Below are 72089 nucleotides of genomic sequence, written 5' to 3'. Positions count from 1 at the left end.
TAAAAGAAGATTGAAGTATTTTTGTGGTTTTTGATTTTAAGAGAAAACAAATTAACTATTGCAAAAGAGTGATTTAAGTGATATTAAAAGTGACAAGAGATTATGATTCACTAGTATCGATTTCCCCCCCAATGTTAGTTCTCATGAAATTCCTCTGGCAATTAATTACCGATTCCCAAGGTTAACCAAAGCTTATGATCAAGGTCTAAGGATAGTCTTTGCCTTAAATCGACACTCCAATTATCATATTAATTTAAGTCAAAAGTTAAAAGTCCCCTGGTTACAGAAACCAACACGTTATTTATAGCTTCCTCGGGATAATTACTCAAATTAGGCACACTACAGTTATGCTGAAATCCACCATGACTGTGGTCAGAAACTGTGACGTTGAAGCTTTATGATGTTGTGGAATGACTACGACCATCATGGTGTGGAATACGACTATAGTGAATTCACAACGACCATCGTCGAAAGACTAACACTATTAAGGAGGGGAGCCATCATATTACCATGACCATGTTGAATGTACCATGATTGTGGCCAAGTGACAAAGTCTTCAAATCTTTAGATAAAAATGCAAGATTCAACTCTTTTCACTCAATTGAGCGGCTATGCTTCTACAAGACAAAACTAACATCCAAACATGAATTTTGCCAAGAAAATGCATGAATATGACACATAAACTCACACAAAATATCATTGCAAAAGAGATTTATCATGGTGTGTGACTATCGTTGGCCCAAGAGAATTTTCCACACGATGGGAATCAAACACTAGCTCTCTCGCTATATAAATCATTTCCACAGATGAAACAATAAGACTTTACACCACTGTGTCAACCCTTTGGATTTCTCACATTTAATTTAAATAATTAGACCAATGTCTCTTTGTCGTAACGTGGGCCATGATAGGACCACGAAATAAAATTATCAGCTAAATAAATAAATTTTCTAAAAAGAGGAAACTTGAGGAATGGTCTACGGTTTGAGAAAATATCGGAAAAATGATTCGAAAGTCGTTTACGCATGGGAGAGGATTTAACACCTCACGCGTTCATCATGAAGACAACAACCTTTAATCGAGTGTGCTAAAAATAAAGTGACTTTTAATTATTTATCTTCCTTGAAAACATGAATTATATTTTGTTATATTACTATTTTTTTATTTATAAAAGGAAATCAAATTTTTATTTTATTTTCTTAAAAAAGGATTTTTTTTTGGGTCGACAAGGGATTTGCCTTCGCTCTTATGTATCCCCGGGTGCAATGAGGAAATTAGACTTACGTAGTTTTGTGTAGAAAAAGAGTTTGTGTATTGGATTGATTTTATCTTATCACTATTACTTTTATTTTTCTTTTTGAAAGATTTTTTTTTTGTGTTAAACTTTGTGAAGTCAAGCAAGTCGGAGACCCAATATGACATTCACAAAATTTACTCATACTCTATTGAAACACTACCAAGCAAGTCAGAGACCCAACATGGAATGCATGTAACATTGGAGGATTATTTATTTGAAAATATTACCATTTTAGAAAAAAACTTTAGTTTTGTGGTAAACTTTGTGAACTCAAGCAAGTCAGAGATCCAACATGGCGTTCACAAAATTTACTCACACGTTATTGAAACACCACCAAGCAAGTCGGAGACCAGCATGGAGTGTACATAGCGTAAGTGTATATGAAAGTATGATAATATGGATTTGCAAAAATAAATAAATAAATAAATAATTGACATAGTGCTAGGAAATAAAATAGATAGAATGAAAATAGAAAGGGATAGGGGGGAGTACACTTAGTAATTAAGGATGCAGGATTACAACATGGGAGAAATAAAATGAATAGCGAGATATTTACGATACATTATTAATTAAACTAACTAGCTAGACAATGATAAAATAAAACCACATTGAAGAATAAAATAAATGATAGAAATAATAATAATAATAATAATAATAATAATAATAATAATAATAATAATAATAATAATAATAATAATAAAGTAAAATTAAAAACAAAGAGTCATCCATTAATATCTATATTTTATTTAATTTTATCTTTTATCTTTTTTTTCTTCTTATTTTTAATATAACAAAAACATAACAATTTAACCAATTTCTTAAAAAATTCAAACTACGAATCCATGAAAAATATAAAAGCAAAAAAATACACACAACTTTGATGTGTCAAGAAATGGCATACCTACCTCTGCAGTTTCTGGAAAAAGGATCAAGCTGCTTGTGAGCAGTAATAAAAGGTATTGTGACTTCACTAAATGTGGCACAAGATTTGACAAAACTAAAATGCAATAATAGAAAGTAATGCAACATCAATTGAAGATTAGGCAAAAGAACTCTAAAGTGTTGATCAAAGAAGCAAAAGTAAGGGGTGCTTAGAACATCAAAGTAGTGGCAAATCAGAGTAAGTGAAAGAGGGTTTAAGGAACGCACATAGAAGTAAGAAAGACGCAGAGGCAGTGAGAGATTTTTTCTTGCTTCAAAAGGGGTACGACAATGAGGTGCAGAAGCAAGAGAACCAAAAAGGAGTAAGTGCCCACCAGATCCTCCTTTTTAGTTTTGGCAGTGGTCCCTTCTTATACACCTCTCGCGACCTTTAAATCTAATTCTTTTTGTGCTTTTCTCTTTTTTTTTATTCATTTTTTCTTTCTTTTTATTATATATTTTTTTACTGTTATGTTTTCTTTCCTCTTTCTTTTTCTTTCCCTTTCTTTCTTTATTTCTATTTATTTCTTTCTTTTAACGTTTTCTTTCTTTCTTTTATTTTTTTTACTGTTGTTTTTTCTTCTTTCTTTTTCCTTTTTTTTTCTTTTTCACATTTTATTATTTTTCCTTTTTTATTATTCCTTTTTTCATGTTCCTTTTTCTTCATTTTTTCTTTTTCATTTTTATACGTTTTTTTTCTTTTCTTCTATTTTTTTATTATTGTTTTTTCCTTTTTTTACATTTCCTTTTTCTTTTGCTTTTTGGTTCTTTTTTTGTTTTGTTTTTTCTTTCTTTCTTTTTTGTTTTTTTTATTTTTGAGGGGATCAAACATAATTAGGGTATGATAATTGTCCTTTTTTACTTATCTTTTAATGAAAGTAAAAGATAAATAAAGACAAAGACACTAATTCTGTTCGGATGATTCTTTGAAAGATGACAACATGAGAATTAAGAAATTTGGAAAAAAAAAAAGAATTTGGTGTGCCAAAAAAAAAAGAACTTGAGTTCATTGACAAAGCATGGAAACAAGTCTCATGAAACAAGAAGTGTAGGACTTTGAGTTCTATGAAGCATAAAGCAAAGGATGTTGAATCCTATGAAACATAAAGACAGAGGATGTTGAGTCCTATGAAAACATAAAGACAAAGGATGTTGAGTCCTATGAAACATAGAGACAGAGGACATTGAGTCCTATGAAACATAGAGACAGAGGACGTTGAGTCCTATGAAACACAAAGACGGAGGATGTTGAGTCTTATGAAACATAAAGCAAAGGACGTTGAGTCCCGTGAAACTTAAAGGTAAGGACATTGAGTCCTATGAAAACAAAAAAGCAAAGGACGTTGAGTCTTATGAAACATAAAGGTAGAGGATGTTGAGTCCTATGAGAATATAAAGACAAAGGACGTTGAGTCCTATGAAAACATAAGACAAAGGACGCTGAGTCCTATGAAACATAAAGACAGACGACATTGAGTCCTATGAAAACATAAAGACAGAGGATGTTGAGTCCCAATAAAACATAAAGACAGAGGATGTTGAGTCTTATGAAACTTAAAGGCGAGGACTTTGAGTCCTATGAAACAAAAAGCAAAGGACGTTGAGTCCTGTGAAACTTAAAGGCGAGGATAATTCATGCAAATTGACTGTCTCTTTCTAAAAGATGTGATAATTCATGCAACCTCATCCTATCTTTTGCAAATCTCTTCGGGGACTCCCTTAGAGTGTATATTTTATTTGATTTAATCACCTGAAAATTTTGGATGACGATAGTGGACCCATTTGACATTTAATCAATCAACTAAAATGTTGGTCTTAGGGTTTGTCCTTTTCTTTTTGTTTTAAAAAACTTAGATTATTCTACACAACAAGGAAATGTAAGGTTTTGGGACCGTTCGCGTGCACATTGAAGGATAGCAATGGATTGTTACACTTTGCTATATGACCAAGTGAAACTTTCCTGATTTAAGATCATAGAATGATGCCATGGATCTATCGATCCCGCTTATGCTTGATGACATGGGCTAATCCTGAAAGAATTTATATAACAAAGACCACCCTTGGATTCGAAAGGAACCCTATAAAGTTTGCGTGAGTGACTAACATCAGATGTACCTTACTATCACAATTGTCTTTGAGCACCTTCCATGTGCTCCTGGTTAAATAAGTTTGCTTCTCAAATGTGCAAGGGAAAACCTCAAGGATTTTTTTAACAGTCACAAGCGTGTGCGGGTCCCATTCCAGAATCCAAACTCAAAAATAAAAATTAGTCAGTCCTTATTCCACATGAGTTTTATTGGGCTTGTAACATGGTCAGGGGATAAGAGGGCTATGAAATAAAGGATCAGAGAGGCTCAAAGAGTGTTTCAAGGCTATATTGAGTAAGAACCTTGAGAACCTTGCTTGTAGTTTTATTCATTTCAACTTTTTGGGCTGGGTTGTACTCTATTTGTCTTATACATTAATCCTTATTGCACTTTTGTGTCTTCCTTGAAAAATTTGGAGATCTTTTATCTCCTTTTGCTTTGCTCGCCTTTGGCAGATTTGCTTTTCTGTTGATTTTTTTTTTTTTTTGTATTTCATTCTTGCCCAACATAGAGCTTAATAAATCTCATGCATGTGTTGTTTGTATTGCTTTTCTCGCCAGTTTAGCGGTGGTTCCTACTCAGGGTTTTTGTTTTATTTTGTTGTTTTTTTTAAAAAACAATTATACTTTGGCTTGGAGGGGGTAGCAAGGGATAAATTAGTGTTTGGGATGAAAAAACATGGCTATATGTCATTTCAAATCTTGAATAGAGACTCTTATAGTTTGGATTTTGGGATAAAACCTCTGATAACCATGTTCCTGATTGTTTTTTTTTCTTTTTTTTATCATTATTACCCTAACTTTTGCTTAGGCTTCCCTTTTGGGTTTTCAACCTACCGAGTAAGAACTTCTTATTTGCCCTCTAGTTCGCTTGAAGCTCATGCATGGTGTTGTCATTGCCCTAGTGTAGGGTTCAGAGGTATTTGCTGCTGTCATTTGTCACGACCTTGTAGCAAGAAGAAATGAAAGAAAAGAAGAAGTGAAAGAAACTGTGCAGGTTCTCGAAAAAAAATTTCAAGGACAATAAATATTTAAAGGATTTTCAATTGACAGATTAAGCCAAATAACTCTTGCTCTTCACAAATATTTTTTATTTTATTTTAAGAAAGACAACTTTTAAGAATGATAAGATGAGGTTGCATGAATGTCTGTATTTATTATTTATTGATTTAAAACACAGTCAATCAAATGTTTATTCAACTTGTCACTTACGACACCTCCACCAAATGTGTAGAACACATAATTTTTGATTGGGCAGACTTGGAGATCAACTTAGGAGCGCAAGTCAGTTGAGCAAACAAACCAACAACGTACATTCATATTCCAGTGAAAGTTAAATAAATATGAAAAGATGTAATTGTGAGAGAATGAGAGACAACGACATCAAATTCATCCATATTATTAGCATTATGACTGTTGTTTACAATAATAGCATAAAACTGAAAATCCTAATGAGTCCCTGGAGACATCTAACAACAACCTTCAAATTACCCCAAGCATCATGCATAGTATTGCTTGACAACATCAAAATTATCTAATGATTCTTCTCCTCAAATCTCAGCTAGCCTGCATCAATCAGACTTTGCACCTTATGTTTCAGGGTCATACAGTGCTCAATGGAATGCCCCGGAACTCCCCCATGATAAGAACATGTCACATTCGAGTTGTATCATCGAGGAAATGGAGGTTGAGGAATCTTTGTTGGGCTTATGGCTACCATTGCAATATTGAGCAAATAAGGGAGTAAGTCAACATATGACATCGAAATTGGGTGAATTCTACAGGCTTCTTTTCTAGGAAATTCCTTCCGTGATTGGTGTTTTGGTTGGTATAAGGGGTGGTGTTTGGTCTTGGATGTGCAGTGGGTGGATTTTATGGCCAATTTAGGGGTGACCTTTGTGGCTGATTGGGTGTTCTTGGTTGGTAGGGTGGTGGGTAATGGGAAGGAATGATATTGGCTGAGTAGTGATATTGCTGGGGAGGATATTGGTACATGGGATTATAAGGGAATAATGGAAAGTTTGGCCACACATGAACTACAACCACTACATGAGGTTCTCACTCCTTCTTCCCCTCGCCACTCCTCGTGGGTCCCCTATTACTAGGATTTGCAGAAGCATCATAATTAAATTTCCTTTTTCTCAGACTTGCTTAAATTCTCTCGCCAACAAACACTAGATTTGCAAAACTTGAAGGCATGTAACCTACCATTTCTCATAGTAGAACACCGGTAGTGTATCCATTGTCATTGTTATCATCTCTCTCTCTGTCATGAAGAGCACTACTTGAGCTTCCAAATCTCTCTACCTTTGAGCGTATTCTTTGAAATATTCATTGTCTCTCTTGCACCTATTCTGTAGTTGCATTCTATCTAGAGCCATTCAGAGTTATACTGATACTGCCTAATGAAGGCATCCATTAGGTGCTTCTAGGAGCGGATCCGGGAAGGTTCCAGGTTAGTATACCAGGTAATAGCTTCCCCATCGCGACTCTCTTAGAAGAAATGCATCACCAACTTTTTATCTTTCACATACAACCCCATTTTCCTGCAATACATTTTCAGGTGATTCTTTGGGCAAATGGTTCCTTTGTACTTATCAAATTCGGGCACCTTGAACTTTGGAGGAATAACCACGCCAGGTACTAAGTATAATTCTGACAAGTCAGCAAAGCCATAATTTCCTCTTTCTTCAATGGCCCTCAACCTCTCCTCTATATGATCAAATTTTTCCTTCTCAACTATAGCAGAAGGCCCTTTTCCCATCACAAAATGCAAGGGTTGTGTTGGATCGAGTGGCCTCAGAATAATTAAGAAGGGGAGGTTGAATTAATTATTCCTAAACCTTTACCAATTAAAAAATTACTCTTTTAAGGCTTTTACTAAATTGTTAAGAGAATGAGGAGTAGAAGAGAAACTTAACAGAAAGTAAAAGCAGAAATTAAATGCACAACAGAAAGTAAAAGAGTAGGGAAGAAGGAGACAAACACAAAAGAGTTTTTATACTGGTTCGGCAACAATCCGTGCCTACATCCAGTCCCCAAGCGACCTGCGGTCCTTGAGATTTCTTTCAACCTTGTAAAAATCCTTTTACAAGCAAAGATCCACAAGGGATGTACCCTCCCTTGTTCTCTTTGAACCTAGTGGATGTACCCTCCACTATAACTGATCCACAAGAGATGTACCCTCTCTTGTTCTCAGTCAAACCCAAGTAGATGTACCCTCTACTTGTACCACAAAGGATGTACCCTCCAATGTGTTAAGACAAAGATCTCAGACGATTAAACCTTTGATACTTTGTGAATGGGGATACAAAAGAATTCTCAGGCGGTTAGTCCTTTGAACACTTTTGTATAAGGGAATGGGAAAAATCAAAAGAATTCTCAGACTGTGTCGTTTTGAATTCTTTGACAAGGGAGAAGGGAGACACAAAAGAATTCAGGCGGTTAGTCCTTTGTTCTTTTGGAAAAGGGAGAAGAGAGACACAAAAAGAATTTAGGCGGTTAGTCCTTGGCGAATTCTTTTTTGGCAAAGGGAGAAGAGAATGAAAAGATGAATAGCACAAGTTTTCAAGGTTTAGAAAACCAGAAAACTTCAGAAAGCTTTTGGTACAAAGAAGAAGAAGAAGTTCAAAGAGATTCAAGGCTTGTAAAGGATTGTATGAATATGTGTTCAAGATGATTGAAATGCAAAACAAAGCCTTGCTTTTATAGACTCTTCATGTCTGGTCTAGAAGACTATTTAGAAGAGTTATAACTTTTAGAAAAACTTAAAACCAATTTGAAAAAGTCAAAAAACCTTTTTGAAGAGTTACATCTTTTGATTTATCAGAAACAGTCACTGGTAATCGATTACCAAATTAGTGTAATCGATTACACAAGGCTTTTAAGTGAAAGGATGTGACTCTTCACTTTTGAATTTGAATTTCAACGTTCAAGGGCACTGGTAATCAATTACCAAATCATTGTAATCGATTATAGCCTTTTGAAAATAATTGGAATGTTGTAAATTCAGTTTGAAAACTTTCTCAAACTCATTTTGCTACTAGTAATCGATTACAACAATATGGTAATCGATTACCAGAGAGTAAAAACTCTGGTAAAAGGTTTTGTCAATAACTCATGTGCTATTCAAAGTTTTGAAAAACTTTTTAATACTTATCTTGATTGAGTCTTCTCTTTATTCTTGAATCTTTGAGTCTTGATTCTTGAGATCTTGAACCTTGAATCTTGATTCTTGACTCTAGACTTTCTTGTTGAGTCTTGAATTCTTCTTGATTCTTATCTTGAACTCTTGACTTGTTCTTGATTCATTTGAGATGTTCTTTGATTCACTTGAGTTGTTCTTTGATTGATCTTTGAGCTTTTTGTTCATCACCTTTGTCATCATCTTTTGTTGTCATCATTGTTATCATCAAAACACCTTTGAATCACCTTTGATTCACAATGAAGCTTTGCTTCTACAGGTTGTGGTGGTGGTCGATATTGAGGATCCTCTGGAGCGTCTGGCACGGGGACACCAGAAAATGCATGTCTTTTAGTGGTATATCCCAGATAAGCCTTGAAACCAGTTAGAGTGTGGTCTTGGGGAGCTTCATGTGTTTCCCCCATAGGTTGAGAGACATGGGCATGAGTATGATCAGGTTGGGGTTGTTGATTCTCAATGAATACAGGTGCAGAATTACCAATATTCTCACCAATAGCGTATACAATAGTAGGCGGTGTATAATTGGGAGGCAATCCGTATGGTGGAAAAAAAGACTCTGGACATAATAAGGCCTATATGCATTTGTCGCCTCCTTGACCTACTACATCTGAGACTGGACAATTCTCTTGATTGAACCTGGACGGGTGAACTGAGTCCCTCTCAGTAGCAGTACTAGTAGCAACAACTGTAGCAGCATTGACCTCCATCATTTTCCTTATGCTTATCATTGCTGCCATCATCGTTGTCATATGCTCCTTCATGTCCTCCATATCGACCTTCATTTGCACATATACTTGCTCTATGTCACTCATTATCCTTGCCTTGGCATGTGTCTGGTAAAGGTTCCGTAAAGCAAAGTCTTTCTTTCTTAGCATAATGATTACTTTTTTTTATTTCAAGGAAAGAATGAAATGAGCAATGCATACCAATGCACAAAAACAAATAAGCATGAATGCATGTGAATGATAAGTTGCTGAAGTATTGCGAATTTTACATAGAACACTCAATAGAACATAGGGTCGAATTAATTCTAATTTTCATTAAAACAACATTGTTTATTACATCTCGTCAGAGTTAAAGTGCAACTAGAAATAAAACATGAGCACATCAACGGTTCCTAATTTTGTAAGTCATTAGCTTAATCATGTGTTGGCAATAGTCAAAGAGGTTGTGTAAACTTGATCCATCTTTTTCCCCGAATTTCACAAGCTGTCTACTTCCATACTTTGACCTTGGCTTGATAAAACCCTTTCTTAAAAGACTATGCTTGGTTCGATCCCATGATCCAAGGAATAGAAATTTTGATCGTCAATACTTCAACAACCTATCATAGAGATGAATGATCAGGGCATACTTATGTTATGCATGACAAATGTATTTATGAGATTGACACAAGATGCCCGAAAGACCACCCTTTCTTATTAACAATGCATTAGGTACCATGTTCATGTGATTTCAATCATTTTCAAGAGAAAGGGTTGTATAACCCCAACATGGTTTGTTTATAGCTATCACCATGGTACCCAACACATGTAACTAAGAACGCGGTGTAAACTTTCACGCTTCATTGTGACTTGTTGGTGATGAAGAGGAAAATGCAAGGCATGAGCAACTATGTGGCAGGATTATGCATGAGTGAACATAACATGAAAATGATGACAACAAAATGTATGTAATTGTCGAAACAAAAAAAAACATGTTAAATGAATATGTATGCAATGACTTATGAAAATACGATGTATGAATATGATAAATGATCAATGCAAAAATGATATGTCCCTTATGATGCCATGAAAAGTTGCATGATGCGATCAAGGAAACAAGACGAGGTGAGTTTGCTCTGCGTCCCTAATTCAGGAACCTAACAGAAAAGGTTTAAAAGTCCACTATCTAGTGACAACTTCTAAGGGTAGTTTCATGTAACCTCACCGACCTCTAGCGATATCTTACTCTTAGGTAACAACAATGCAGCGATAGGGACTACCAGTGGCAATGCATCACCAAAAGAGGAAAACTCAAGATGAGACTTCACTGTCATCAAGCAAGTCGGAGATCCAACATGACCACAGATCGACCTCCATTCCCTATGGCTCACACAGACCCGGGTATAGGGCCCAATATCTCTAAGTTTGTGCAAAAAGTGTAGGTGTCCTGTGTGAACGGAGCAACCTAAGAATTGTCCAACCCCACCTGCAAAACACCCAAAAAATTCCCAGGCAGATACAACATGTATAACACATGTCGTCTACCCTAAGATTTAATGACACGATTTATTTCTAACCAGGAAGGTAATAAATACAAAGATACACACCAAGAAGTAACAACGTAACAAAGGCTATATACAAGCATGAGCGAAACAAAGAATAAAGGAAACGAGATCGAAGCAAAACCGCAAAAAGAATGATAGCGGAATGAAACTTTAACGACTGGGAGAAAAACGCAAGGATAAAAGAGAAAGGGAAAATAAATAAAGAAAAAGTCATGATAAAATTACACACTCGATCAAATGGCTTAACACTCTAACAAGTCCCTAGTGGAGTTGTCATCTGTCGTAACCTAGGCCACGATAGGACGGCGACATAAAATTATCAGATAAATAAATTTTCCAAAAAGGGGAAACTTGAGGAGTCGCCACCAACATTTATTTAAGGAAACTGTCAGGAAAACCAAAAAAAGGATAAGTAATGGTCTATGGTTTGAGAAAAAGGATTTGTGAGTCGTTTACGCACGATGAAAGTGTTAGTACCCCACGCGTCCGTCATGAAGACGACAACCTTTAATCGAGTGTGCTAAAAAGAAAGTGAATTTTAATTATTTATCTTCCCTTGAAAACATGAATTATATTTTGTTATATTATTATTATTTTTATTCAGAAAAGGAAATCAAATTTTTATTTTATTTTATTTTATTTTTTTAAAAAAGATTTTTTTTGGGTTGACTATGGATTTGCCTTCGCTCTTACGTATCCCCAGGTGCAATGAGGAAATTAGACTTACATAGTTCATTGTAGAAAAAGAGTTTGTGTGTTGGATTGATTTTATCTTAGTACTATTATTGTTATTATTTTTTTGAAAGATTTTTGTTCTGTAGTAAACTTTGTGAAGTCAAGCTAGTTAGAGACTCAACATGACATTCACAAAATTTTCTCACACTCTATTGAAACACTACCAAGCAAGTCGGAGACCCAGCATGAAATGCGTGTAACATTGAAAGATTATTTATTTGAGAATATTACCATTTTAAAAAAGACTTTAGTTTTGTGGTAAACTTTGTGAACTCAAGTAAGCCGGAGATCCAACATGACGTTCACAAAATTTACTCACACATTATTGAAACACCACCAAGCAAGTCGGATACCTAACATGGAGTGTAGAAAGCGTAAGCATATGCTAAATTATGATAATGTGGATTTGCAAAAATAAATAAATAAATAATTGACATAGTGCTAGCAAATCAAATAAATAAAATGGGAATAGAAAGGTGTAGAACATAAGTGGGTTGTACACTTAGTAATTAAGGATGTGAGATTAAAATATTGGAGAAATAAGATGAATAACAAGATATTTACAATGCATTATTAATTAAACTAACTAGCTAGACAATGATAAAATAAAATCACATTGAAGAATAAAATAAATGATAGAGATAATAATAATAACAAATAATAAAAAAAACAAAAAAAACAAAGAGTCATCCATTAATATTTATAATTTATTTTATTTTATTTTTAATCTTTTTTTTCATGTTTTTTTAATATAACGAAAACATAACAATCTAACCAATTTCTTGAAAAATTCAAACTACGAATCCATGAAGAATATAAATGCAGCAAAAATACACACAACTTTGATGTGTCAAGAAATGGCATACCCACCTTTGCTATTTCTGGAAAAAGATCAAGCTGCTTGTGAGTAGTAATAGAAGGTATTGTGACATCGCTATATGTGGCACAAGATTTGACAAAACTAAAATGCAATAATAGAAAGTAATGCAACATCAATTCAAGATTAGGAAGAAGAACTCTAAAGCGTTGAACAGAGAAGCAATAGTGAGGGGTTCTTAGAACACCAAAGTAATGACAAATTAGAGTAAGTGAGAGAGGGTTCAAGGGACGCACAGGGAAGTAAGAAAGACACAGAGGTAGTGAGGGATTTTCTCATGCTTCAAAAGGGGTATGACAATGAGGTGCAAAAGCAAGAAAACCAAAAAGGAGTAAGCTTCCACCATATCCTCCTTTTTAGTTTTGGCGGTGGCCACCTTCTTATACACCTCTCGTGACCTCTAAATCTAATTCTTTTTTTGTGCTTTCCCTTTTTTTATTCATCCTTTCTTTTATTATTTTATTTGTTTATTGTTATGTTTTCTTTCCTTTTTCCATTATTTTTTCTATTTTTTTCTTTTTCTTTTAACGTTTTCTTTCTTTCTTTTATTTTTGTACTGTTTTTTTCTTCTTCTTTATTTTTTTACGCTTTCTCTATCCTTTTTTTATAGTTCTTTTTTTATTTTTTATTATTCTTTTTTTTTCATGTTCCTTTTTCTTCATTCTTTCTTTTGTTACTTTTTCTTTTTCCTTTCTTCTATTCTTTTTTTTTATTGTTTTTTTCCTTTTTTTTTCCTTTCCTTTCTTTTCTTGTTCTTTTTTTTATTGTTTTTTCATTTCTTTCTTTTTAATTTTTTTTTATTTTTGAGGGGGTTGGATAGAATTAGAGTTTGACACTCTTCAAAAGTTACAAGTACTTAATTAAATTTAAATCTTAATTAAAAAATTATACATATATCTCATACATGTCTTTTACTTTATTACACTACCACAAAAAGAATTTTAACGTGGTTTTGGATGAGTTCCAATGACGGTTTTCAACCATCATTGAAATAACCGTCATTAAAAGTCAAATTACTTTATTACAATACTACAGAAAGGCTTTTAAGGATGGTTTTGGATGAGTTTTATCGAAAGTTTTCAACTATCACTGTAATGATTGTCACTAAAAGTCAAAGGTTTTTAACGACGATTTTAAACTATCATTAAATGTAGAATTTTAAGATGGTCTTAAAAATTGACTTCAAAAAGGTATAAGAAAAGTCTTTGAACAACCTTTTCAAAACCGTTTTTAAAAGTTGACTTTTCACGACGATTTCTTTCAAAACTCTTGTTATATGTGTGTTTTCAAAGATGGTTTAAAGGATAATCGTCGTGGAAAATGACTTTCAAAGAATGTTTTCTAACAATTGTCTTTGAAAACTCAAGTTCTTTTAAAAAAGGTTTTATTTTGGCAACAAATCCAACCTATAATTTCAAGCAAAACCAAACCCAAACAATTTGTAACAAACAAAGTGACAATCCATCTCAATGTGCTTTGTGCACTCATGAAAAATAGGATCAACTGCTATATAGAGTGCAACCTATTTATCACAATAGAGGTTTATAAGTTTAGGATCATCAAAACCATGACATGATAACAACTCCTTCTACCATTTTAATTCACAAACAGTAGTAACCATAGATCCATATTCTACTTCAGCGGAAGAGAAAAACACCGTGTGTTGTTTGGTTTTCCATGAGATATGAGAATTTCCAAGAAGAATGAACCAGCTGGTAAGACCCTAGTTAAAGGACAATTAGCCCAATCTGAATCACACTAGGCATAAAGTTGAAAATCACAATCAGTACACAACAAAATGCCTTGTCTACGATTACCTTTTAAGTAGCAAACAACTCGTAGGACAACTCCTAATGTTCTTATCTTGGATGCTACATAAATTGAGCAAGTGTATGCACACAATAAGAAAGTTCTGGCCTAGACAAACAAGTTAATCAACCTGCCCACCAACCTATGATAATGTTCTGGATTCAAAAGGATATTACCTTTAACTAAGAATTGGCAATGATATGAATCCATGGAAAATCCAACAGGATTGGCTTCCAATAATCCTACTTTAGATATGATGCCCATTTCATATTATTGTTGACAAGGAAAATGCTAAAAGAGTTTCGAGTCATCTCAATGCCCAAAAATTATTCAACACTTCAAGATCTTTCATATGAAAGCACACATTCAAGTATAGTTTGGAGACCTTGATAGACACATTTTCATTTCTTGAAATCACAAGATCATCAAAATAAATCAACACATGGAGTTGCACATTTTCACATTGGAGAGTAAAAAGAAAATGATTGGAAAAGGATTTTGTAAATGCACAACGTTTCAAAACATCAACCAATTTGGCAAACCAACATTGGCGAGCCTGTTTCAACCCATACAACGACTTGTGAAGTGGACAAACTTTACAAGAAGCCAGAGTTCAAAGGTGATAATTGCTATGCTTACGTAATTTGAATATTTAAATCACATAGCAATTATCTAATTTTTCTTTCTTTTATTGCTTTTTTGTGTTAAAACATTAGCAATTTAGCTTCTTCTGAGTTTTTGTCCAGTAGATGTTAAAGTTAGTTAATTTATAGTGTTTTGGGGTGTATTTTTTTTTTTTTGTAGAATTACACAATAGGAGGCTTGGAAGAGGGTTGAAGAACTGGAGCAGTGCGCTCAGCGCGTCAACATCCGCTCAACACGAGGAGCCAACTTGGAGGCCAGACTTAGCCTGCATCTGGTGGCTTAGCACACATTTGGCGGCTTGGCCTGCATTTGGCGGCTTAGCGCACAATCACTTATACCCGTTGGACTTTGCATGTGTGCTTAGAGAGCACATGCAGGCTTAGCGCACAGTCAATGTCGAAAAACATGATTGTGATGCATTTTAAAGGGAAAAAAAGGGAAAATCAAGGGAGTTCTTTTGAGGGACCAAAATAAGAGGCTAGGGCACGAGAAAAGAGGGAGAACCCATTCACTTGGGGACCTTTCCTCAATTTTCTTCCATCTTCTTCCACACCTCTTGTTTTCTTTTTGTATTAGTAAGCTTTTCATGACAATGAGAGGCTAAACCACCCATTGTTGGAAGCTTAACAACCAAACACTTTTGATGTAATGATTCTAACTATCTATTTAATGTTATTTTGATATTATTGTCTCTTTTCTGTGCTTAATATCATGTTTATGGCTTGATCACCCATGCTCATGTAGTGTTATGGTTTATGCATTGAAAAATATTTATCTCCTAAGAACTTGAAAAGAGCATCTAGGTAATCCATATCTAGGGATATAATGGTATTATTTACCCTTATTTATGCATCTTTATTTTTAAAACAAATTATTTGATATAGCTCTTAAGGGATTATGAGTGAAATTAAGTAATTTAGGCTCTTTCACATGAGGGATCATGGTTAGGGTATGTTAGTGGATGAAGGTAATAATCGAAATAACATAGTGAAAAATCCCTAATCTTGCATCAAGAGTAGTTTTGGTAGGTCGAGTTTCAACACGCTCCGTACTTTTAATTCAACTGACAACTCACCCCCTGAGTGTTTGTATTCTATCTCTTTAATGTGCTATGCTTAATTATCTTCATTTATGTCAAATTTTATATTCCATATCATTATTTGACTAATATCAAATTTAGTTCATTAATTGCTTAAAATTGGACATATACAAACTCTAAGTACAGTCAAAGTCTCTGTGGACTCGACACTCGGTCATACCATTTTAAATTACTACTTTGACGAATTGGTGCACTTGCCAATTAGTGAACAAAAATCCTAGAGGAAGTTTGATGTACACCTCTTCTTTAAAGTTCCCATGCAAGAAAGATTTATGAACATCCATTTGATGAAGCTCCTATTTTTTAGCAATTGCATAAATGAGAAAAGTATGCACGATAACCATCTTTGCTACCAGGACAAAGGTTTCATTGTAATCAAGTTCGAAACAGAGTTCTGGATCTCATGTGAACGCTTCCCATGAAGAGAGTTGTTGATTAGCATGGAGCCATTTGAACCACGCAAGAGCTTGAGCTTGCATGAAAAGGGAACCAGAGATAGATGTTGGTGGGAAGGTGTTTGGGTAAGGTTGAAATACTGCTCAGCTTGGAAAATCCAGTCTAGAGGATTGGACCCATCAAATGAAGATAAGGTAATTTTGCTGCCTGAACTGGAACAGAGTGATGGCTAGTGACGATGGAAAGATGAACTTGCTCCTTAAAACTAGCAAGATCAGTGAAAACCGTGATGTACTAATTTTCGACCTTTGCCTGGAGATCCTTCATTTGCTGTAAACACTGCAAAAGAAGATCTTCATGCGTTTTGTCAGGTTTGGGGGGAGGCATGGTGACGAGAATGAAAGCACCAAAAATGATTGGTAGGCTCTCCTTTCGAGTAGGACTGACTCTAGAGGTAAGAGAGAGTTATAGAAAGTAAGGAAAATTAACTATTTCAAGCAATATATTCCCCTCTATTTCCAAATATCTACTACTACATGTAGTGCCTTCTCTCTTCGTAACAAACTTTTGACAACAAAATTAGAGAAAAAGACAGAATAATAGAATAAAGTAATCTAGCAACCATTAAGCTAATTAGTTTTATATTTGCCTAACTAATTAAGAATCCTTCAACCACGTAGTTAGGGTCGTGTACAGACATTTTGGGGCCTAAGGCGAAAATATTAAAGAGGTTTTTTTTACAAAAATTTTAAAGAGACTTAGTATATTATATAAAATATCAATTTTTATATTAATCTTCTAGCTTTTTTAGCTGTAAGATCATTTACAAGCGTCATTTGTTAGATCCAAAAATCGAGGAGGAAAGAGGTAGGATGCAAAATAGATATAAAATAATTTGCTTAATTTTTTTAAATAAATAAGAAAAATATACTTAAATTATTTATAATAATACTTACATCTATTTGTGGTCTTATTAATAAAAATAATACCAAATAATATATCATACTATAATTTAATTTATCATTTAATAATTAAAATTGATGACAAATATTTCTTTGAAAAATACATAAAAATATTGAGGTCATAAAATATTGGAGGCGTAAGATCGTTGTCTCGGTGGCCTACTGACTTACACGGTCCTCCACGTAGTAGTGGTCTTCTTTCGGTCTGACCTGTTTGTATTGGGTCTTTCAGTATCTGCTGGCCCAATATTAGAAAGAGAAGGTTCCTCTGTAGTAGGTCCACTAAAGGGGTCCGTATCAGACTGAGTACGAAGTATCAACCATTAACCTAATAAAAATAGAAAGGAAAGGGAAGAAGAACAAGTACAAAATAGTGCAATAAAAATAAATTTTTCCACACCTCTATAATAAAGTACTCCGTATTGGACAAGGAAGAAAGTGACAATAGCATATGAAGGAACATGTTACCTTGATTAGCGGTGAAGTATGGGTTTGGTGTCTTAAGCCTGTCGTTTGCCTTTCTAACCCGAAGATGCATCACTGGCACTATCGCTGTCCATAGAAGAGTCCCAACTGGGAATAAGAAAGACAGATTCTTTCTAGGGCAAAAGCAATCTTTGACTATCTGTCCCTATTTAAGGTTATTTAATTTAGTTATTTTAATTAATTAATATTAACCAATTGCTTATTTTTTTACTTACTATTTTGACGAATCAAAATGCATACACACACGTGCTAACGAATCGGTTCAGTTGACATTTCAATTAATAAACTTATGAGGCCGAATATAAAACATTTTTTTAATGTAGCTGAGAAAATTTATAACAATAGCACATTAGCGCGGGAAACTTTAATTTGCTAGCCTCTTCTTGTGCTATTTTTTAATGGGAAAAAATATGTTCACTCTTACGCCATCTCTATCACCATCAATTAACAAAGCCAAAAAGGTTTCGATCAATCAGATAGCTTTTTCCTTCTTTTTCTTTATTTTTAATTTCTTCTCTTGTCTTTAAATAAAATTAGTTTCTTTGGTGCAGACCAGATGACAACCACACTGAATAAAATAATGAAAATTAAATTTTAAGCTAAAAGGCCGTTCTTTGTGTTTTTTCTATTTTATCTATCTATTTTTGTGAGCTGAACATGCAGTGACAGAATCCACATAATTTGCCATATTTTGTGCTTAACTAAAATGAATTATGAAGCACGTACCACTAATGGCGGGCACAAAAGTTTTTCGTGTAGGTGAGTGGTGGGGACTCGTATCTAAGTTTGTTACCAAACCTTGGTACGCTCTTTATTATGTGCATTTGAATATTCAATATTTCATACCTTATTTATGTTTCATATATACAAATGCGCGGTTCACTGTGAAGACACCTAAGTTAATGAACTAAAGACAAAGGTGCCAAACTCTTTGCTTATTACATTAAACCTAGTTTTGAGAAGGGATAAAGAATTTTGAAAGGGTAAGAAAGGAGAATACAAGAAAACAGAAAACCTACTTCTTCCGCTTTTGAGTCCCCCATAGTTAGGACACCTGTCCCCTAAACTTGAGGCAACAGGGTTTAGGACTTTAGGGTTCATCCCCTAAATATAGATTTCAATTTAATTCTAAACAACATTCGCAGTACTATAGTGTTGTGCAGTAAGGTTTTGGGCTTCAAACCCTAATTTTAAAATATTTTTCCGCAAGGATAAGAAATGATTTCCATTCACTCATTAGTTTTTGTTTTTTAATAAAAAAATATGAATAATTATTATAAGACTTGCGTTGTTTTTGGATAAGATATAATAAAACTTGCTTACGCGGGATTTATTAAGTTTATTATTGTTTTTTTGTTTTGTTATAACAATATTATGAAGAAGATTTCACACAGAAAAAATGTTTTTGAGAAGATCTACCTCTCTTGTTTTTCTAAAACTACATAACTCGAAATTAATGTACAAGAAAAACAGAGGTTAAACCAATGAGTTATTTTTTCAGAAACCGATGAGATTTTTTTTTTTATCAGTGAAAAAGATTTATATTTGAAACGGCGCAAGGGGTATAGAAACGTGCAAAAAGGAAAATATATGCTGCAGTTACACTCTTGTACTGCATATACAAAAGACCAGAGTATATTTGGTTGAATTGATTATTTCAGTTAGTTGAACAAGATAAATTTAAATTGCAGACATATTATAAAGTCCTCCCATTTCAGTAAATTAGTTGGGTTTGGTCACGACTGGTATAAATTTAGGGCAGTGGATATGCGGTAAGGAAGGTACATTGTTGATTAATTAATCAAAGAATTCCAGTAAAAAATATTAATTATATAAATTAGTATCATAAAAAAATAATATATATATATATATATATATATATTATTTTTAAAGTATAAAAAAATTAAAGACACTCAGTAATAAATAATGAGTCTTAATCGAAAGGAAATATTGGTACAAAAACTAAGAATTTAATTAAATTACACTCACACTATAAAGATTTTTTTTTTACCTAGGGTAAGTCTCTTGACATTTTACACTATTAGGACTAACATGTAAGATGATGAAAGCAAACTCACAAATTGTACAAGTAATGCCATGTATTAATAGAAACATTTTTTATTCGTGCAAATTGAATTAAGTATTCGGAGGTTAATTTAGAACAACTAACGCACATTGTTTAATAAATGAAAGATAAAATTAGCATTAATTGATGTAATTCATAGATTTATATCTTAACCAATGCAATAATCAAACAAGCTACTTACCATTGACGTCAAAGAACAGGTTGACAAGTAATATTGATTAGTGATGTCTTTGCAAATGCAAACAGGAAACACTACTAGAAAAATGTAATTTAGCAATCAAAATTAGTGACTGAAAAATTTCGGTCTCTGTTAGCGACCGAATTAGCAATCACAAAGCTAACGTTGCAACTTGCGACTGAAGTTGCGACCGAATTTGATCATTATGTTTAATTTATGTTCGCGACTGAATTAGCGACCGAAATGTAAGGTCGCTGAGAAATTTGGTGGCTATTTCGGTTGCTATTTATGTAAAAACACAAAAGTATTTTAGCCACCGAAATAGCGACCGATATGTAACTAAAGATAGCAACCGAAGAGGTTTCGGTGGTTATATCAAGATTTTAGCGACCGAAAATATTTCGGTTGCTAACCTTATTTCTACTTTGAGATTAGCAACCGAAATATCCTTTTCTATATAAGTGAAGTAACAATTTCTTTTTATAAATCGTAATAAATATATAATATAATTAAATATATTTTATACTAGAAAAATATTGAATTAGTGTATTAGTAATATTTTTCAATTAAGAAAATAATATTTACATTATTTGATTAGGATAAATAAGTCATGCTTATCATTAGTCTTTTAATTTGTGTTTTTTACAAAATAAATATTTAAAAATGATAATAAATACCATTTATATTCTGAAAATATATGATAATAAAAATTTATAAAATTAAGTAATTCAAAAAATAAGGTATAAGTGTAACACCAATGATTCATTAAGTTTTAATATAACATAAGTGAAATTTATGCATTGATGAAGATCCAATTTGACTTTAGTACAACATGTGCATTGAACAAGGCCCAATAAGATGCAATGTATAACATATGCATTCACTAAAATCCTAAATTTACTTTAGTTTAAGGCTTAATTGCAAAATCTTTCCTTCTATTTTACTTATTTCACCAAATTGATCCTCCTATTTTTTTTTAATTTACTATTTGAGTCATTGATTTTAACTACGGGTGAGTAAACAGGCTCAGGCCCATGGATCGAATAGCAGGGCCTGTGATTCACGCGGGCCACAAATCATTTACTTGTTACGCTTGGCTTCTGAGATTTTAAAATTCAGAAGTTATTTCATGAATTCAATTCTTTTTGTAGGGTGACATCTGTGTTATATGTTAATACCATGGAGTAAATAGTGTATAATTTCAAAAGGCTGATTCCATTCTTACATTTTTTATATATTTTATGAGTTGGCTTATTGATAAATGTGATAGTTGGAAACTTGTTCTGGTATATCAAGTTTTAAATGGAAACCATTTTTAACCTCTGCCAACATGAATGAGTTTCCAACAGCAGTGATGAGCCTCTAACATGTAAGAAGGAATCCCTAGTAGGATTACTTCAATGAAATTTACCTGTTACGCTTGGCTTTTGAGCTTTAATAATTTGTTAATATGATTCTGGCCTCTCTTTCCTTTGTAAATTAACTATTTTCTCTTAATGCTATCGCCTGCCCTACAAATTACATAACAATACCCTCTCAATCTTCATTTGGTGTTTAATACGAAATTAGTTGTTTGGCTGCCACAAATATTTTACTCATTCTCGTAAATTTCTTTGTTGTGAATAAACATAATTTTCTTTCTCTGCTCTTTGAATGTTTGCTGCTTAATCTTGCACTGCCTATTAATTTTTTAAATTTACGCTATTAATTTTCTTGCCTTTTCCTCCTGCCTTGTGATCTGCTTTGCAGGTAGCAAATAACTACTACAGGCCTGACCTCAAAAAGGCAGCTTTGGCAAGGTTGAGTGTTGTCAATAGGAGCCTCAGAGTTGCTAAGTCTGGTGTGAAGAAGAGGAACAGACAGGCTGTGAAGGTCCCTATTCTACATTACTACCATCCTTTTCCTCCAGAACTAAAAGTTAGATTTTCGTGTTTTGTTTGGAGAGGCAATTATTGTGTTTTCAATATACAACAACTGGAACTATGTTATAGCTTTCAACTGAGTTGGTTTTTTTTTTCAAGAGATGGTTTAAGTAAGAAAGATGAATGCTCATATTATCGTATATCATCTGAAAAGGAAGGTGGAATCGCCACAACTAGACACAAATTTTATTCCTTAAACAGAAAAGGGTCGAAAATTGTTCTAGTTTAATTATGTCATCTTAATTATGAATTTAAATTATATTAAACTTTCACATTTTGCACTTTATCAATATTTAATTAGAACTTTGTTATTAGATGTATTTATAGATTATGAATGTTCATTTTTATATATAAGTTTGATTATATAGTTTAATTAAAAATTATATTTACAGCCGGTACAGGTTAAAATCTAATAAATAAAAAAATAAAAAATAATGGCATATTTTTTTTGAACAATTGAGTTGTTTTTTTAATTTATTTTAAATTTAAAAATTAATTATTAAATTAGACCAAAAAATATATAAAATATATTTTAAAATGTAAAATTAGTGACCGAATTAGCAACCAAAATTATTATAATTTTTTAACTTAATTATTTAGTAGTAGTCACCGAATTAGCGACCAATCTTTATTTTAATTTATTTTGTAATTAAAATTTAATTTTTTATTAGCAACCGAATTAGCCACCGCGACTTATTTTAATTTATTTTATATTTAAAATGTAATTACTTGTTAGCGACCGAATTAGCTACCCCACCTTCGGTTGCTGATTTGGTCCCAAGCAAAATAGCAACCAAATATCTAGCGACCGAAATTTGTGTGCTTGTGACTCAATAGTTCGGTGGCGAAATAGCAACCGAATAAAATTCGGTCGCTGAGGGTTTAGCGACTTAGGTTTTTGCAGCATACATGATTCGGTTGCTATTTCGGTGGCTAAGAATTTTAGCGACCGAATTTAGGGATTTAGCGACCGAATATGTCGGTCGCTAAATCATGTTTTTTTTGTTGTGAAATAAGAAACACAAGTAAATTTGCAACAAATTAACTAGTATGAAAGAAAAAACCGAATTAAGAAATATTTGGAATAAAAAACGAGCTTAACATAGACTGTGAAGAGTTTAATTAACCACTATATATGACAATAATGAAAAGGAGAATTGTTAGAAAACTATATATAAAAGTTCCTTATATTAGAAAATCTTATGTTTTTTCTCTCTCGAATCTAAGATAGTTAAATTAATCAGCATGTTTTCATATTTTTACAAAATTTTTAATTAGGTCTTTGAAACTTTTAATTGGATCTCGAAACTCTTATTTTTTTAATTGGATCTTTTCGTCTAATTATCACTATGAAAAATTAATCACAAATATCAAATAAGTGTAGATAGTGGATTGATTTTGATGGAGATCCAACTAGCAAACCTAAGGACACGTTGTGTGACATTGGAGCTCCCATGATTAGGTCAAAGACTAAGAGAATGAAGCAAGCTTTGCAAGGCCTAATAATGGAGATCAAATCTCCTCAAGGTGAATTAGATGCTACATCACATTGGATCACTTTTCTACAAGTGGATGAAAATTTAAGTCCAATTTGAAGACAACAAAAAAAGTCCAAACTCCCAATGCAAGAAACATTGGTGGATTGAAGTTTAATAAGTTTTGGTGTTGAGTAGTTATTTAAAATCCATTTTCTTATTTTCCATGTAATTTTTATGCTTATTTGTAAAGGAATAAGTTCAAATGTCTTTTAAGCTCTTCTAGGTCTGATTTGAGTGTTTTTTATGATAGTTAGTGGGTTAGTGAGAAGTAACTTATGGCTAAAAATAAAAGCTTAGTAGGAAACAATTGTTATCAGGTAATTAAGGTCTAGTGGAAGTGTTAGTGGGAATTCACTACATGTGTATTAAGAAGGGTTGTTATGCTTAGCCTATAAATAGGAACCTCTTGTAAGCTTCAAATGCAAAATATTCAAATTAATCAAATTTAGTGTTTCTTTTTATGAGAGTTTTTCCTTTGTTATTGGGTTAAAAACTTTAAAGCATTGGTTCTATCAGCTGGTCGCGATTAGGATCTTGCTTTCTTTTATAACTTTGGTTCTATTAGTCGATCACGATTAAGATTAGGGGTGGGTAAACGGGCTGTTCGCCTCGCGTAAGGCTCGCCTGCATAAGTCTGCATTGGTAGAGGACCGGATCAGCCCGCCCTGCATTCTTATATGGACCTAATACATTGGTCCGCCCCCGCCCTGCGGATCCCGCGGGTCAAACGGGCCGGTCCGTGGGCCTAGTTTTAAAAGAATTTCAATTTCAATAAAAATGCAACACAATCAAATTAAGTTCACCACAAATGTAAATAAAATATCAACAATTAGTCAATTACATCAATAAAATAAATAATGTCTTAACAAAATAAAATCCAAGCAATAAATCTAAAATATGAAACTTAAACATCTCCAACAATAAATGATTCCATATTTGAAGTAGTTTGAACCTTCTCCATCTACACATCTTCATATTCTTTTCCTAAAACTCAAAACGATAATAAATATTAGAATCAACTCAAGTTAAGTGATTAAAAGACAACAATTATTACACATTATTTACCTTGTTCATCAAATCCTAGTAACCAATTTTTAGTACATATCAAGGCTTGCACATTTTCACCAAGAAGCCTAGATCGATATTTGTTAAGCATCCGTGAGCCAATACTAAATACCGATTTGGAAGCCATAGTTGTAATTTAGATGCTCAAAATATCATAAACCAACAATGAAAGATCTGGATTAAGCGGGATTCTTAAGGTGCTGTAGTTGGTGGGATTCTCAAACCATGGATTAAGCGGATTTACGGGCAACCCGTGGACCTTGCGGGCCAAACCCGCATAGTCCGCGGGTTAAGCGGGGGGGGGGGGGGGGGCAAAAAATATTACATAACCATGGACTGTTTAAAAAAATTGGTCCACTACCTGCGCGGACCGCGGGCCCCACAAGCCAGTCCATGGACCTGGGCTCGTTTACCCACCCCTATAATTTACATATATAATTTAATATGATTTTTACAAAGAAGGGTCAACATTCGATCTATTGTTTTCGAAGTGCTTAAAACAATGGACCAAAATTGTATCCATGAGACTTCAAACTAAAAGGCTTGCAATTCTCTTCAACTTAGGTGATTACTAGTTAGACTTTTACAATGAGGGTTTACTTGAAAATAAGAGAACAAAAAAGTGACGATAATTGAGAATTGGTAAAAGCATTTGCAGAATGAGTCATTCATCATTAAAGGATTGGTGAAGACTATAGAGAGAGTTATTCCTTTCAGAATTTGAGTATAACCAAAAAGACATCTTTATAGAATAAAATGATCGACATCCTGAAATTGGAAACAATATTTATACCATAGTCACATTAGGAAAATGTTGTCTTGTTAATTTTGTTACAATGATTTTAGTGTAGTGAATGGAAGCATACACGAGAAAACACTAGCAAAGGAAATTTTATCAAAATTAAAAAAAAAATTCTCCTTATCCAGAAGTTATACACTGACAAATATTAGAATTAAAGACATTAATTATATTATGATATCATATCTAGTTATATTTTTGTGAAATGTTTTTCTTTCCATTTGTCAACTAAGAATGTGGGTGATATATATCAAGAGGAAATTTCAAAAGCTCCTGTACCACTTGTTGAACATTTTGCCATGGTATTAGGAAGAAAGTCAAACCATTCTTTAGGTGTTGGCAGTGCACCAATAACAAAGAAGTTTTCACACAAACAAAATATTCAAAATCAACTTGAAAATACATAAAATTGAGCAAATAATTTGGAGTTAAAAGTGCAAATGTTGACAAATATTACAAAAAAGCAAGAGGATGTCATTACCCAACTTCATATTGAAGTACAATCCCAACGAGATTTGATTGAAACTAACCGAGAACAAATGAAGCAAAATCTTAAAAATGAAGTGAAGCGCCAAATTGTAGGTATATTGAAAGAATTGTCAACCTCTGAATCACCTACTAACTCAAGTGCTCATGTTAGTAATACGAAGCTCTTTTATTGAATATTTTCTTTTAGACTTATTATGTGGTCATTTTTCTAAAACCAAAATACCAATATTTTTTATTTTTATCCGATTTATTTTTTTATTTATTTGCAGGATTGAAACGTACGAAGATACTACTTAATGTAGTTTTGGGATTGAAACTTATGAATATACTATTTTTTTATTGTGATGTCTACACTTCTATAGGTTCTGCACTTGGCTTTATTATTTTTATGAGAATCTAAATATTATATTAATGTATTTGATTTACGTATTTTTGGATACTATTGTTTTAGTTTATTGTTCAACATGTAATGACTTTGTTATATTTTAATGTAAACTTTGATTTATTTGATTGTTTTACCTTTCTTTCAAAATTATTTCAGCATTTAAAAATAATTTTCAATGCATTATTGATATATTTAAAAATAATAGTGATAATAAAACAATATTTTATTTAAAAATAGTAATAAGAATCATACTAATTACAATTAGTAACTAGTTGTGAAGAAAAATTGACACTAATAATAATATTTTATCATTAATTATTTTGTCATTATAAACTCTTATAGGACATTGGTGACGATTACATAAAAATATTAGTGACGGTATTTGTTTTCACAATAAAATAATATTTGTGTGACAACAAAAAATATCATCACTCCTACAACATTGACTTTCATATTAGTGACGACTGATAACAAATCAAAATATTGTCACTAAATATTCCTAGTGATGATTTTTTTAAGTTTTTAGTCAACACTTTTTTCATCACAAAAGATATATTTTCTTGTAGTGTTAAAGTAATACATCTAATATTAAATTGATTTTTTCTTTTAATACTTCCTTGGTTAAATTTATTATTAAAGTAAACAAACTAGAGAACTTTTGTTTGTTGTTTTAAGCTTTTATCATAATAAGACACCATTTATTAAAAATATTGTAATAATTTCACTTGTAAATCTAAATATTTTTATTAATTTATTTTTTAAAAAAGTAAATACTTGACTCCTTATCTGATTTGTAGACTAGCATTATTGAAAGTAAAAATTAATTCACATACCAAATTTTGTTTTGTCTAACTTTGTAAATTTCTCTTAGTCTCTCTCTTTATCTATGTATTCCTAAAATTAAATTTATGTTGAATGCACATCTAAGAAGGATTTTTTAAGAAAGAATTTGAGTCATTTAAATTTTAGCGAGTTCATATTTAATAGGAAATAAGGATGTTAACTATTGAAAGAAAAGGAAGTAATTTAATAACTTTACTATATATATATATATATATATATATATATTAATATCATGTTGTATAATGCTAAAATATTACTTATTTATTTTTCTAAGATCACAAAAGTGATTTTCTTTTTACTATATATTGGGGTTGATGGTTAAAAGTAAATAGAGGTTAAAATAGGTGAGATTTTTTTAGGGCGGAGTTTGCCTTAGGCTATAAAAGCATAGCATATTTTACTTATCATATGCCTTTTTTAAATGTCTAGTAATTAAAATAAAATGTTTACATAGTGTATTCATTTGAAGGTAATTACTAATAAAAATATATTTTTGTCATTTTTTATTAATTAAGATAAAATTTAGTTAAATTAGAAGATATCTTTCTATCGACGGTGAAGGATGGTCAAGGGAGTTAACTTTTTTTTAAAAATATTTTTTTGGTCAAGGAAGTCTTTTTAAAATTATTAAACAATTGCCTTATAATAATAATAATAATAATAATAATAATAATAATAATAATACTTATTCCTTTCATTAAATTTAATTAATATAATATTAAAAAATTAGTTTTGTCCTTTAATGAAGAAAAATGTCACAAAAGTAAAAGAAAAATGGATTTGAAAAATAAATTGGGAAAAAAGCAAATATAGAAGAAGTTGTTTGATTTGGTTGGAATTACTAAAGTCCCATTTATTTTACAATTAAAGTTCATTTTTTATATAAAAAATTGATAGTGAAATTGTTATTATTAGCAAAGATTGTTGTGTGTTGTTGAAACTTATACCTAAGTATTATGATTTATTTGATTTGGAATTTCATGTGTACTTTGAATGTTAAAAATATTTTTTAGTTTCTAGTTTGTGTAAAGTTATGATATTATGCTTCTTTAATATTATTTTATGTATTATTAAATTTTTATTATACATTAATTTATTAAGACTAATTACACATAATAGTTTAATGACTAATGAACCTTAAATTAATTGTAAAATAAGTATAATACTTTAGTTTCCATTTAACCAAATACCATGTTCTATATTTCCTTTTTTCCTGTAATTTATTTTTCAAATTCATTCTTCTTTTACTTTTGTAGAATTTTTTTCTTCATTAAAGGACAACTAAAAAAGTATGATAATCATATTAATTACATTTAATAATACTAATACTTCTACTACTAGTCTACTAATTATTATTATTATTATTATATGGCAGTTGTTTAATATTTAATTTCAAATACCTTTTTTAAAAAGAAAAAAAACCTCTTGACAAAAAAAATGCTTTTTTGAAAAGGTATTCTTCCTTGACCCTTCTTCATCAATGATAGGAAATATATATTCTGAATTAAATAATATTTATATCCTTAATTAATGAAAAATATAATAAAGATGATACTTTCACTAGTAATTACCTTGATATGAATACAATATGTGAAAAATTAAATTTAATTGTTAAACAAATGAGACTTTAACCTCTATATAACCAAACACCTCATTTCATTTTTTTCGCGTTTCTTTCAAATTTATTATTTTTTACTTTTTGTTGAGTCACTTACATTCCACCACTCTCCCTAATAGTAAAAGTGAAATCATTTCCATGATCTTAGAAAAAAAATTAAGTAATTAGTCTTCAGTGTTATAAAACAACATGATATTATAATAATAAAAATATGTATATATATATATATATATATATATATATATATATATAGCCAATACATGGTTTAAGAAAAGAGAGGAACATCTTATCACTTACAAAAGTGGAGGGACATGTTCTCAGATAGATTTCTTCCTTATCAGGAAGTCTGATAGGAAGTATTGCTTGAACTGTAAAGTTATCCCGGGAGAGAGCTTGACTACCCAACATAGAGTTTTGGTTATGGATGTAAGAATTAGAGATAGGGCAAAGAGAAGAAGTCCTATGGTAGCACCAAGGATCAAATGGTGGCACTTGAAGGGTGAGAAACAAGGAATCTTCCAACAAAAGATATGGGAGGGATGGTGTGGACAATCACAAGGAAGTGCAAATGATATGTGGAACAAGACGTCCCAAGAGATTATTAAAGTGGCTAAAGAGACGTTGGGTGAATCTAGAGGTTTTGGACCTAGGGGTAAAGAATCGTGGTGGTGGAATGAAAGTGTTCAGAGCAAAGTTAGAGTAAAAAAGGAGTGTTTCAAGGAGTGGTCTAGGTGTAGAAATTCTGAAACTTGGGATAAATATAAGATAGCTAGAAATGAAACCAAAAAGGCGGTGAGTGAGGCAAGAGCCCAAGCTTTTGACGGACTATACCAAGCTCTAGGAACCAGGGATGGAGAAAGATCTATATATAGACTTGCTAAGGGTAGAGAGAGGAAGACTAGAGATTTGGATCACGTAAAGTGTGTTAAGGATGAAGAAGACAAAGTCTTAGTGCATGAAAAAGATATCAAGGAAAGGTGGAAGGTGTATTTCCACAACTTATTTAATGATGGATATGGATATGACTCTAGCAGTCTAGACACAAGAGAAGAGGACCGGAACTATAAGTACTATCGTCGGATTCAGAAACAGGAAGTAAAGGAAGCGTTGAAAAGAATGAGTAATGGTAAGGCGGTGGGGCCAGACAACATACCTATTGAAGTGTGGAAAACTCTTGGAGATAGAGGTCTTGAGTGGCTCACCGAACTCTTTAACGAAATTATGAGGTCAAAACGCATGCCGGAGGAATGGAGGAGAAGCACGTTAGTGCCAATCTATAAGAACAAGGGGGATATACAAAATTGTGCAAATTATAGGGGAATCAAGCTCATGAGTCATACCATGAAATTATGGGAAAGAGTGATCGAACGGAGATTAAGAAAGGAGACTCAAGTTACTGAGAATCAATTTGGTTTCATGCCGGGAAGGTCGACCATGGAAGCGATTTATTTATTACGGCGGGTGATGGAGCAATATCGCATGGACCAACAAGACTTGCACTTGATTTTTATTGACTTGGAGAAAGCGTATGATAGAGTGCCTAGAGAGATCTTGTGGAAAGCTCTAGAGAAGAAAGGGGTTAGGGTTGCATATATTCGAGCTATCCAAGATATGTATGATAGGGTATCGACTAGTGTTAGGACACAGGGTGGAGAGTCAGACGATTTTCCCATCACAATTGGTTTGCATCAAGGGTCAACCCTTAGCCCCTACCTTTTTACCTTAATTCTGGATGTCCTCACGGAACAAATCCAAGAGATAGCGCCGAGATGCATGCTTTTTGCAGATGACATAGTCCTCCTTGGAGAGTCGAGGGAGGAGTTGAATGAGAGGTTGGAAACTTGGAGACGAGCTCTAGAAACACATGGCTTTCGCCTAAGTAGAAGCAAATCAGAGTATATGGAATGTAAGCTCAACAAAAGTAGGAGGGTATCTAACTCAGAGGTGAAAATAGGAGACCATATTATCCCTCAAGTCACACGGTTTAAATATCTTGGGTCTGTAATACAGGATGATGGAGAAATAGAAAGGGATGTGAATCATCGCATTCAAGCAGGATGGATGAAATGGAGAAAAGCATCGGGGGTGTTATGTGATGCAAAGGTACCGATCAAGCTAAAGGGAAAGTTTTATCGGACTGCGGTAAGACCGGCGATTTTGTACGGAACAGAATGTTGGGCGGTCAAGAGCCAACATGAGACTAAAGTAGGTGTAGTGGAGATGAGGATGTTGCGGTGGATGTGTGGTAAGACTCGACAGGATAAAATTAGAAACGGAGCTATTAGAGAGAGGGTTGGAGTAGCGCCTATTGTAGAGAAGATGGTGGAAAATAGACTTAGGTGGTTTGGGCATGTAGAGAGAAGACCGGTAGACTCTGTAGTGAGGAGAGTAGACCAGATGGAGAGAAGACAAACAATTCGAGGCAGAGAAAGACCCAAAAAGACTATAAGAGAGGTTATCAAGAAGGATCTCGAACTTAATGATTTGGATAGAAGTATGGTACTTGATAGAACATTATGGCGGAAGTTGATCCATGTAGCCGACCCCACCTAGTGGGATAAGGCGTTGTTGTTGTTGTTGTATATATATATATATATATATATATATATATATATATATATATATATATATATATATATATATAATAGTACAGTTATTAAATTACCTTCTTTTCTTTGCAATAGTTAAAATTTTCTTTATTCCTTTAGAAAATAACCCCACATATTAAAAAAAAACTCGATTCTTTCTTCAAAAATAATATAAAAAATTCATCTTAGATGTACATTTAACATTAAATTAAATTAAATTTAAGAATACATCTACATATAAAAATTTACAAATTTAGACAAACTAAAATTTAGTATGTCAATTAATCTTTGTTTTTAATAATGCTAATCTACAAAACAGATAAACAATTAATTATTTACTTTTTTTAAAATAAATTAATGAAAATATTTATATTTATAAGTGAAATTATTACAATATTTTTAATAAATGTTAGCTAATTGTGATAAAAGCTGAAAAAAAAACAGGCAAAAAAAAGTACCTCTAGTTTAATAAAGCAAAATTGTTACTTTAATAGTAAATTTAACAAAAAAAAAAGCAGTGGAAGAGAAAATAAATTTAATATTAAATGGGTTACTTTAATCACCAAAAGCGGCAAATTTCCCAGTTTGGGGTTCTTTTACAAAGAATTTCCCAAACGAGGGCTGTTTTGTAACTTATTCCCCACAGGTGTTGTTTTTTATGTACAAGGCCATGCATGGCGCCATCACCACTGGCGCCTTCGGGGAGGAGATGAGACGTGGCATGTCGCCACTGCAACTGGCGACACAGGCTGCATGTCACCACTGGTATTGGCGCGTCGAGGAGGCTGCATGGAAGCGTTGGTTTGACCAGCGACTTCAGCTTTGCAGAGCTGCAGGCGTAGGCTGCAGCTGGTCAGGCGTAGCTGGAAGGCGCCACCCATGCTGGCGAGTTGCGTCAGGGAGGGTGTCTCCATCCGTGGTAGCGCGTTCAGCTTCAGCTTGGTGGATTTAAATATCCCCAAGTGCAGAGAGCGTGGTTGCGCTTCCTTGTGAAATACTTGTGTCATGAAGGTGAAAAAAGAAGGTGCTTGCTTGTGTCAAGAGAGGTAGCTGGTGGTGCTGAAACTTTGTGTTCTTCCATTTTCTAAAAAGCTTGCAAGTTATATATTGAATATATTTTGTATGTTTTATTTATGTAGATGTTTATATTTTGATAAATGAATAGTTTTAGGTACTATAAGATAATAATTTTGTATAGTTTAGTTTGAATTCTTAATGTTATATGCTAGATTAGATTTAGGTTTATATGATAAATTAGGCATAGTTTTACTTACTCTAAGTTATTAATTTTATATGGTAGATTAGGAATAGTTTAAATTCTTATATGATAGATTAGGTTTAGTTGAAATTTTTTGTATAATAGATTAGAAATAGTTTGAAGTACCGTAACTTATTAATTTTAGATTAGCTTTAGTTTAAATTTTGTATATGGTAGTTACATTTAGTTTAAATATTTGATATGATAGATTAAGAAAAATTTTATGTACTGGAAATTATTAATTTTAAATTAGGTTAGAATGAAATTTTTTATATTACGTTAGTTTTAGTTATTATTAGTTTCATATGTTATGTTTAAATTATAATAGTTTTACGTATTTAAAATTATTGATTTTGTATGTTAAATTATTTTACTCGTAATTATTTAAAATCATTAATTTTGTATATGGTAAATTATATTTAATTTAAATATTTGATATGATAGATTAAGAATAATTTTATGTAGTATAAATTATTAATTTTAAATTAGGTTAGAATTAAATTTTTTATATTACGGTAGTTTTAGATATTAATGAAATTATTTTACTCGCTTTTTTACTGCCTTCAAATATTACACCATCATTATCTTCATATACCCTTCCATTGAAATACAACAACACTGTTATAGCCGAATTCATCATGTACCTACAAAAATAATATTTTAACACGTCAAATAAATTATAAAATGGGTATCACAAAAAGTCATTATTGGAACTTCAAAATAAAACTTTATTTTAAAAAAAATTAACTTCAAATCAATTTCACATTAAGACACTTTAAAAAAATTAACGATTTCAATGTAGTAATTTTAAACTAATCAAGATGTAATTAAAATTATTAACTTTAAATAAATTTCACATCAACACACTTAAATAACACAAACGATTTTATAAAACTTTAAATCAAAACTAATAAAATGTAATCACAAAAGATCTCTTTATTGGACCTTCACATTCAATTTCTCTTTTAAAAAAATTTAATTAACTTCAAATTAATTTCATGGGACAAACTTAAAAAAAATGAACAATTTCAAGATAGTCATTTTTAACACAAAATAAAATAATTCATGAACGAAGTTAGTAGTATAAATAATTAATCTTAGCATTAATAACTTCAAAATGGAAAAAGGTAATTACAAAATTACTACAAATATAGTAAAATATTTGTAGTATGAGAAAAAACAAAGCATCAAATAACACTTTCAAGTTCAACGTTTGTAAATTTTTAACACACCAACAAACCAACCTAATCTAATTAAAAAAATACTACAACTTCATATAAAAAAAATTCGTACTCAAAATACTTACTTCAAATAAATATCATCTATAAATTTTTTATTAAAAGTTCAAACGTTCATCAACACCAACCTAATTTAATTAAAAAAATAATACAAATTTCATATTCAAAATATTTTATTTTGACTGAAAATATTTTCTTCAAATAAACATTCTTACACAATTTTTCTTTTTATTTTTGACATTTAAACACACACTAACAAGCCTATCAAACATAAAAGCTAATATAATTTTTTAAAAAATAAATACTTCATACCACATAAATTTCCAAAACCACGAAAATGCCAAAGCCACGAAAAGGAAAGCAAAAAGTTCAAAGGGAAAGTGCTGAAGAAATGAAGAAGATGATGGGTATTTAAACACCCTCAAACGCCATCAACATTGGCGTTTTCAGGTAAGTCGCAGGAACCAATGGCGCCTCCCTCTTGCAAATCGCAACCACCAATGGCGCCTCCCTGAGCAACTCTGCAGGCCAGTCTACAACGTTGCAACCTAGGGCTAGGCGTTTGACTGAGCCATCACCAAATCGCCACTAGTGCTGGCGCTTCCAAAGCCACCTCAGCAAAAGGGGACGCGCTAGTGGGAATGGCGCTTCCACAGCCACGTGGCTCGTCCCTGTCGAAGGCGCCAGTGGTGGTGGCGCCATGCATGGCCTTGTACGTAAAAAACAACACCTGTGGGGAATAAGTTACAAAACAACCCTAGTTTGGGGAATAAGTTACAAAACAACCCTAGTTTGGGAAATTCTTTGTAAAAGAACCCCAAACTGGGAAATTTGCCCACCAAAAGCTACTAAGTGACTCTTAAGCCAACCAAATTTTGTGTATCTTAGTACTATGCACCTAAATTTCATCATTCTCCTCAATTCTTCACCTACTATGGTTAGATATAGTCATATGGACACATTCAAATGTCATATTCAAGAATCCAACTTCAAAAATTTGAGTTATTTTTATAGTCTTCAAGGAAAAAAAACGTATCTAGTTGTGTGTGTCACCATATATTTATATTTACAATCATATTTATGGCTCATTGATTTGTACAATTTTTGTTTTCGGATGGTCAATGATGAATGTATATATAATCAGCTATACCTATTTAAATAATTAATGTTAGCACTTTTTTTTTGAGAGGATGTTTGCACTTGTTAGTTTCTAATTTTTAGTATTTGTTCAACTATATGCAATGGTATACAGTTAACAAATCACAATTTTCATGTTATTAATTTACCGTATAATTTCCCTGGTAAATGAAGCTCCTAGTAATGCTTTCATTTCAGGTTTTCTTTTTTATTTCTTTTCAGAATAGTTTTAACCTTTTTATTTCTTTTCAGAATAGTTTTAACCATCTGTGGAAATTTGTTTTATTGACAATTTACATATATAATTTAATATAATTTTTACAGAAAAAGGGTCAACATTCGATCTATTGTCTTCGAAGTGCTTAAAACAATGAACCAAAATTGTATCCATGAGACTCCAAACTAAAAGGCTTGCAATTCTCTCTTCAACTTAGGTGATTATTGGTTAGACTTTTACAATGAGGGTTTACTTGAAAATAAGAGAGTAAAAAAGTGATGGTAATTGAGAATTAATTGGTAAAAACATTTGTAGAATGAGTCATAAAGATTAGAGAGTGTTATTCCTTTCAGAATTTGAGTATAACCACAAAGACATCTTTATAGAATAAAATGATGGACATTCTCAAATTGGACACAATATCTATACTATAGTCGCTTTAGGAAAATGTTGCATTGTTAATTTTGTTACAATGATTTTAGTGTAGTGAATGGAAGCATCTACAAGAAAACACTAGCAGAGGAACTTTTATCAAAATTAAAAAAAAAATAAAATTCTCCTCATCCAGAAGTTATACAGTGACAAATTGATTATCTCCTCATTCACAAATAGAAAACAGATTTCAATGAATAAGGTCTTACAATATGTGAAAGAGAAATTCTCATAACATGGTGCAAACATGATGTATCTAAGAAGACTCTGAATCGAAAAGTCAAATGTCTTACATCACTGCCAAATAAAACCTATATGTTGAAAGCTAATAGTATCTGCAACGGGAATTTTTTAAAGGGGTTTGTTAAGTGAAGCCGTTTCTTGTTGTTTCTCTTCTAGGAGTAAATCTACCGGACACAGTTTTTTTTAAAAAATAAGATTTATATTTTTTACAAGAAATTTGTTCTTAATAATAAAAAAAGTAATATTTATATGACACAGAAATAACAATAACAAATAACATCATAATTAATTGAATATTTTTTTTTATAAAAGTGAGTTACTTATATTAAAATAAAATTCAGTATAAATTTTTAACAATAACATAACATTTATATTCAGCATAAGAATAAAAAAAACACCTAGACTTTGAAAGACGGACCTCTTTTTCATTCCCACTATCATTGTATTATCCATTGACGACGTTGTCCTATGTTGAGATGAAAGTTTTCTTTAAATTCAGCTGACATACCAAAACAATGGAAAACCTTAAGCTTTGGTAACTTGTCAATACCACGAGGCACCTCTGTCAGTTCTAAAATACGGACTAACTTGAGCTTTTCGAGAGAAGGCAATGCTCCATCTTCAATAACGATGGATTTCAATCTAATCAACTCTTCCAGTAGTATTTGCTTTAGGTTCGGAAACCCCCTGTTTGGAAACTGCAAAACTTCACCATAGTTTTCAAAATTGATACTAAGGTGCGTCAAAATTGGTAGATCTTTAAGCAGTGGCAACGGATCATGTGTCAACTGGGTGCATGACAAGTACAACGTAACAAGATTTTGGAGCTTGGCAACCCAGTTTGGGAACTCATTTAACATCCCCACAAGACGAACCTTCTGAAGTACAGGTGCAAATACATCAAAATGCAAATCCATGTCCATACCATAACTTGCAGTTGCAGTAATGGATAACTTCTCCAGGTGTTGCATCTTGTTTATCAAGGAGCACAGAAAACTTTTGAATCTTGGCTCAACTTCTGTCAAGCCCAACACCCTTAATTGTGTAAGTTTTTCCAACCCTTTTACTACTTCTTCTGTATTATGGCTTATGTCCACTTCACGTAGTGTTTGTAGGGATGTTAGATCTCCAATGCCACTATCCATTTGAAACCCGCCATATCCATCATTTAGAAGGTGTCTTAACTTTTTAAGCTTGTAGATCTCTCTTGGCATCTTACGCACACAAGTTTGTCTTAGATCCAATGTTTCTAGGTTGTGCAGCTCACCAATTAATTTTGGAAGATGGACTATGTTTAAACTTCTGAAGCTTAAGTGCCTCAAAAATGATAAGTCCCCCAAACTTTCAATGCGCCGAACATAATCAAACATTGGAGCACCTTCCAATTGAAGTACCCTTAATAACCTGTACTTTGTAGGCATACTCTTCACCAAGGATTCTGACAATTCTTGATCACCGAAAACATGAAGTGATCGAATGTTCGAGCTTTCAACACTTCCTGTCAAGTTGTTGGAACCAGATGCTATTGTTAGGTGACGAATCATCCCACTTTTGGACAAGTTCCCTCGCTCGCTAGCAGAATGGCAAAAGCTTAAATCTTGATTCTTCTCGCGGATCATTTCACGTACTACATCATGAACACGACAACTTTTAATTTTGCCACACTTTGTAAATGAAGATACTTGAATCAAACTTCTTTGGATCAACTCATTCAAATATTTTTCTGCCACTTCTTCTAAAGTTTGTGCCGCTTCATCAGATTTGACAAACCCCTCAGCTACCCATTGTAGAATCAATCTCCCACACTCAACTTCATAATCTTCCGGATATATTCCGAAATACAAGAAGCATGGTTTGAGATGGTAAGGCAAATCATAATAACTTAAACCCAAAATCTTTGTCACGGGAATTAATTTGGGATGCTTTCCTAATTCTGAACTTAGATTCTCACTAAATCTTTGCCATTCACGTGCATCTCTACTTTTGCGAGATAAAAGGCCACCAGTGGCCACAATAGCTAGTGGTATACCTTCACACTTTCTAACAATTTCAGTTGATATGTCCTTAAGATTGTTTGGACAATGCCCATCTAATTCAGATCCAAATGCCGTTTTACAAAACAATTCGAAAGATTTGTCATCACTTAAAGGTTGCAACTCATGCACTTGAACAAGAGAAGATGTCCTACAAGACTCTGCAACCTCACGGTACCTGGTTGTGATTATTATCCTACTTCCATTTTCAACATCAACTAAAGCAAATTTCATTTCCTCCCAAAAATTTTCATTCCACACGTCATCAAACACGACAACATACCTATTGCGGCTCAAGTGATTTCTCACCTCACTTATCAACGATGCTTTATCCATTGTAGAATAAACACTCTGAGAAGGATCCTTTCTTTTTTTTGCTTCTAGAAACTTAAGCAACAATCCTTCTATGGTGTATGACTGAGACACTGTGATCCAGACATGGCGAGTGAAGTGTGTCTGGACTTTATCAAAAACTTTCTTTGCAAGAGTAGTTTTTCCAAGTCCTCCCATTCCTACCACAGAGACAACAGTGAGCTTTTCCCGCCCCTCTATCAACCATCTTTCCAATGTATCTCTAGGGCTGTCAAAGCCCACAACCTCAGCCTCCTTAAGAAACAGAGGAGCCATTCGAAGGTTGTCAAACGTGATGTTTTGGTTTCCTCTAGAAGATTGAATTTGGGAGCAATCCTCACTTTTGTTCCTCTCCTTGATCCCTGGAAATTCTGATTTCACGTCCTGGTTCATGTATGCAAATTGAAGACGAGAGGCCCTAGTTTTGACGAAATCAATAGCCTTACAAGGTAAAGATGCACATCCAGGAACATCACCAAGCTGCCTTTCCTCATGGATAATGTATTCATCAACGATATCTTCCATGCAAAAAGATGTTTCCACCAGCAGCTTCACCTTTGCTTTGAGACCATCACGTGAGTTGCCTTCTTCAGTTGCTGCCATCTTGTCCACATCATGAATCATGGCTTGAATCCCATCAAGTTTGTCTTTCATGTCTGCAGCATCTTTTGGAACCTCCATGACTGAATTCACTGCTTTCTTTAAGGGTGGAAGCAAATAATCAACAGCCAAGGACACTGCAATTTCTTGCAATTTCTCCATCTTAGTCTAACTCTAGTTTCTGCTATTGTTAGGTGTTGAGATTGAGATGAGAAGAAAGTCAACTGTGTCGTTCAAGAGGAAGACTTTCACTTTCCCTTGTCATTCTTTAGTGTTCAATTATTGAGCAAGTAGCACGGGCATAGTCAGTGAGACTGTTAATGTAATTAAACAAATAAAAGAATTAATGAGGAGCAAGTTGCACGAGGAGCGTACCCAATGAGATTGTCATTGTAATTTACCAATAGAAAAAAAAATGTCAAACTTTTGCAAATATATGTAATTATTTTGCTTTCTTTATGGGTTTTATTTTACACTGGCCAAAACTTAGGAAGAACGGAACTAAAATCATTTTATGACTTTTATTTTTTTTCTTTTCTACTTTACGAGTTCTTAAATTATTTAAAAATTATTACAACTTGTCAAATTATTAAGTCGTAAATTTTTTTATAACTTTAAATTTAAAATTGATGAGATATCCTACGACTTACTCATTTTCAGTATTTATTTAAAATTTACCCATTTATAATTTAAAAAAAAGATTACCTTAAAGGTTCGTTTGCCCCAAAACTTGTATATAATTTCACATTTTTGGTATTGTCCTTTAATTAGAATTAAAGTTTTAGTTTGATAATCTATGTTAACTTTTAATGCAAACTTTTATTATGTTAATTATTGAAATAAATTATAATTTTGATTGGAAGAGAATACCACAAGTATCTATAGACTGCATCAACTTGTCCTTTTGCTGAATTGGTATATAGTATGAAATTATTACATTTGTGTAGTCCTAAGCCTAATTAATATCTAGGTGACTTTCATAAATTGAAAATCTTTAGCTGCATTTGTATATATTGGCCAGAATCATAGACATGTGACATCAGAATGTATAATAATTTTATTATTTTCAAAGATAAAATTGAACCTTTATCCTTAAAAATATCTCCACTAGTGTCTCGTTATCTTAAATATATGCATAACCAATAATCATAACTAATATTAATTCCACGATAAACATCACACATTATACCATTCAGGTGACACATAAACAATTTTGTACAAATGGTCAGAGTGATAGTGCTGCTTATTATGAAGTGCATCTCAAAATTTTACCACTTAATGCTTATGATCAAATTCGAACTCCTATGCCTTCCTTCAACAAATGCTCTTTTACCAACTGAAATGTCCGTTTGGTTTGGGGAAACGTTTTGTTTTCATTTTTTGAAATGTGACCTTGCTTTCACTTTGTTCATTTTAAAAAAAAAACAAATTGTATAGAAAATAGTGAAAACAGGAAATAATAAGTTGTTTTTACTGTTTACCGTACAAACTTTTAAAATCAACAAAACAAAGTGAAAATAAAATAGCATTTTTGTAATTCAAAGTGAAAGCAAAAACTGAAATAAAAAACATTTTCTCAAACCAAATCGTCCCATTTCTTTGTGGTATTTTTTAAAGATAAAGGGCTCTTTAAAACCGAAAATTGCCTAAAAAAATTTTAGATAATTAGACAAGTTATTAAAAAAGTAAAGTTTTGGTACTTGCAAAAAAAGAAAACAGTATCTTCTCAAAGAAGTTCTAAAAAATCCATATCATAAAAATTTTTGTTTCAGAACTTATCCAAACACAAACATGATAATAATAAATGAAAATAATTGATCCGTAACATAACATAGTTAACAAATCAAAATCATTCCCATCAGCATTAAGAAATTACCAAAACGGAAGCAATACCGCTTTCCTGTGAAAAAAATGCCGGCAGCAAGTGCTACTGTTTCATTTGTTTTATAGAACACCTCAGAGAAGTGTTGAGGAGCACCAGCACCGCTACTTGCAATAACAGGGATACTTACAGCATCTGATATCAACTTAATTAAATCTACATTAAATCCTTTTCCTTGACCTGAAACATTGACAAAAGTAAAAAGAAATTAGAATAAAAGATACATTTTATTAAATATATAATCAAATTACCCCAAAAAGTCTTACATTTTTTCAAATAAAAAAATGTTTATAAGAATAAAAAGAGGGAAAGTATAAATAGGAGGAAGAATAAAAGATCATACAGAAATAGGAAAATTTAGGCAAAAACATAACAAAGAATAAGAAAAAATTCATGAATGCAACAAGACACCCCAATCTCATTGCACATAAGAAATAATTAAAACAGCCTTAAGAATGAATCAAATAGAGGACATATCCATACCTATACTGATAATTAATCCTTATAACAAGTTGAGGGTCAAGGTAGAGGACATATATCTTATTTTACTCCCCCTCAATTGGGAAGACTGGACTAGTAATGAGTCATGACACCTTTGAAAAGAGGTCAAGAAAAGAGAAAGTCATTTTTATCCACGTCAATTGTAATAATTTCACTTATAAATCTAAATATTTTTATTAATTTATTTTTTAAAAAAGGTAAATACTTGACTCTTTATCTGATTTGTAGATTAGCATTATTGAAAGCAAAAATTAATTCACATACCAAATTTTGTTTTGTCTAACTTTGTAAATTTCTCTTTGTCTCTTTCTCTACCTATGTATTCCTAAAATTAAATTTATATTGAATGCACATCTAAGAAGGATTTTTTAGGAAATAATTTGAGTCATTTAAAGTTTAACGAGTTCATATTTAATAGAAAAAAAGATGTTAACTATTGAAAGAAAAGGAAGTAATTTAATAACTTTACTATATATATTAATATCATGTTGTACAATGCTAAAAAATTACTTATTTAATAAAAAAATACTTATTTATTTTTATAAGATCACAAAAGTGATTTTCTTTTTACTATATATTGGGGTTGATGGTTAAAAGTAAATAGAGGTTAAAATGGGTAAGATTTTTTTAGGGCGGAGTTTGCCTTAGGTTATAAAAGCATAACATATTTTATTTATCATATGCCTTTTTTAAACGTCTAGTAATTAAAATAAAATGTTCATAGTGTATTCATTTGAAGGTAATTACTAATAAAAATATATTTTTATCATTTTTTATTAATTAAGATAAAATTTAGTTAAATTAGAAGATATCTTTCTATCAGCAAAATGATGTAGATGGGTCACTTTTACAAATTTTTTACCAAAGGAGATATGATTTCAAACATTTTCTTGAGAGGGTCTGTTTGAAGGTGTTCCGCCATTCCTGTTGGCGAAACCCTTATTTCGCCATTCCCTCCAGCGAGACTCGCCCAAAGGATTCCCCCAATGCCACTAGCGAAATATCCATGCACCCATGCTTCCCACCATGTTTCCAGCACATGCATCATGCCATCCTATCCACAGCATGGGTTTCGCCATCTCCATTGGCAAAACACACATGCATGTGGTGTTTCAGGCTCCCCCTCCCCTTATATATATGAGGAAAGTTGAAGAGGAAAACACTACTACATTACTAACAGCTACTACTTGTGTATTTTGTATTTCGAGTTTAGAAATTTGCTCTGAAAATTTATTCTGAAAATTGGTCCGCCCTTCAAGTTTTGTTATTTTCAGGTATGTTTTGTCATTTTAATATACATGCTATCTTTATTTTTAAATTCCTCACATCATTTATAATTTTTTTTAGAATTAAGATTTAATCTTTAGTATTTTTTTAGATTTAGATTATTTAATTTTGAAGGGATGAAAATTCGTACCAGTTAATGTTTTGTTAATTTTCGGTATGTCTCACATTTTAATATTGGTTGTATATTTTACTTTTAAATCCTCATATGATTTACAAATAGCGGAATGATTTATAATTTGGTGTATATTCTACTTGCAAAACAGCCTTATTTAAAGGGAAAGGGGAGAGGTTCAAATTTTCTTCTTTTCCTATTACGTTAAAAAAAAAATTAAAGCTGCTATTTGAAAACTGAAACCCTGAAAAAAAAACCTGAGAATGCCAGTACCCAAACCCTCCAACGTTCAAATTTTTCTTCATTTATTTTCTCTGCAAAGCTGAAACCCTATACAACAAAAGCTGAAACCTAGCAAGAGGACAAACGCCTCCTGCATGCATCTCACCAGCTGGACTGGCGGTTCCTTCATTGCACACATCTCGCCAGTGTTGCTGGCGGAACCCTCACGGGTTGCATCTCGCTAGTGATGCTGGCAGAACCTACATCATGCATGTTGGATGGATGACGCATGGATGGCGTATGGATGCATAGGAAGCAAGGGTATCTCGCCAGTGGTACTAGCGAAACCCTTTGGGTTGCTTTATGGATGGAGTTGACATGCAGGTGAGTCTCGCCAACAGGAACGGCGAAATAAGGGGAATAAGGGTTTCGTCAACAGGAATGACGGAACACCTTTAAAAAATAGACCCCCTCATGAAAATGTATGAAAACAGACCCCCATAAGTAAATTGTTAGTAAAAGTGACCCCTCTACGCCATTTTGCCTTTTTCTATCGATGGTGAAGGATGGTCAAGGGAGTTGACTTTTTAAAAAAATATTTTTTTTGGTCAAGGAAGTTTTTTTTTGAATTATTAAACAATTGCCTTATAATAATAATAATAATAATAATAATAATAATAATATTTATTCCTTTCATTAAATTTAATTAATATAATATTAAAAAAAATAGTTTTGTCCTTTAATGAGGAAAAATGTCCACAAAAGTTAAAGAAGAATGGATTTGAAAAATAAATTGGGTAAAAAGAAAATATGGAAGAAGTTGTTTGATTAGGTTGGAATTACTAAAGTCCCATTTATTTTACAATCAAAGTTAATTTTTTTATATAAAAAATTGATATTGAATTTGTTATTATTAGCAAAAATTGTTGTGTGTTGTTGAAACTTATACTTAAGTATTATGATTTATTTGATTTGGAATTTCATGTGTACTTTGAATTTTTAAAATATTTTTTAGTTTCTAGTTTGTGTAAAGTTATGATATTATGATTCTATAATATTATATTATGTATTATTAAATTGTTATTATATATTAATTTACTAAGACTAAGTACACATAACAGTTTAATCACCATTGAACCTTAAATTAATGTCTAGAGTAGTTCAATAACTGGTCCAATTTTAAAAAACATTTATTTTAATTGTAAAATAAGTATAATACTTTAGTTTCCATTTAATCAAATACCATGTTTTATATTTCCTTTTTTCCTGTAATTTATTTTTCAAATTCATTCTTCTTTTACTTTTGTAGAATTTTTTTCTTCATTAAAGGACAACTAAAAAAGTATGATAATCATATTAATTACATTTAATAATACTAATACTACTACTACTAGTCTACTAACTATTATTATTATTATTATTATATGGCAACTGTTTAATGTTTAATTTCAAATACCTTTTTTAAAAAGAAAAAAAAACTCTTGACAAAAAAATGCTTTTTTGAAAAGTTATTCTCCCTTGCCCCTTCTTCATCAATGATAGGAAAGATATATTCTGAATTAACTAATATTTATATCCGTAATTAATGAAAAATATAATAAAGATGATACTTTAACTAGTAATTACCTTGGTATGAAAGAAGTCGTGGTGGGATCAAAGAGGAGTCGTGGACGGCCACCAAAAACGGTGTCTCCGATACCTATTAATCCTCCATCGCTGGTGGCTCCACCGGAAATGGAATCAGAAATCCATGACGAAGACGAAGATGGTGATTTGGCTAATAGTAAACAAGGACCTGCTAATGGAAGTGAAACGGTGGCTCAAGAAACCCTAATCGAAGACCAAGATGGAATTGGGCGTAAACTCTGGGTTGACGTAATTAGTGGAAACAGAAATCTAGCTAAGGGTAGAGTTATGCAGTATGTGGCTCCCAAGGTGGTAGATGGTGAAATAGATGTGAAAATTGAGGATAAGGATGTTGCCCCAGAATTGAAATTTTGGGAAACTACTTTGATCTTGTATGTCTTAGGTGGTGATATCAGTATGCATATGCTGAAGAATTTCATGGAGAAGGCTTGGAACTTTGTCTCCCTGCCGGATATGTACTATCACGATGATGGATATTTCATGCTTTGCTTCAAATCTCATGCGGATATGGATGCTGTTTTGATGAAAGGGCCTTATACAATTAGGAATATGCCTTTGATTTTGCAGGAATGGAGGCCGGATTTTGATCTCAAGAAAGACATGTTGAGCACCATCCCTATATGGGTGAAATTGCCAAAACTTCCTTTGCATCTATGGGGAGAAACTAGCCTAAACAAATCGGTAGTGCCATTGGAATTCCTCTGGTGACAGATGAATGCACTACACATAGGCTTAGAGTTTCATATGCCAGAATATTGGTGGAAGTTGATATTACCCAGAAGATGCTTGATGAAATTACTATTACAGATAATAAGGGTTTAAAAAGAAAGCAACCTATTGAATACGAGTAGAGGCCAAAATTCTGTGAGAAGTGCCAGACAATTGGGCATCAATGTGATGGAGCTGCTAAGCATAAGTTTTGGAAGCCTAAGCCGAAGAAAGTTGATCCTGATAAACAGCCGAAAGCAGAAAAGAATAGCACTCTGGTGAAGACTCCAATTAGAGACAAAGGTCCCAATATCATTGATGTTGAAGACAGTGGTTGTTGGACAGTTGTTAACAAATCTAGAGATAAAAGAAAAGGTAAAGATGCTGCTGAATCATCCTCTACATTACAATGTCTGAATGGCTTTGAGGCTTTAGGGGCTTTGAATGGTCCACAAGGCCCTTATGACAGAGGCCCATGTTAGTCTCTTGGAATGTAAGGGGGCTTAATAAAGCTGGCAAGCTAAGGGAGATAAGCTCCCATCTCCTTAAGCTTCAGCCTACTATTGTTGTTTTGATTGAAACTAGGGTTAAACAAGAAAAAGCTCAAAAAATTCGAGATAAACTCAGCTTGAAGGGTAGATACCTGGATAATTACAATCATCATGAAAATGGTAGATTGTGGATAGAATGGAATGATAACAAGGTAGATGTTAGATATGTTAGGAGTACTAGTCAATTTATTCACTGTGGGGTTTATGATTTGGCTGGCACTTTTAAGTTTTGGTTGACAGCAATATATGCCCACAACCAACTTAATGAGAGGAAAAAGCTTAGGAAAGATTTGGAGGAAATTCATGATATGCAACAGGGGCCTTGGTGTGCTGTTGGAGATTATAACAATGTGGCTAAAAGTCAAGACAGGGTTGGAGGTAAACTGGTTACTGAGGCGGAATATGAAGATCTTCAAGCTATGATGGATGCAACCAGTTTGAGTGAAATGGACAGCTCTGGGGAATTTTTTACCTGGACTAATAAACAGGCAGACAATCCTATCTATTCTAGGATAGATAGAATATTGGCTAACATAGACTGGTTCCAAACTCATAGTGATGCTAATCTAACTATTCTCCCCCCCATGTATCTGATCATAGCATCCTTTATTTGTCTGAGCCTCTTCATGTTAGAAAAAGAAATTAGTTTAGATTCAACAACTGCTGGGTGGATGCAGTGGGTTTCTATAATATTGTGGAAAGAAGCTAGAACCAACCTGCTAGAGGCACTCCATTGCAGAGGCTGTGGTATAAACTTCATAGGCTTAGACCTCATCTCTTGAAACTTAATAAATTTACTAATGATATTCAAAAGAATAAACTTGCAGCAAGAGAAAAGTTGGACCAGGCTCAACAAGACCTTAGAAATAACATCATGGATGCCCCCAGAATTGAGGAGGTGAAAAGGTTGACTGATGAAGTGATCCACTGGAATGAAATGGAGGAAAAAATGTTGATGCAAAGATCCAAAATTGACTGGATTCGGGCTGAAGATGGCAATAATGCATTTTTTCATGCATATCTGAAATCCAGACAAAATGCTAAAAGAATTAAAGTTATCCACAAAGATGATGGCACTATCCTCACTACTCAGAAGGAAATTACTCAAGAAGTGCTAGCTTTTTATGGGAAGCTCATGGATCATGATAGTAGAAGCCTCCAACATGTTGATATTGATGCTTTAAGAAGAGGAGATCATCTCACCATGGTTCAAAGAGAGGATTTAGTGAGACCTGTCACTGTTAAAGAGATTGAAGATGCTCTAAATGGAATTAGTGACTTAAAATCGCCTGGAGTTGATGGCTATAGCTCTAAGTTTTTTAAGTCATGCTGGAACATAGTGAAAGAGGATGTGGTCAATGCTGCTCAGGAATTTTTTGCTCAAGATCAATTATTCTTGCCCTTTAATCAAACTATGGTGACATTGGTTCCAAAGAGTGATAATGCAAGTACTGTTAAGGAGTACAGACCAATTGCAGTTTGTACAACTTTCTACAAAATCCTGTCCAAGATTCTCACTGCTAAACTGAATAAGGTGCTCCCTAGTGTGGTTAGCCTTTCTCAGGCAACTTTTATCCCAGGTCAGGTTATTCATAACCATATAATGCTTGCTTATGAACTATTATATGGTTATGCTAGAAAAGGAGGTACCCCTAGGACAATGATCCAACTTGATTTACAAAAAGCATATGATATGATAGACTGTTTTCTTTAGAGACTGTCCTTAGGGAGTTAGGTATTCCTGGCAGATTTAGTAGTTGGCTCTTGATCATGGTGAAGACTCTTACCTATATTTTCAATATCAATGGTGATCTCTCTGATGTGATGCAGGCCAAAAGAGGCATTAGGCAAGGGGATCCTATTTCCCCCTTGCTTTTTGTAGTGATGATGGAATATCTTAACAGGCTGTTGGTTAAATTACAGCTGGACCCTAATTTTAATCACCATGCTAAGTGTGAGAAATTGGGGATCATTCATCTTACTTTTGCAGATGATGTACTCCTGTTCTGTAGAGGTGATGTTATGTCTGTGGAAATGATGCTTCATGTGATAAATAAGTTCTCTGCCACTACAGGCTTTGTGGTTAATCCTAACAAATGCAGGATTTATTTTGGGGGGGTAGATGGTACTACCAAGAGTAAAATCCAGCAGATTTCTTCTTATGAGGAGGGCCAGCTGCCAGTTCGTTATCTTGGGGTGCCACTAACTAGTAAAAAACTCAATATAAAATACTACCTGCCGCTGATTGATAAGATTACGACTCGAATTCGACACTGGACTTCAAAGCTGCTCAGTATAGCAGGGAGAGTTCAGATGGTGAATTGCACCATTACTGCTATCGTTCAGTTTTGGATGTAGTGTCTACCTATTCCTATGAGTGTCATAAAAAAGATTGATAGCATGTGTAGAAGTTTTGTTTGGTCAGGGAGCACTGAAATTACTAGAAAAAGTCTTATTGCCTGGAATTCTGTCTGCAGACCTAAAGGCCAAGGGGGTCTGAATATTTTCAATCTGAAGGTTTGGAATCATATTGCCATGCTCAAGTGTCTATGGAACCTGTGTAAAAAGGCTGATAATCTATGGGTGAAATGGATCCATGCTCACTATATAAAAAACTCCTCTGTTATGAATACTATGATTACAAATAATTTTTCCTGGGTGCTGAAGAATGTGTTAAGTCAAAGAGAGTACATTCACACATTGCAGCCTGTGTGGGATGAGTTGCTGAATAGTGAAAGATTTAAAATGAAAAAGGCTTATGATAAAATGATGGAGGCTGATAGAGTGCATTGGAGCGGTCTGGTGAGGAAAAACTGTGCTAGACCTAGAGCAATTCACACAACATGGCTTGCTTGCCATGGTAGATTAGGGACCAAGGATAGGTTGGTCAGATTTGGTATGATCACTGATAAGATTTGCAGCTTGTGTAAGGAGGTAGAGGAAACTCAAAACCATATTCTTTTTTCTTGTAAAATTGCTACTGATATTTGGAGTAATGTTCTAAACTGGATAGGAATTGATCATGTCCCTCAGGAGTGGCCGTTAGAACTTGACTGGTTGCTGAACTTGACTAATAGGAAAGGTTGGAGAGCTTATTTGCTAAAACTTTCAGTCACGGAGACAATTTATGGCATATGGATCCACAGAAATAGTAAGATTTTTGGAGATAATACTTATAGGAATACTAGCAAAGATGTTAGTGATGGGATTATAGAAAACATAGTGTATAGAGGCTGGGGATCAAAGAAGCTAAGAAAGCATATAGCTTCTTTGATGATATAGTTTTTTTTGTCTCTTGGGTAGGTTGGATCATTGGATCACCTTGTACTCACTTGGCTTTTGAGAAGTAATAATATCTTTAGTTAAAAAAAAAAAACAAATTACCTTGGTATGAATACAGTATGTGAAAAATTAAATTTAATTGTTAAACAAATGAGACTTTAACTTCTATATAACCAAACACCTTATTTCATTTTTTTTTTCTCGTTTCTTTCAAATTCATTGTTTTTTACTTTTTTTTGAATCACTTACATTCGACCACTCTCCCCAATAGTAAAAGTGAAATCATTTCCACCTTAGAAAAAAAAAATTAAGTAGTTAGTCTTTAGTGTTATAAAACAACATGATATTATAATATATATATATATATATATATATATATATATATATATATATATATATATATAATAGTAAAGTTATTAAATTACCTTCTTTTCTTTGCAATAGTTAAAATTTTCTTTATTCCTTTAAAAAATAACCCCACATATTAAAAAAAAACTTGATTCTTTCTTCAAAAATAGTATAAAAAATTCATCTTAGATGTTCATTTAAAATTAAATTAAATTAAATTTAGGATTACATCTGCATATAAAAATTTACAAATTTAGACAAAGTAAAATTTAGTATGTCAATTAATCTTTGTTTTTAATAATACTAATCTACAAAACAGATAAGCAATTAATTATTTACTTTTTTAAAAAAAATAAATTAATGAAAATATTTATATTTATAAGTGAAATTATTACAATATTTTTAATAAATGTTAGCTAATTGTGATAAAAGCTGAAAAAAGAAACAGGAAAAAAAGTACCTCTAATTTAATAAAGCAAAATTGTTACTTTAATAGTAAATTTTTAAAAAAAAAGCATTGGAAGAGAAAATAAATTTAATATTAAATGTGTTACTTTAATCACTAAAATCTACTAAGTGACTCTTAAGCCAACCAAATTTTGTTTGTGTATCTTATTACTATGCACTTAAATTTCATCATTCTCCTCAATTCTTTACCTTCTATGGTTAGATATAGTCATATGGACACATTCAAATGTCATATTCAAGAATCCAACTTAAAAAATTTGAGTTATTTTTATAGTCTTCAAGGAAAAAAAATGTATCTAGTTGTGTCTGTCACCATATATTTATATTTACAATTATATTTATGACCCATTGATTTGTACAATTTTTGTTTTCCCGTGGTCGATTATGAATGTATATATAACCAGATATACCTATTTAAATAATTAATGTTTACACTTTTTTTTTTTTGAGGATGTTTGCACTTGTTAGTTTCTAACTTTTAGCATTTGTTCAACTATATGCAATGGTATACAATTACAAAAATCACAATTTTCTCATTATTAATTTACCCTATAATTTTCCTAGTAAATGAAGCTCCTAGTAATGCTTTCATTTCAAGTTTCCCTTTTTTTCTTTTCAGAATAGTTTTAACCATATGTGAAAATTTTTGTTTTATTGACAATTTATTTAAGATCAAATTTTTCCTTTTGTCCTTTACCTGTTTTCAAGACTATCCGTTTGTAGATTTATATCATATGCTTCTAGAGTGTTTTGTAAGAACAATTGAGATAATTGTGAGAGTTCCCACAGAATTTCAACCTTCTATATAGCCAAACAATTGTGAGAAGCTTGTGAAACAATATGAATTAACTTGTAGAAATTGAAACTCTAGAAAAATCGTCCACAATTAACTCAATTGCACTTAAAACATGTCTTAGAAATAGCAATCCACTATTTGTACCTCTAGTTAACTGTCTATGATTAAATTTTCATAACAACAATTAGAAGGAAAGACCAAATTAAAAATAAATAAAAGCATGGGATCCAATTAAAAGAAAAAAAATTCAGGAATCTAATTAAAATTTTAATAAAAATATGGAGACATGTAAAATAATTAAACAATTTGAGACACTTTTATTTTTTGTGCTCCAAATTTTAAATTTTTTTTATCCGTCCAATTCGGAAAATGCTATTTCTAGTTTCTCTTCATGGACGCTGTTAGAGGCAAGGCACAGGTGTCAAACGATATGCAATTTGTAGCAAATTTTAATCATTAAAATTTCATTTTATAATTTAATTTTTAGAGACAACCAGATTAAGTAAGGAAAAAAATAATTTTTAGCTACAAAGAAGAATCTATTAAATTATAATTATGTAATAAATTAGAACTAAAATAAATATTAAAATATTATTGAAAGTATTTTATTAAAATAAATGCTGTAATATCAAAGCAGTTGCAATTAATGAGAATTTTCGTTAAAGTAATGGGACCTGAGAGTAAAAATGAAAAAGAAAATTATAAGTTCAAACGCTATTTTAAGTAGCATATAAAAAAAGTGGTATAGGTTAATGATATAAATTTATTTAGCATCTACTTTTCTCACAGTAAATTTAAAAACTAATCAAATAAGTTATAAGTTATCTCTATTATAATTAGTAGCATATGAAAAAAGGTTATAATTTAATGAGATAAATTTAATTAGTTAATATCTATTTTTTCAAATAAATTTATAAACTAATCAAATATGTTATAAACTAGTTCAAATCACTTGTCAAACATTTTTTTATATTATTTTAATATATACTTATAAGAAAAATGTAAACCTACACGATGGCTAAAATTTAAATCTCAATATGAACTAATTCAGATGAACACTTTAACAAGCAATTATGGGAACACTTGTTAAAACTCTTGTTAACTTTTAAATAAAACTCTAAACTATCAAAAGTAGTTAGGATAAGTGATTTGATAATTAGATTCTTTAATTAAGATCTGAAGTTCAATTCTTGATTTGGATATCAATGATGAATCCAGATCTTTAAGCTAGTAGGGATAATTTGTTTTAAAAATATTTTTATTACTATCATATATATAAAAATATAAACATAAAAAGTGAAATAAAGTGTAATGAGCTAAAAAAAATGAAATGTCTGGAGTTGCAAAATTAAGAGCATTTATCCCTATTCTATAAATCACATTTATTACAAAAAAATACAATAAATGGGTTGTTTTTTTTATTCTTACTTTTTTTAATATATATTGTTATATACTGATATTCATATATAATTGAACGGTAAATTAGATAGATCTAATTCAAATTATAAAAATAGGAGATGCAAAGAGATAATAATAAAAAGTATTACTTTATCCCAAATATGGGCTAATTTGGAGGGAGTAGCATTACACCTCCTAGTTATAAAAAAAAAATTTATAAAGTTATCAAAGTTTTTTTTTTTATAAAAAAAAGCATATTTATGTTAATTGAAAAGTTCTTACAAACTGAGAGGTAATAACCCAAAGTGTATCCGTATATAAGAACGTAAAAAATAACATTTGCTTCCATACTAAGTATCCAGTCTCAATGCTCATGTTCAATTGTGCTGGAATTTGATTGGGTTTTGGACCAACCTTTTGTAAGTGCAAAGGTCAATATCTTGGAAAGGATATTGAAAGACATCATTAAGATTTCGACCTCGTGATAGAGATTATATCCTTCATTATATCCTTCATTTTTTGGTGCAGAACATTCTTGATACAATTGGGGCCCCTTAATTTTATTATTATTATTATTAATTGATGTGCTAGCTCACAAGCCTTGATATCCTTTTCTCTCTAGCTCTATACTATATGTGATAAATTCCATGCATCATTTTCAGAATACAAGAATCAATTCCATCACCTAATGTTAATTGCTAACCACCCTAAATTGTGCATTCCAGTTAGGGGATAATACATTGACATTCAACCAACGTTACTAACCTCAAACGAAGAGAATGGCCTTTGCATCTACTTTGATAAATGGGTTATTCCTCTAAAAGATTATGACTGATTTTGTAGATGCAAAGTTATACCACATTATAGGTATATCGGTTAAAGATGCAAAATCTGCTCAACTGAATATGTGTTCTTTGACTCAGTACTACACACTTGTTTTAGCACGTACCTTTCCACGTGTGAAAGTGGTTCACTTCCTAACGCACTACTACAGAAAAGAAATTCAACAAGGCTCACGAGTTTTACTAATAAATTTCTTTTGCTTATAAAAAAAGAAGTAAAGCTCACGAGTTTGGTCTCTAGGTTGTTCGGCTATTTAATTTTTTATTTGGTCTACCTAGGTTGATAAATCCATACACAAAGTGAGCCCATTTAATCTGGGTATGGCCCAACACGACAATGATTACCCGAAGAAAATAATTAGGAGCTTGCCATTCCCACCTACTTTTTTTTTTTCTTTTCTCATCCCACACTTCAAAAAAAGAGTGAAAACTACCTCTATCCCTATTCTAATTTTCTACACCCCTCCCCTCCCTTCCCTTGGTGATGATTTGTTTTTCTTTTTATTTTATAACTTTTAGATTCTATGGAATTGTGATTCTATTGTGTATTCACACACAAGAGAATCACAAATATGTTTTACCTATCTAGACCCAAATTATAATAGAGTTGTGATTCCTTTATACTTTTTTAATTATTTAATATGGGGTTTTCGTTTACTATTAAAAAGATAATTCATATTATAATTAGTTTGATTACTATTACAAATGGTAATTTTTATATTAATTAATAATTCAATTTCATAAAAAGGTGATATGTATTATCCTTAATTTGACTACAATTTAAAAGAGTAAATTGTATCATAATTAATTTAATTTTAATTAAAAATATAATTTATATTACTATAAAATGGAAATAGGTTCCAAATTAATTATGATACAAGTTTGTATTATAATTAATTTCATTTCTATTAAAAATAAATTTCTATAATATTTAATTTGATTACTATTATAAATAGTAATTTTTGTCATAATTTTTTAAAATTCAATTCAAAACTTAACCATATTATACGTAATTTGACTAACATTAAAAAGATAAATTGTATCTTAATTAATTTACTTTCTATATAAAAAAGATAATATATAACATCATCATTTGATTACTTTAAAAAATAACTTATGTCTAAAATATAGTATAAATTACATAATGGGAACGCATTTTCATTTTTTTAGAATTTAACACAGTGAAAACACACACTTCTGTTGAAAAAAAATTCACAATGCAAATGTGTGTTTATGATGTTAATGGGTTGCAAACTTATTTCATAACGAAAATATGTTTTTATTGAGTAAAATACATAAAGAAATGCATTTTTGTTTTGGATTGTGTTTGCACCCCATTAAGATAACATAAATGTGTTTCCGGTTGTTAATTTTTCTGAACAAAAATTCATTTCTGTCAGGGATATTTTTTGAAATTAAAGATTACCATACAAAAACTAGGGTGAGAAGAGTAAAAAGTTGGGGAAAGAACAGAAAAGCCCAAATCTAAGCGGAAATTGAGTCCATATTACAGGTCTACCTAGGTTAATGATCCATACACAAAAATCCCATCTACTCTGGGTAAGGCTTAAGATGACAATGATTACACGCACACACATTGAGAATAATTCCGTTTAAAAATGCATAACAATTACATATAAATATTCAAAATTAGTAAGTGATTATATAATTATTTTAAAAATCATTTATTATATAATTATTTTAAAAATCATCCATCTATTTATCTTGTCAGTTTGATCATGAAATAAGATCTTATGTAATTGGATATCATAGAATGACTTTCAGAGCTACTCGGAGAACAGATTTTATGGGAAAGAGGGGCCGATACTATGAACGACTATTATTGTCTTTTTTTTAAAAAAATGTTTGGTCCTATAAAATTTTAAAATTCCATTCTCATAATTTTTTTAATTAATTTAATCCATCTACAAATAAAACATATTTTGGTTAGTTCTCACTCATTTGACGTTAGCTTCGTTAGATAACCGTTTAACAAAATTAACACTAAGAAGTAACAAAAATATATTTTATTTTTAAAAATATTAAATTAATAAAAAATGTATGAAAACAAAATTAATATTTTTTAAATTTGTTAGACACATATTTTACTTAAAAAATATCTTCTTGTGTATTTGATTTCGGAGATGAGAGTGCTTCAATCAACTTATCAATATTTTTTAAGTCTTTTATATTATTAGGGATCATTTAATAGTTAGAATAAGATATAAAAATTAATACAATAGGATATAATAATCAAATAAAATTATTTTATTAAACTTTTAACAAATCAAATTTCCTGTAAAAAATCAAATTAATATATTATTTTAAATTTGAAATAGTATGAGAAACTCTTATAATATTTAAAGTATGAGCTATTGACTTATGCTTTACTCCATCCGAGCTATTGAAGAATATGAGATTTATAGGATGTCACATGTCCAACTTGAGTACCTTCTCGTTTCAGTCGAGAAGCTTGACATCCTGGATTGGCTTATAATGTTCTTGAAAGCGATCAACTTGGATATGAATAAACACCCGATTTCATGGTCCATGTTATATGAATATCTCAGTTTGCTTGATACTGAGATTCTACTTCCAAAATAGTTGCGCTCAAGTTAGTGGCTTCTTTATAGAAGTTGCTAACTTATGCTTTACTCCATCCGAACTACTAGGGCATCTTGATTCTTATGGGATGTCACACGTCCAACATAAGTTCCTTTCAGCCTAGAAGCTTGACGTCTTAAACTGAGTTATAATTAACCTTCTCTGAAGCGATCAATCTAGATAGGGATAAACACCATATGATGCCCAGATTTTACTTCCATAACAATAAATTTGTTGATTACTAACTGAATCTATTTCAGTTGATTAAAAAATGTATGTTTTGTTGTACATTTTTAGTATTGAAGTTCGATCATCCCTTTAAATAAAAAATAGCTTATTTATTTTTATAATAATTAACTTAAAAATCATACTAATAAACATCTAGTTAATTGATAATATAAATATATATTAACTGTGCTCTTATATCAATATTATTATTATTTTATCATGATTACATAATATTTTTGGCAATTAATTTCGTAGATATATATATATATATATATATATATATATATATATATATATATATATATATATATATATATATATATATATATATATATATATATATATATATATATATATATATATATATATATATATATATATATATATATATATATATATATATATATATATATATATATATATATATATATATATATATATATATATATATACTTTCTCAACTTTATTTTCTTTTTGAATAGTAATAGCGGCAACCATATATATATATATATATATATATATATTTCTCTGCCCACCTTTAACATATTTGTGCCGATGTTGTTTAGGAGTAAGTGAGAAGCAAGAAATTCGATAGGAGAAGTATTGGAATATAATTATCTTCCGATATAAATATATCAGGTCAAATTTCTTAACTTCCATAAAATTATTTTTCTTACTATATGTCATTATCTGCCACACACACACATGCACCATCTTTATACTTAACCTTTGACAAAAAAAAAAAAAAAAGACCAAGATAGTCTACAATTGTTAATAAATGGCATAAATCTGATCCTTTGGGGGATCTATTCCTGCCCACAATCATTATTCTGTTTTGAGTGTTTTCTTTTTAGCATCAAATTCTTCATTCTTCATATTTGACTCTTCAAACTCACACCAAAAAAAAGAAGAGCTAGAAACCATGGTAAAGGATAGGAACGTTGGCGTTGCATTGGACTTCTCCAAGAGCAGCAAGATTGCTCTCAAATGGGCCATCGAAAACTTGGCTGATAAAGGCCAGACCTTGTACATCATCCACGTCAACCCTAATTCTTCTGATGATCGTAACCAGTTGTGGGTCAAATCTGGTTCTCGTGAGTGTTTTTCTTTTTCTATGCTTTTATGTCATCCTCTGTTTCCCCCTGTTTTGCTATGATGTTCTTAGATTTGATTTTGGTTCTCTTTGCAGCTCTTGTTCCTTTGACAGAGTTCAGAGATGCAGAGGTTACGAAGCACTATGGCGTGCAAACTGATGCAGAGGTTCTTGATTTGCTTGACACTGCTGCCAGGCAAAAAGAGGTTTCTTACTTTCTTTTGTTTCCTCCGTTTCTATCTGTTTGAGTATAGATTCTTGGTTTTGCTTTTACCCATGCTCTTCTTTTTGTGAATATTATTTTGGTTGTGGTTTTGTAGGTCAACGTTGTGGTGAAATTGTACTGGGGTGATGTAAGAGAGAAACTTCTAGATTCCATTGAAGATCTGAAGCTAAACTCTTTGGTCTTGGGAAGCAGAGGTCTTGGAACAATTCAAAGGTGACTGTTTCTTCTGTTCTCTTGCTTTTACTTTTCTCGCAGATGTCACTGAGTATTTTTTTATTTATAAAAAAAAAACTAATTTTATTTATGTTTGAAAAACAAAACAATGAAAGACAAGTTACACTGACATTTTTTCTGACACACTTGATTAAAATTTATTAAAAACTATAAAATCATAAATGAGGCTGATTACATAAAGAAGAAACTCATAATTTTAGGATTTTATCAAATTTTAGCTAACAATAAAGAATTAAAAAATATATTAACAAGAGTGAATTTCTAATATTTTCTTCTTGATACTTTCCCTTAAAAAAGCAGAAGTTTTCCCCTTAATTTTAATCTAGTCTTTATTTTTTGTGATATGGATCTCTTTAATATTTTTCTGTGTAATTGTGCTTAATAGTCAAAAAACTAGTTTATTTTATGTAAATATCAGATTGCTCTCAGTAAATATCCTTTTAATATATCATTACTTGTTGGGTGGGAGTGAGGGAACTTTTTCTTAATCTATCTGTCTTTGTTTATTATGATTTGAGTATCATGAAGATGGTGTTTGTGTTGAAAACACAGGATGATATTGGGAAGTGTTAGCAACTTCGTGATGACTCATGCTCCATGCCCAGTGACCATTGTCAAGGAGTAGCAGTAAGTAGAGTAGATGATCAATTTGGGAGAACATTCACGTCTATGATACTTTTTCATGCAGTGTACTTGGGCTATATTAAATAATGATCTTTGTTTTCATAAAAGACAGTGATATTTTATATACAGTGTGACTTATCAATGAGTTCTATTTCAGTTAGTTAAATAAAATGAGTGAATTATTATAAATTTTTTGATATTTTTTTTTATTTCTGCTCATAAAAAAATATGAATTGTGACTTGGAAATTGTGAAGTGGTGTAATCTTTCTATGAAAACTTTCTCATGCAAGAAGAAGAGAGTCTTATTTCTTCGAATAATTTTTCTTTTATTATAATAAAATAATCATCTTATTTTTTATTAAATTATTTATTGTGATAAAGATATTGTGTAATTTTTTACTTTTAGAAAATTTATCTTAAAAATCCAATGACCAGAATTCATGATTTTCAGAAATTATAATTATCCGACATGAAAAACTCTCTCCCTACAAACATCCTCTAAAATAATTCTGTTTCTTGTAATAGAATCATCCCTGAATTTATGATGCCCCTAGAACCTTAACGACACAATGTAGCTCATTTATGTGGATACAGCCAATTAAAAAACAACCACGCCTTATGTGCTGCATAAAGCAAAATTGTTTTTATCAGCACAACATTGTGTAATCTCCACATGCTAACTGCACAAGGATCAGCGCTACACATAGTGTAACATTTGAATGACAATCTGCTGAGATAAATACTGCTATGCTGCCCAACTAACACCAGTAACATATTTCTAGCCAATTGCCTACTGCTCACCAACTATTTGATAAATTTGTTCACTGACTATGATCCTCTAAACTGACAAATTTGTGTAGTAAGTATCTTCCTCTTCTCCGCCACTACCTCGCATAAGAGATTGTGTCCATTTTCAACATCCTTAAACCCATCAGATCATCATGTCATTGTATCCGATCCACCCCAAGCTTTCGAAACTCTATATCAAACAATCCCTTGGGAAATCTAACCAACATTGTAAAGGATATTGGGAATCACAATTAGCTTTTATCCATTACCAATACAACAGTTTCGCCTCCTCCATAGCTTTGAGCATGTTGAGAATCCGTTGGCATTGGATTTGCATTGAAGGTACATTGGCAAACGGATATCTCCCTCCCTTCTCCGTTCATCCGTTGGATCTGCCACGGAACGCACATTGCAGCAAAACAAACTGGGAAACAAACATGCACTTCACGTGTCTCCTTCCGACATGCTGAAAAAACAAGATCATTTCTATTTTTACATATTGCACAAACAAAAGTGAGCCAGACTAGCTGCCAAACTCTGGTATTTTTTGAATTCCCAGCAACCAGCCACCTAAACTGCAAAAAAATAATTTTGGCATCATTGTGCAGAGCCCCTTTTATCCTCCATCATAAAGGGTTATTAAAATTGTATATCTTGTTTGGCAATGGCAATTGTCTTATGTTTAATGTACGGTAAAGAAGAATACGCTGCCCTAATTTGATTTTCAATATGAGAATCTTGACCTAAAGCAAAGCCAAACCAGTTCCATGGCATGAGTTTACAGCATCAATTCCATACGACATTGTCCTTCATAATCTGGCAAATAAATTCCGACGATTGCAAAACACCAGCTTGCTACAAGTTTCTAAAGCATCGAGAGTAAGAACTTTGAGAAATAGAAAGATGTTATATAATTTATTGGTTTAATTATTCATTTAGTCCCTATAATTTTAACACTTATTTTTTTAAATTTTTATTATTAATAAGTAAATTTTTTAGTTTATAAATTTTTTTAAAATTTTCAGAAGATTCTTACTGTTAAAATTCTTTAACTAACTAAGTTAAAAAAATTTAACTGCTGAGATCTTTTAAAAATTAAAATATAAACATCAAGGACTAAAAAATTTACTTATTAACTATAAGGATTAAAAAAAAATAAATTTATAAACCACAGGAATAAATGAATAATTAAACTTAATTTATTTATTGAAATAACAAATGTCAAGAACAACCTTGGATTTCTTTGACATGGAGAAATCCTATATTACAACTTACTAGCATCATTTTGAAATGAAATCTTAACAGCAATAATTAATTGATAAACAAGTAGTCCACACCACACACAATTTTCCTCGGAAATTCTAAGTCTCACAAACATGATTCTATTTTGAAGCAGTGAGACTTTCATAGAATCCTTTGAAAAATGCAAAAACTGGGTCTCTAGGGGGCAGACATTCTTTTGGCAACTGGATGGTTCAGAATTTGTTGGCTCCACTTGTAGAGCTTAGGAAATTTCTCACTTGTAAATAACTCCAACCCCGCAATTTCTTGAAACATAGGAATCCAAAATGCTAAGTAGACAGCAGCAATATCTACCAATCCAACCTCCTCTCCTCCAAAGAACTTCTTGTCCTTTATCTCATTCTCAAGAAACTGCAGAGCCTCATGTTCTTCCTCAACATTCTTCTCACGCTCTTTCTCATCAGCTGTGAAAGCAGCTTTTTGTGCAGCACCAAAAACCTGATTTCATAAATCACAGCATTTATTAGTGCTTATTTTATAAAATAATTAGGACAAACTTAACTGAGTTATATGTAGCATAAAGGGTAGTGCTAACAAAACAATCTCTACACTCTTTCTAACAACAAAACCATTAAATAAAATTAATAAAATTTATTGAAAATTACAAGATTCAGAGAGATTTAAAAGTGTAATTCATTAAAAAAAAATTTATGAATTTCAGCTAATAATAGAATGGGTTTAAAAGAACATGTTAAAGATTGTGTTGCTAATATTTCTGGTACAATAAAATATGACACGCAATACCCCACCCCATTAAATTTTTTCCATAATCCTATAGATAAAGATTACAAATCATGATAATCTGAAGTAGTTCTTAAATGAACTTGATGAATCATTAGTATGATTTTAGACAAATTTGGTACAATTAATGAATGGAGTATATTCAATTATTTTCATGCTTCTCACTTTCTCTAACTTATTCCGAGATTTCACATATAGATCTCATGAAAGGTGATGTTTTGGAGACAAATAAGCACAGTCAAGAAAAACTAAGGAGATATTTGACAAGTTGAGTTACCTTGTCATCAATGAGTTTGGACCTAAAACGAGCCAAGGCTATTTGGTAAGGATCAGAAGGCAAGATAGGGTTGTTTTTTCATGTCTCATCAATATACTCAACAATCACAAGGTACTATGGGCTTCTCATTGTGAATAAACACTGGAACCTTCTTGTGAACTGGGTTGGATTTGTGAAGCAGTTCACTCTTGTTGACCAAATTTTCTTCCACATATTTGTATTCAACTCCTTTCAACTTGAGGGCAATCTTCACCCTGCATGCAAACGGGCTTCCAATAACTCCCAAAAGCGTTACCTCTTCCTGACTTGAAGCCATTGTAGCACTTTATTCCCAAAGACTTAAGACAATCAATTCCAAAGACTTGTTTTGCTCTCAAATTGCTAAGGCTTCTGGCTTTATAGAGCTAGAAAGATTTGTCTTGATCAGCAAATAGAAATTTTATTAAATCACTAAATTCAGTACAAGGCGTGCCAAACTTAGTTTATAGAGCTAGAAAGATTAATTGAGTTCTATAATACTATAATACTCAGTGTAGGCGTTGTTGACTAAAAGAAAGCGGAAAAGAGAAGTTAATAATTGAGAATTATTTTTTTCTACAACTTTTTATAACACTTCCTGTGATATTATTCACACACGACATCGTCAAATTTATGGCTTATAAGTTAGAAGTGATGTAAGGGATTATATTAGCAACATCGTAATAATAGAATTGAGCCGTACAAAATGAAAATAGTACACAGTAACGTTGCTTCACGTGATATACGTGGGCAGGTAATTGTTACAAATTTTCCTTTCTCCTCTTCTCTCTTCAATTATGAAACCAACCTTATAACTTATGAGATCATGCAACACCTTATCTACTCTTGTTTTTTTTTTCATGGGAGGGACCGAGGGTTGAGTGCAAATCTTTAATTATTTATCACTTTTATTCGAGTGACACTAAATTTAATTTTTTTTAAGTAAGATTTTAAGTTTGAGTTTCTAGTTGAAAAAAACATAGTTAAGAGAAAAGATTTCATTAAAAATTATCAGTCAAATTTTATGATGAAGACTAATTATCAGCAAATCAATAAATATTGGATACCAATGACATGTTAAAAAAAAATTGCTTTTAGTGGGATTAGTTTTTTTTGTGGCTGATGATTGTGATGTGGGGTTTCTGGTGCTCTCGGTTGGCAGTGGCGTGGTGTGTTGGTTGTGGGGTTCGAACTGCGAAGGGGTCTGAAGCCTGAAGGTGCTTGTGGGATTACTGTTTTCATTTTAATTTCTGGATTAGCATTCTAATTTCTGATTCCAAGTTCTGGTTAGAGATAAAATTCTGGTATCAGATTGGCCTCAAGGTCTGTTAGTTTAATTTCTTTTTTCATTTTTATTTCTGAATTAGTTTGTTGGTTTCTCATTTCAAGTTCTGGTTTGAGAATAATTTTGGGTTTCACATTGATCTTAAGTGCTGTTATTTGACATTTTTGTCGTCATTTTAGTGTCTGCATAAATTACACAAATTAGAGGAGAATTGTATTTATGTTTATTTGCTCGGGAAAAATTGTATTGATGATCTTTGATTTGCAACGTTCCCCCTCAAAAATTCTGAACCAAATATGAAAATTTAGAAAAATGTCTTCCTTTCCCAATAACGAAACCATAGAGAGATGACAAATAATTAGACCACTTTAGTTAGGAACATTTGATATTCCACCATTTTTTGATATTCTCATCCAGGTAATAGGAAGATTACATTAAAAAATGAAAACGAAATCAATACGAAGAGTTTCATAGGCTTGAATCAAGGATTAATAGACTGGTTTGCACATGAAACAAGAAAATGAACTTTACTTCCATGTCAAAACCATCATACAGGGTTTTTAAACAAAGGTTGAGAAGTAGGGGTATTCATGGGTATGAGATTTCTTAAGCAAAATATTAATGACTTGTAAGTTGAAATAAATGAAGCGGAGAAGAATGAATTAAATGTGTAATCTCTTATTTCATTCTTTAGGTTTGTAAATATCAATTAATTTTGTGTTAACGGATTCTAGTTAAATTTTTAGAGTTATTTGGTTTAACTTTAAATACGGTTAATATTGAGACTGAAACTGAAAGTATTGGAATTGTGTTGAGACTAGTGTTAGAATTTTCTTAATATATTAATTCATTGTTATTTATTTTACTTTTTTTATATTTATGTTTTCTATCATGTTTATAATATCAATGGATCATATTTTATTCATTTTTTTCAGCAAATTTGGTTGCAACAAATATGAGTGTAACAAATCTGGTTATAACAAAACTTATGGTAAGAAATTAATTTATAGAAAATAGTTGTAATTCAGACTGTTATAATACGTCTCGTTAGAGAATAATTTGTTTTAATTTGTATTAATCTATTTTAAAATATTATGTTGATGATATTAAATGAATCAATTTTATTATTTTTGTACATTTGATAATATTGTATTAACTCTATTTAATATTTGAATGAATCATGACATAAGAGAGTAGTTGTAAGACAAAATCAAATTTAAATGAATAACCTGTTAACCCGAACTAAACCAAACTGTTAAATTTGATTAAAATCAATGCAAACCTGTCCACAAACACTTCTATGGAGAAGGGTGAAGAAAAAACAGAGAGATCACCCTGACCAACATTTTTAACAAAATTAACAAATTAACATTGATAAAAAAAACTAAAAAGTTGTATCTCTCATCTCTGGTTTGGCGATGACAAATTATGTTTAATGCACGGTAAAGAAAATAAATGTAACCTCTGTCCTAATCTGATTTTCAATATGCGGATATTGACCTAAAGCAAAGCCAAATCAGTTTCATGGCAAGAAAGAGTTACAGCTGCAATTTTCAAACTAACCTGTTCATAATCTGGCGAAGAAATTCCAATCATTGTAAAACACCAACTTGCAAAACAAGTATCTAAATCATCAGGAGTAAGAACTTTGAGTAATAGAAAGATGCCACATAATTTATTTATCGAAACAGCGAAATGTCAGGAACAACCTTGGATTTCTTTGACATGGAGAAATCCTGGATTACAACTTACAAGCATATCCTTTTGAAACGAAATCCTAACAGCAACAACTCAATGTCAAACAAGTAGTGCACATAATTTTCCTTTAGAAATTCTGAGAGTCTCACACTACATCAAATCTATCTTGAAGCAGAAAGGCTTTCATAGCGTCCTTTGAAAAAGGCAAAAACTGGGTCTCTAGGGGGAAGACCTTCTTTGACAATTGGATGGTTCACAAATTCTTGGCTCCACTTGTAAAGCTTAGGAAATTTCTCACTGCTTAATAGCTCCAACCCTGCAATTTCTTGAATCAAAGGGACCCAAAATGCTATGTAGACACCAGCTATATCTACCAACCCAACCTCTTCTCCTCCAAAGAATTTCTTGTCCTTGATCTCATTCTCAAGAAACTGCAGAGCCTCATATGTTTCTACAACATTCTTCTCACGCTCTTTCTCATCAACCGTGAAAACAGCATTCCATGCAGCACCCACAATCTGATTTCATAAATCATACTATTTATTAATGATTTTTTTTTTTATAAAATTATGAGGACAAGCGTAATCGAGTTACCAACGCACTCTCTAGCATATTCTTTTTAACACATGCTATACTAATATTACAAAATCTGGCGAGCCACCTTAAAGTAAAAAGTGTGATCTATCAAAATTTGTAATTTTAAATTAATTTCAGTCAATACTAAACAGTGTATTGCCATCATTTTTGCTATAAACAAATATGTCACCTAATACCTTCTAAGTTCTAACTCACCCCCAAAATACCGAGTCCATAAGGATTACACAAATCATAATAATCGGAGGTAGTTGTTTAATGAACTTGACCAATCATTGGTATGATTTTAGACAAAGTTGATACAATTAATGAAAAATTTTTTTTTAACTTTTTTCAGGGTTCACTAAACTTATTCAAAGATTTCACATCTAGATGGCATGAAAGGTGATGTTTTGGAGACAAATCAAATCAGCACAAATCAAGAAAAGTAAGAAGAAGATATTTGAAAAGCTGAGTTACCTTGTCATCAATGAATTTGGACCAGAAACGAGCCAAGGCTCTTTGGTAAGGATCAGAAGGCAAGATGGGGTTGTTCTTCCATGTCTCATCAATGTACTCAACAATCACAAGAGACTCTGCTATGGGCTTCTCATTGTGAATAAAAACTGGAACTTTCTTGTGAACTGGGTTGGATTTGAGAAGCAAATCACTCTTGTTGGCCAAATTTTCTTCCACATATTTGTATTCAACTCCCTTCAACTTAAGGGCAATCTTCACCCTGCAAGCAAATGGGCTTCCAATTACTCCCAAAAGAGTCACCTCTTCCTGACTTGAAGCCATTGCAGCACCTCAATTACAAAGTCTTACAACAATCAATTCAAAAGATTTATTTTGGTCTCAGAATCCTATCGCTTCTGACTTTATAGAGCTAGCATGATTAATATAAATATAATATAATATTCTGTCCACGCGTATAAAAGAAAGTTGTAATGGGACGTTAATAAATTAAAATTATTATATTCTAGAACCTTTTATAATACATTCTGTAAGTATTATTTTTTAGTGTTTCCACACACTAATGTCATATCACAAACTTCACTTTTTTCTTTTCATTTCTTTTGTGTTAAAATTTGTTGTACTGAAAGTACTTTTTTGAATAAATTAATGCTTACAGATATGCAAATACTATATATAGATATCGCGCATGAGAATAATCCGCAAAAAGAAAAAAAGAGAGGAAAAAGCAGTGTCGAGATGACTCCATTTTACACAGTAACAATGGTTCACATTATATAAGTGGGAACGTTATCTTGTGGTACAATTCTATTGTTTTCACGTGTCGGCAGAATTGTGATAAAATATTCTACCTATTAGAAAGAAATTATAATTACCAAATTAAATCCTTTAAAAAAACACCAAATTAGACTAAATGATTTGTTTTATCTTTCATTTTGTTTCGATCATTTTAATTTCATTTTTTATCTTTTTTATTTAATTTAGTTCTTTATCTTTTAAAAAATTTCTTTTAATCATTTTTTTTCAATTTAATATTTCAATCTATTTAGATTAATTTAAAAATAAACTTCTTTCACTAAAAAATGAAGTGGATGGAAAGGAGAAAAACAAAAAAAAAAAGTTCATTTTTTAATGATTAACAACACCACTCTTAAATAAATTGAAAGGTCAAACTAAAAAAAATCAATTGAACTAAAAAATAAAACAAAAAAATTAATTATTCGGAGATGTTGAAGGCGGTGGTGGACTTACTTACAAGTAAGGGTGCATTTTTTGTTGTTGGTGTAATTAGAAAAGTGCACTCTCTCTGGCTTTGATAAAATATATAAATAAATTATTTTTTTTGTATTTTATCTCCTTTATTTTTATATATTTGAATTCATTGATACAATTTTTCATTCTTTTTTAAGGTTTTTCTCTTGTAAAATACCCTCTCTCACTATCATATGAAAGTTAACCTTTTATAGGCAAGTGAAAGGAAAGGAAAAATGAAGTTTGAAAACCAGTTGCAATAATTTGAAACATGTTTAATTGATTTTTTTTAATTATAATTTATTACTTTGATCTTCAGAAGAAGGTGTATGTTAATAAATTATAATTACAATTAATCTTAAATTATATCAAGTGTTACTTGTTAACCTATTTCTTCTAAGAAATAAATGAGTATACATTAACAAATAATTATGGAGTTTGCTAAAGTAGACTCATTTTTCAAAAGGTATACAGTACATTAGTAAACTATAAGTACAATCGTTCTAAAATTATACCCGGATTTAAGTTGTTAACATAGCTTCTAAAAAACAAGTGAGTCTACATTTTCCTATGTGCGAGAGAGTTTTCTTATTTCTTGGATTAAATTTTTTTTATTCTTATCAAAGAAACATTTTCTTTTGAATGAATTCTCATTCGACTTATCAATCGAGTTTTGACAGGGACGTCGTTTTCATTTCTATCTGTTTGGATTTTTTCTCTTCACCTCTTTGATTCCGTTTATTTGAGTATTGATGCTGAATTTCTGATCCTACAAGGGATTTCATCAACAACAAATAGGTAAATCCATGATTTGCTTCAAAATATTTCACAGCGCAGTTGGATTTTTTATTTTGGTTTGATCTTTTGTGTATTATTTGTTGCTATTGATTTTTTTTTCTTTTCAATATCTTTTTAATTGATTGGAATGTTCTGAATATGTAGTTTTAGCTGGTTTCCATGGCAAGATGCTGGTAATAGAAGGGGTGATTTTGATGGTAGTGTGATTGATAACTACAAATAATTAATTTGAATCATCAAATATTACATTAATAAATTTAATCAATAACTCGTTGATTCGAGTGATCATAAGCTTGATTCTTTTAAGTAAGATCTCGAATTCGAGTTTTGTGGATGAAAAAAAAATAATTGAGAGAATAAATTTCAACTAAAAATAGCTCATCAAGTTCCCAAGATAGATATTAATCATAAATAAAATTGATAGATATTCCATGCCGATATTGTGGTGATAAAAAAATTTTAATAAATCTTTTTGTCTTAAAATACAGGTTCATTATACACCATATAATTTAGGAGTTCACTTTAGTCGTGGTCATAAACTTTACTTCCATGTGAATAAAACTACTAATATACATATCATACACATTTACCAATATATAATGTATGTTTTTAGTCATCAAATTTGAGGTTGTATCTTTTTTAGTTCCAAATTCAAATATTTATTTTTTAAGTCTCTTAAATTGTTGTTTTTAGTCATTCATAGAGTAAAAATCCAACACAAATTGCAAAAAAAAATTGTTAGGAGAGACTAGAAAAGTATTTTATAAATTTGAACTAGAAATACAAATTTTAACTTGAAGAATTAAAAAAAGATTAAATATGTTTGAGAACCATGTAAATTTGAAAAATATTAATTTCATTCTCATAAAATTTTCTATATTAATTTTATCCTTGTAAAAATAAAACATATTTTTCCCATTTTTTAGTGGTAATTTTGTTACACATAGTTGGAAAAGAACTACAATGTGCCTTTTGATGCTTATAAAAATAGAAATAAGAACCGGAAAGAGAATTCATAACAAAGATCCTCCTCCTTGTGCCGTCAATCTTTGTGATGTAAATAAGAATTTGGGAGATCAAAGAAAGAGTGGTTGCTTCTTAAGCAAGTAGGGAATTAGTGAGTGCTTTCCTAGAACCCTAAGTGTTTTGAATTCCAAGAAAAACCATAATTTCTTTGTTAGTCCAGCCACATTACAAGCTTAATAAAATCCTTAGTGACCCATGTTGTGAATGTGTAATTGCATTTAATGAGATGATGTGCAAAGTCGGGATTTGTGATTCCAATCGGGTTTGAATGAAAGACACATAACTGAAATACTTGTATACTCAAGAGAAACATTGGCCTTGAGAGGAGAGAAGCATGGTTTGCTCTTTCCTTGATAATTGTCATGATTTCTAACCTCTCTAAACTCTGAGTACATTCTTTGTATGATGTCATCATGTAAACCATAACAAGTGTGATCTTGAGGGTTGGGAATTGAAATTGTTTAGGAAAGTATGTAATTATCTCAGTTGTTGTGATTAAGTTTCATCCCTGATGTTGTCATTAATCTAACCTAGCTTAGTATTAGTTTACTTTTTCTTGAGGACAAACAAAACTTTAAATTTGGGGGAGTTTGATAATTGATATGCATACTTAGTTTGTACATTTAAATTACATAGCAATTATCTAATTTCTTCTCTTTTAATGCTTCTTTTGACTTAAAAAGATAAGACTTTAGCTTCTTCTAAGTTTTTATCCCAAGAATGTTAAACTTAGTGAATTTACAGTGTTTTGATTCTATTTTATTTTATTTTTTGTAAAATTTTGACACAACAGAAGTTTGGAAGATGTTGAAGAATTAGAGCAGCACGCTAGTGCATGCTTAGCGGGTGAAGCCAAGCTGGAAGCCAACTGTATCGAGTATGAGCGCTAAGCGCACGCTTGGAGGCTTAGTGCGTGGGCACTTAAGACCGCTGAACTTTGCATGTGTGCTCAATATGCACATGTAGGCTTAGCGCACATTCATTTTCGAAAAGCATGACTGTCTAGTGTTTTGAAGATTATAAAATGGTGGCACTATGCTTTTGGAGGGGTTAGTCATCAAGGGCACAAAATAGAGCAAAATACTTACTTTGAAGCTCTTCTTCTTCCATTTCCTTTGTTTCATCTTTTGGTTTTGAGTCTTTCATGACTATGAGAGACTAAATTATCCATTGTTGGGGCTTGGATATCAAACACTCTTTGATATAATGATCTTTACTATCCATTTAATATTATTTCAATATTATTACTTCCTTTCTAAGTTTATTGTCTTGTTTATGGTTTAATCATTCATTCACATGTATGTTATAGGGTTTTAATCATTGGAAAATGTTTTTACCCTAAGAATTTCAAGGTACTTCTAGGTAACCCATGTCTAAGGATAAAATTGTGTTATTTAGCCATGTTTATGCATTTTTATTCTTAATACAAATTATTCGATTTAGCTCTTAAGGGATTAGGAGTAAAATTAGATGATTTAGACTCTTTCATATGAGGGATCATGATTAAAGTAATTTAGTTAATGAAGGTAATAGTTGAAATAATTTTAAATAGTGACAAATCCTTAACATTGCATCAAAAATAATTTTTGTAGGTCAAATACCCAACATTTCCCCAAATATCTGCACCAAATATCATTTTTCACTTTAATTGTTGTTATGGTTGAAGTTTATGTTTTGGCAATATCACTTTAAAAAATATTTAGTTTAGTAATTTATTCGCTTTAGATTAAACATATACAAACTCTAAGGATAATCGAAGTCTTTCTAAATTTGATATTCAATCTTATCATTTAAATATTACTTTAACAAATTGATACACGACACAAATGGGTTTCATGAGCTCCCAAAAGGGTCACCTCCTCCTGACTTGAAGCCATTGCAGCACTATTCCCAAAGACTTAGGAGAATCAATTCCAAAGACTTTTTTGCACTCAAATTGCTAAGGATTGAGACTATAGTGTTAGAAAGATTATTTTAATATAATATAATATTCAGCCTAAGCGTTGTTGACTAAGAATTATTTTCTTTTTCTTTACCTGTACAGTGTGGAAAGAGGCAAATTTACTGTACAGGGCTTGTTTTACAAACAATTTATCAAAGGGGGTTCGTTTTAAAACAAATAACATGCAGGGTCTGTTTCCGACGTGGGTGCCGCCATTGATACTGGCGGGAAGCTTGAACCGCCAGTGCCAATGGCGGTAAGGTGGGTACCGCTAGTCACAGTTGCGGGACATGTGCTGAGCAGGAGAGAGGGGTGAGGGTGTGCCGCTGTTGCTGCTGGCGGGAGAGGATGAGTAGGAGAGAAAGGGTGGGTGCCGCTGATGGCGTCTGCGGGACAGGGTGGTGCCGCCAATGCCAGTTGCGGGACACCTTCAGCTAGCAGTCCCGCAATTAGAGCTGGCGGGACAGGCTTGATGGGACGCGTGAGAAGCCTGCACACCTAGGGTTCACATGACTGAAACATGCACTGCACCTAGGGTTCACATGGGTTTACGTTGAAGGCTTTGCAGATTTGCATTCTGAAAAGCATGTGAACGTTAAAAAATTTTGAACGTTGGGTTTAAGTTTTCAGCTATAAAAAAAATGTTGAACTCATTCTTTACTTACATTTTTCCCTTACTGAGTTTGCTTTGTCTTTCTTTCTTCTTCACTTGAGAGATTATTGTACTGTGTTGTGGTTGTTGTGCTGTGTTCGTCGTGGTTCAAATTTCTCTAAAATTTAGTGCTTGTTGCTGTGCTTTCATCCTTCCTTAAAGTGCCCTTAGCCTTATCTTGGACATAAATTCCTGGTAAGTAAATATGTTAATATATATTATAAGTTTAAGTTAGTTAGTATCAGTATTAACAAATATTCTAAGTTAAGTTAGTATTTAAATAGTAGCTTAGTTATTATTAACAAAAGTTCTAAGTTTAAATTAGTTGGTATGAGTAGCTATTCTGTTATTATTTTTTAAGTATTAATAGATATTTCAATGTTAGGTTAGTTAGTATGAAAATATTATTTGGTTAGGTTAATTAGTATGAAAATTTTATTTGGTTAGTTAGAATTAAAATTTTATTTAGTTATTGTTATTGTATATATTGTTAGATGTTATTTGGTTATTGTATATAATATTTTAGTATTAGTAGTAATTACAGCATAGCATAGAATATTATTATTAATTTTTTTTATCAAAGAATGAGAATTTTATTATGAATTCTAGAAATATCTGTAAAATAAAATATATTCTAACTCAAGAAATATAAAGTTTTCTAAAATAATTATTCTTTCTTATCAACTTGTTTCAATTATTTTTCTAAATTTATTTTATTTGTATACTACATATGTTGTATAGAATCTAAATTAATTGTATTCTTAATTATTGGTAGAATTAAAATATATGATGTACTTTTGCATGGGGTTGACAAACTAATTATTCTTATGAGTTTTAAATAAGAAATTATTTTATAACTTAATCTCTCGTAAAAAAATTGTATAAATAAGTATAATTGAAAAGAATATTATATATTTGTTTAGTTAGTATAAAAATATTACGTGTATATATATTTAGTTGTTGTGTATATTTTTAAATTTTATACATGTCGTATTAGCTTTGTAGTATTAGACATATATTTAGACGGATGATAGTTTAGTCTAATAAATATATATACATGCATGATACACATACGTAATATTAGATTTTTTAGTATTAGGCACAAGTTAATATTAGCTTTAGGTATATATTTATAAATTTTAGACACACGTAAATTTTTAGTTTTTGTAATATTAAATATTTGACACTTAAATAAATAATTGTAATATTAGACACTTGACACACGTAAATTTATCTTTTTAGTATTATAATTTTGTATTTTAAATAAATGAGTTGATAATTTAATATTATTTGAGTTAATTATTTTTTAGTTAGAATGTTATATATATTATTTGTTAGTTTTAATTTGTACGTTAATATTATTTGTTTTAGAAAATTTAAGTGATTGAATATATGATACA

At 31.6% G+C, this 72089-nt stretch overlaps 4 protein-coding genes, 1 non-coding gene and 1 pseudogene across 5 annotated transcripts; 3 read left to right on the top strand and 3 right to left on the bottom strand.

The window, feature by feature from the left end:
- The first annotated feature begins 21395 nt into the window (after positions 1-21395).
- On the top strand, positions 21396-21486 carry LOC113000277 (small nucleolar RNA R24). The gene has a single exon (XR_003265568.1). It is a non-coding gene; the product is annotated as a small nucleolar RNA R24 (small nucleolar RNA).
- Positions 21487-34367: 12881 nt separating this feature from the next.
- Positions 34368-38968, bottom strand: LOC102667903 (disease resistance protein RPM1). Its single transcript, XM_014770328.2, has 2 exons — positions 36347-38968; positions 34368-34523 (listed from the first exon to the last, which is right to left on the bottom strand). The coding sequence occupies exons 1-2, from the start codon at positions 38966-38968 to the stop codon at positions 34368-34370; spliced, it is 2778 nt and encodes a 925-aa protein (XP_014625814.2).
- Positions 38969-48461: 9493 nt separating this feature from the next.
- On the top strand, positions 48462-48998 carry LOC106797017 (uncharacterized). Its single transcript, XM_014770683.1, has one exon. It carries the CDS (start codon positions 48462-48464, stop codon positions 48996-48998), a length of 537 nt encoding a protein of 178 aa, XP_014626169.1.
- A 7536-nt stretch (positions 48999-56534) lies between these two features.
- Positions 56535-58001, top strand: LOC100527197 (uncharacterized). Its single transcript, NM_001249356.1, is given in 4 exon segments — positions 56535-56776; positions 56872-56981; positions 57096-57214; positions 57788-58001. Coding segments are annotated over 4 exon segments (474 nt in total). The 5' UTR covers positions 56535-56604; the 3' UTR covers positions 57861-58001.
- Positions 58002-59875: 1874 nt separating this feature from the next.
- On the bottom strand, positions 59876-61438 carry LOC100794582 (probable glutathione S-transferase; annotated as a pseudogene).
- Positions 61439-63926: 2488 nt separating this feature from the next.
- Positions 63927-65397, bottom strand: GSTU60 (tau class glutathione S-transferase). Its single transcript, NM_001249240.3, has 2 exons — positions 65024-65397; positions 63927-64488 (listed from the first exon to the last, which is right to left on the bottom strand). The coding sequence occupies exons 1-2, from the start codon at positions 65342-65344 to the stop codon at positions 64132-64134; spliced, it is 678 nt and encodes a 225-aa protein (NP_001236169.2). The 5' UTR covers positions 65345-65397; the 3' UTR covers positions 63927-64131.
- Between the last annotated feature and the right edge of the window lie 6692 nt (positions 65398-72089).

The sequence above is a fragment of the Glycine max genome, chromosome 18, assembly GCF_000004515.6.
Source record: "Glycine max cultivar Williams 82 chromosome 18, Glycine_max_v4.0, whole genome shotgun sequence".
Taxonomy (NCBI): Eukaryota; Viridiplantae; Streptophyta; class Magnoliopsida; order Fabales; family Fabaceae; genus Glycine; species Glycine max.
Note: the sequence above shows the minus strand (reverse complement) of the source record. Positions and strands in the feature narration are given on the sequence as shown.

Excerpts from the sequence above, each read along its gene's own strand:
- LOC102667903 (XM_014770328.2), bottom strand. The coding sequence starts at position 38,968 with ATGGAGAAATTGCAAGAAATTGCAGTGTCCTTGGCTGTTGATTATTTG. Across the intron at positions 34,524-36,346 it reads ACAAGTTACCAAAGCTTAAG|GTGTTGTTTTTTACGTACAA; the intron begins GTTTTCCATTGT and ends TATTCCCCACAG.
- LOC106797017 (XM_014770683.1), top strand. The coding sequence starts at position 48,462 with ATGAAAAAGGCTTATGATAAAATGATGGAGGCTGATAGAGTGCATTGG.
- GSTU60 (NM_001249240.3), bottom strand. The coding sequence starts at position 65,344 with ATGGCTTCAAGTCAGGAAGAGGTGACTCTTTTGGGAGTAATTGGAAGC. Across the intron at positions 64,489-65,023 it reads CCAAATTCATTGATGACAAG|ATTGTGGGTGCTGCATGGAA; the intron begins GTAACTCAGCTT and ends TTATGAAATCAG.